This window comes from Mercenaria mercenaria, unplaced genomic scaffold, assembly GCF_021730395.1.
Source record: "Mercenaria mercenaria strain notata unplaced genomic scaffold, MADL_Memer_1 contig_1222, whole genome shotgun sequence".
NCBI classification, from domain to species: domain Eukaryota; kingdom Metazoa; phylum Mollusca; class Bivalvia; order Venerida; family Veneridae; genus Mercenaria; species Mercenaria mercenaria.
In genome coordinates, this window is record NW_026459205.1 from 1 (window position 1) to 62,829 (window position 62,829).

The window sequence follows — 62,829 nt, forward strand, 5'->3', positions numbered from 1 at the left end:
AATATGGGAGGGGTCTTTTGATTCAGAATTTCCTATCTTAACTTTGGAAAAACATTTTACATTTTCTAAAATTATCTCATCTGTTATACCCCACCCATGAGAGTTCTGTATATATATATAAAAAAAAAAACAAAAAAAACAACATACTATACAAATTTCAGTAGTTAAATAGAAAATTTTCAGATCTGCGATGTAGTGTACCCCCAAATTTTGAAGTGTACCCCTATTTTGCAAAAGCAGGGGGTACATGTACCCTCAACTTTAAAAATGAGTGGGCATGCTGCATGTAAACCATATTCAAACTTGACCTATAGATCATCAATATGAACATTCTGACAAAGTTTCTTTTGTATTAAACTGAACTGGGTTTTCCAAGAAATCAATGAGTATAAAAAAACACTGTTACTGAACTTACTCTTTTTCAAGTAATTGGGTATTAAGGCGACTGAACTCCAGATCATCAAATTGGCGATTTAAAAAAAAAATCTATTTCAAGTTATTTAGTGTTACAAATGTATCTAGGTCATTAAAATTTGATTACATACAAGTTTTCTAAGAGAAGAAACGCTGCAAATTCTTGTTTTTCTTACCTTTCAAGTAGAAAATTCTACTCTGTGACTAACGGGGTAAATTCAACGGTATATATTTTAACAAATAGCAACATGTATAATAGAAAGCGGCGTGGTTGAGTGGGTTAAGTGGTTGGCAAAAATTTTGAAACCTTGAGGATGCGGGTTCGAATCACGGCCTCAGGAAAAAAACTTTTTTCTTCATTTTAGAACAGGTTTAGACACATAAAACGATGTTTTTATGTTTATAGAATGACTTAGTCAAAAGTTGAAATTTACTCAAATTCTGGAGTTCAGTCGCTTTTTTAATCATGTTTTATCTTGCATCCTACAGATATGCCTGATAAGGGATTCATAAATATTGGGAGCAAGCTGAGACAACATTCGGGTTTTAACATGAAATACCGTAAATACAGGGCGACACAAATCAGTTTCAAAATAATATTGTACATGTGGTCACATATATTATTCACCTCCACATCCTGTCGAACCAAGTTATGTTTTATAAAAAAATATTCCACATACAAAATTAGACCTAAATTTTATCACAGAGTGTGCATATAATGAAATTCTATTCTGACTTATAAATGCAGAACGCCATTTTTGTGTCATGTTTGCGTTAAAATCGAGTATAAAACTTAAGCACATTCATTTGCATAATTTGTTCTAATACACTGGTTTATTTTTATTTATTTTATTGATTGAAGTAAAAATATTAATCTTTAATCGTTAAGAAAAATTGCATTGTTAGAGAGATAGATTTGTAAAAGTCCTTGTTCTGCCATTCAACGGACTTACACAAGCTCAAGAGTTTGAGAAGCAAAATATGCAAATGTGTGCTAAACATAGATGTTGAAAATGATTCAAGAATTTATCTGTTAAGAATGCTGTTATTGTCATTTAAAAATTGTCGGATGAGGAACGAGAAAAGCTATATAAAGAGGTAAATCTGTGTACAAGCTCCCTTGCCTCATTTGTCAACTTTTCGTTTTTTTACCAACCATTTTTTCACTTTTTTTTTACCTAAAATCAGGATCACGTATCATGGATTCTATCGTAAGTTCCAAACTTTATAATACGGGTTGAATTCGCCTATGCAGTTTTTTCCCTCTTGTAAATGTACACAATTGTACATGATTCTGATTTCCAGTAAATTATACTTTGATAAGCTAACTATACATACGACCATATCACATTTTCAGGAAAGTTTAGGAAATCTGTGAAAAGTTGACTTTAAAACAGGAAGGTGAAAATGTCAAAATCAGTTTTTACACTCGTGACGGCTCGGGTTACGATGGAAATTAAAAAATCTTTTGTTCATTAAATAGTATGAACTATGACCAAGTGAAAATCACGCAGTGCGCATACTTTGTTTTTATTAATTTCAAACTGTGTAACTGTTGCATGCGCATATGTCACCCATTACTTCTGCTTTCCAGATCAGCATGCTTTCTGCATTTCTGGCAAAAATCGGCAGTTCCACACATGGTGTTCAAAGGATTTTATTTAAGACATGTTGAATATCGAAAATTGCTGATCATTATTTAACATCCGCGGTAATAAATGTTTAAGGATTTAGAAGGGATCGGAGCATCCAACTACATGTGGTCAGGGATCGAATTTAACTTTTTTTCCAACTAGCAAATTTTTGCTAGTGCCATTTTTTTCCACTAGCAAAATGATGGGTTCAACTAGCAATTATTTAAAAGCTGTTTACGTGCTAAATTCAAGTTGTTTTGTTGTTGTTTGGTTTCATACAAAAGTTCACGGTTCGGACAGGCTTGGGACTTTCTGGTTTTGTAAGTACGATACAAACCAAAGTACTCAATGATTCTTTGGACTTTTGGCTTGACGTTGATCTTTTAAGTTTTTCTCAGGTCACTGTTGGTAGTGTTGCTAACATTTTCGAGCTCCGCGGGCTTTTTTGCACCAAGAAACATGTTATTTCCTCTCCATTTTCACAGAACTTTGCAAATTACAGACGTCCAAAATGAAAACAAATATTGCCTAGACGCTTACTTACATATCCGATAATTACTTTTGTATAAAGCGACAAGCGTCTAGAAGCAGTCACGTGATTATCGGTAAATTAACTGCCCGAAAGGAGTTTTTAAAGAGAAAAGGACAGTTTGAGCGAATTCCCCGATTTTCGAACGTGATCGCAAAAATATTCGAGTGCCATGATTTTCTACTCGCATTTTTTTTATTCTTACTCGAATTTTGCGAGTTAGCGACCGTTAAATTCGATCCCTGGTGGTAATAGGGTTAATTATCACCAATTATTTTATCCGCATTCATGTTATTTTAAGTTGTAGATAAAGCCCAGCCCGGCCCAACCAGCGGAAATTGCCGAATTCGAGCGTACGGAAACACACAGATTTATATGAAAATCAATGGGCTATATTTTACTGATATTCATTGCAAATGACACAAGGGTTTCGGATCAGATGTAGAAATTTTAAAGGGAATCAATAAATTTCAATGATTTATGAAGGATGTAAGATCTACAAAGTCATCATAAGTTTCTAAGACGATGTTTCCCTTGAACATTTTCAGATACACAGAAAGTGAAAAATGATATCAACTGCTGTGGATAATTAATCAAAAAGGTTAGATCTATTACCCATCTATATTTGTACACTTTATTAACTAGGGAATCTATACACTTTTAATCGAAATTAGTACAAATTACAGATGTTGAAAGTGACATTACAATCGCCGGATTGTCCACGTTGCCCTTAACCAATTCTGGATTTATGATATACACTGTATTTCATAACAACTTTTAGCCATTCCAAAAATCGTTTTCAGGGCATTTCCATACATGAATTTGTTTAAGAATAGCATATACAATTTAGAAGTATGTTGAAATACTCATTGGCTCAAATCCCATTCTCTTTATTATTAGGCCTAAAAAAAATTCTTTGTTTCCGGTAACATGCTCAAAAAATCAAGGCCATAAAAACTTTTAGGGTCGGGCCAAAAAATTAGGGTAGGTCGGGATACCGGAAACAAACAATTTTTTTTGTACCCTTAGAGACATCTTCACCACAACTGCGTAATGTTGAGGCAGCCCCTTGTTGATTATGAAAGCACAGTACAATGTACAAAAATTTTTAGCTTAAAATATAATTCCAACTCGCCCCCCCCCCCCCCCCACCACCACCCATCCGCTGCCCCCTTCTCTCTAATCTAAAATCCTTGGTCCGCAGCTGAACACGTGTCGGACAGCATGTATATACGCCGAAATATATTTTGCGCCCTCAAATCCTTGGTACGAAAATAGATCTACCTATAATTAGCCGCAGAAAAACCTGACAGGAGTAAAAATAGAATACATATAAATAGATATTTGTCACAATAGGTGTGTGCGAATAATTCCAGATTAAGCAATTCCTAAGTGAACGATTTTTGGTCAGAATCATGCATTACAGAATTTCAATTTTCAATTTCTTCAAACTTGGCCCATATGGGCATGAGTGTAATACATAATATGCATTATATGCATTGCAACAAATTACACAAATAAAGGAGGCAGACAATATCATCAAAGTATTATAGCAGACAGAAATTACAAAATGTTATTCCTAGTCTTACAGCATAAATGATTTCTGTACTGGTAGACTTAAAGTAACCATAGAAGTAGATAAGATCACAGAGGAGGAAAATGAGAATGGCGATTCACATACATAAAAATAATCAATGATGCTACATGACGATCTTGCATTATTTGAATACTCTACTTCAAAAAAAAAAAAAAAAGGAAATCCTTGTCCTGGCGATTTAATTTGTAGATTGTACGCATAAATCTGGAAGCAAAAGAATTAATGCCGAGAATCAGAACCCCCTAATTGAATGCTTCAGAATTGGTTCCTAGAATTGATTCTAAAAGAAGAATCGCTTGAATCGCACACGTCTAATGGTTTCCTTGCAGACGCGTCGCAAGTTATTCTGATACTGGGGAGGACACTTGCTTTATGTGTTTTGAGAACAATCGTAACTTTTGACTAGAGATATTAGGGAAAGAACTAGTCATAGCCTTTATTCCGTCTAAAAAGCTGATCGCATCACCTTTTCGAACACAAAATCTTTGATCTGCCGCTGTTGGGTACAGAAGAACGCAATACTAAACATCGGCTGCTATATTTTTTGCGTCCCCTCTAACAGAAAAATCCTTGATCCGCCGCTGGTTGGTAATTTTTACCAGAGCAAGAAGCATGCGCAGTCGTCGACTGGAATCGGGTCATAACCTCATTAAGCATGCGCATTCGTTGAATGTGAGCGAGGCATGTGCATTCACCGACCGGAAGCTATATTCATTCTAGATATCGTTTTCCATGGAAAACGATAATTATGTTATCTCTTAAGGTCTTATCTAGGCAATGATTTAAAACTCTTCAAAACTGATCCAAAACATTTATCGTCCTGTTATAACTAAGGCTCCCACGTTTACAGATTTTTGTAAACTTTTACACGGTCTTTTAAAACATGAAATGATACCGTTTAAACGTCGGTCAATTATGCATCTGTATTCAAGATTTTGTGGACATTTTGGCGCATTGTTTAAAACTGTTTGATGCACTTCTTGTGCAAAATGGAACAGTAAATCGAATCAAATTTATCACTGCGTACACCGCTGGTTACGTCTTTCTTACACAGAACAGTTCTGTCTGGATAACGGAAGTTATCCTACTTTAAACAAGCTGGCAAAAATGGCGGATTACTGTTCGCGAAAATCAGCATGCCCACTCATTTTTAAAGTTGAGGGTACATGTACCCCCTGCTTTTGCAAAATAGGGGTACACTTCAAAATTTGGGGGTACACTACATGGCAGATCTGAAAATTTTCTATTTAACTACTGAAATTTGTATATTACATGTTTTTTGTGTTTGTTTTTTGTTGTTGTTTTCTTCATACAGAACTCTCGTGGGTGGGGTATAACAGATGAGATAATTTTAGAAAAAGTAAAATGTTTTTCCAAAGTTAAGATAGGAAATTCTGAATCAAAACACCCCTCCCTATATTATACTAAATATAAATAATTTTTCAGCAAGGTTCATGTATTCCCAATTTCGTGAACGGAACACGATTCGTCCGAAATAACATACAGTCAACTGAAGACTGGTAAAATTCGTCCATCAATAATAAATGGCCAAACTATTACAGATATGCAATGTGTATCAAAATTGCAGTTAAATATCGAAAAATAAAATACTGTTAACCTTTTGCTGAGTTTATTAAAGCTAAAATGCCTTTTTGCGTTTCGTATCCATTCTTTTTTTGCACACGACCCGTATGACGTCCGACTAAAACATTTACCAAACCCCTCTATACAGCTGACAATTACGCCGAGAATTCGGTGATGGAAACAAAATTATAACGTTCTTGGACCGGATCTGCGTTTTAGACCATACCAAACAATTGGCAAGTGCACGATGAAATAAACAGCGATATTGCAGCTGAACTAGAGTTCCGAATCTCTGCGTGCATGTACCCCCAACAAGTGATTTTTATGCGTGCATTTGATATTTTGTACGTGATTCACGTACTGCAGTGCGTGAATGGGCATGCTGGAAAATGCATCAAATAATACCAATAAATGTTTAACTGACATTGACAGACTTTAATGATTCAAGGGCCAGTCGTTTCGTTTGACAAAATCTTTCATGGTTACGTAGCTATTCCAGTCCCTCCGTATCTAGTACAGCCATTGAGACGAACACGTCATATGCACGACCACTCCCTCAGCTCAGGCAGATCCATACAAACATTAATGTTTTTAAGTTCTCTTTCTTTCCATACACCGTTACCCTATGGAATCAACTGCCACCCCTGATCGTTAGCCTGATCCTGAACATTTCGCACATGCTGTTAACGCATCCCACTACTATTAAGTGACTACACTCTGTTTCTATCCTGATTTTACTCTTGTTAATACAGTTTTATCTTGCACTATCTTCCTTTGACATCTTACTGTCATTCTTTTAACTTTTATTCTGGCACAGACGCGCACCTGCTAGTTATACCCGAAAGGGGCGTCAAGCAGTATACATACATACATACATACATCTTTGCTTTCAAAATGCGATAATATCTCATAAAATGAAATGAATAACGTGAAAATTAATTATTAAACTGTGGTAAACATTGCACAACTTAGTCTGCAAACTTACTACTACAATCCTTACACATGTGGTACTATGGCGGTTTTCTATTCGGATATCCTTGCACAATTAAGTCCATTTCCCGCTCATCGTAATATTAACACGCAAGGCCGAAGGGAGACAACTCAAACGTTTAATTTTCTGCCTACATTCCGCACCTGGACAATTTAGGCAGATGATTTGACCAAATATTTTTGTGTTTGCGAACAGGTAGATTCGAAAAAAGGCACCGTATATCAGGGCAGACAGTGATCTGCCCACTTTTACGGTCAGCTGCCGAGAACGTGAGTACAGAACTTACACTTCTGCCCAAAACTACGGCTTTATAAAACTATATATATATATATATATATATATATATATATATATATATATATATACGACTAGACGCAGGGTACTTCATGACCGAATGGATAAGGTTAAATCACTTGTCCCACACCTATATAGCCTCACTCAAGGCGTTGAATTTTTCATTTGAGGAGGCCATCTAGTTTGCTGACGGAAATTCGTTGGTTCTACCCAGGTTCCCGCCCGTAATGAAATAATGCACGGAAGGCCACATGGAGTTGTCTTCCACAATCAGAACTGGAAAGTCGCAATATGACCTACAATTGTGTTGATGCAAGGTTTAACCCAGCAAAAAAGAAAATACCGCTGGACATACTCACAAACAAAATAGGTAGAAATAACTATATGTTAGCTTGCGTCCAATTTTAAATATGCTTTGTACTGGCAAATGATTACAAATAAAACCAATCGATTGTGTTGAACCGGTATTTTGAAAAATAAATGACTGCCATATTCATGTTGCACAACATGATATTTTTTGTTAATCTTAATCTTAATGTTTTCTTGTTAATTATTTGCATGGTAAAGCAAAAAGTGTTGATGCGTTATAAATAAACAATTATCAATTTTAAAGTAACAGGAAGTAAATATTCCGAAAGCCGTGCATGTTTATATGAGCCATGCCATGAGAAAACCAACATAGTGGGTTTGCGACCAGCATGGATCCAGACCAGCCTGCGCATCCGCGCAGTCTGGTCAGGCTCCATACTGTTCGCTAACAGTTTCTCCAATTCCAATAGGCTTTAAAAGCGAACAGCATGGATCCTGACCAGACTGCGCGGATGCGCAGGCTGGTCTGGATCCATGCTGGTCGCAAACCCACTATGTTGGTTTTCTCATGGCGCGGCTCAATTATCTCATTGTAACCTCCATTTACCGATACGGATAGTGTAATATATTTCATGTGCTCTTATCTCAGATACTTCAAGTATTTACATCCGCTTGTAATTTAACCCTTAGCCTGCTAAATTTCTAAAATGGACTGGTCCATCATTCAGTTTGGGCAATACCATTTATTATTCGAAGGGGTGTTCACTGAAAATTTACTGACAGAATAGCGAACAGTGCAGACCATGATCAGACTGCACGGATGTGCAGGCTGATCTTGGTCTGCACTGGTCGCAAAGGCAGAATCATTTGCCGCCAGCAGGCTTAAGGTTAATAAGTTAAAATTTATATCAATATGACTCCCACTCGTTATTGATAAACGATATTTGAAACAGATGATCAAAAAATGTTTCTACTTATTTGGGATATTTTTTTGATTTTATGTCAATTTCAAGAGATCAAAGGTTTGCAAGGTAAGTACAAGTTATTTTAAAATTCGTATCGAATTAAATTCCAAAATAGTCCATTTTCAGTAAAAAGAAAGCTTAGTGTCTATTTCCTTTATATATGTCATTTTCAATTGAATCAACAGTTCTCAACATTAAAATGTCAATTTGTGTTGTTCTGGTTATTCTTAAATTGAAACAATAATAAGAGAGATCGATTCATTGTGAACTTTCGTTTGGGTTTGCTATATCAGGTAAAGGCGGCGAAATAATCTGAAACATTATAAACTAAACGTAAATGTACCTATGTAATAACAGGTTTGATTATTCATAATGTCTTGATCAACTTCTCTCCAATAAAGGCCGACTTTGGTTGTCAAGGGAAACTTCTGGATGATTGGCACATATCATTAACACCTTGTGGGTTTCAGCCATAAAGCTAACAAATTTCTTGGTATGAATTTCAGGGTTTGATAAGAAAGAATCAAAATAAAGGAACCATATATCAGTACTGTACTTTTAACATAACATATAACAAATTAATATATGTTTTAAAAATAACCTAAATTTCATTGGCCGAAACCGCTCATCTTTCAAAATATATTTCATGTTCAATGATTAGTGGTCTTTTCTCATTAAACATAACTTTCTAAAAATAGAATGGAAGTTTCACAATGTTTCCTGTGAAATTTGGAATAGTTTACAAGGGTTATAATTTTGAATCCATTTAATAAAACAGTTATTGACTCTTAAGTCATTGGAGTTGATGTGATATTCACCGGAAGAGGGCAATATCTTCCAGTGAATATCAATAATGCCCTCTTCCAGTGAATTTCACATCATATCAAATGGCTCAAGAGTCAATAATTGTATAATGTTTAACGATACAATTCCTATGAAAATCAATTCCATTTAATTTGATTTCTTCAAATATATAGCTATAATATATGAACACTGATTACATAAAACATTGCAATGCAGTGTTCAACTAAAAGCATAAATATATATCTTATATAAAAAGTAGTATAACTATATCATAGTCTTCATTTTGCATATGCATTTGAGTTAACTGATCCTTAAACTTTTATGTGAATTCAAGAACCAGCATCAAAGCCAACATTTCCTTAACTTTTAAACTGTCTTATATTCTACAACAGTGTTTTAATATCATCAAGAAGTGGAATTATGAGCCATTTTCCTGTACCTTTCAGCTACAAAAGCGTATCATGCATCGCAAGTTAATTCTACATGGATAAATTCGACGAGAAAATGCACCCTTGGGACGCCACCAATAGAGTATACTACAAAATCCGTTAATATTTCACAAGAATATGTTACTGAAGATTTATGGGTAGGCTATCATTTAGCGAAGACAACATTTTAGTTTCTAGGTAATGTTACTGTTTACAATAAAATGTAGAATATTGTTGATAAAACATGAGTTCCTAAACTTGTAGCAATTTGTAAAAAAAAAAAATATTAACTAATTACTGTCATTTGTGTCATCTGTTCATTAAAAACTGGTACTAACTGGCCAAAGATATTTATGCTGTAGTTTGAAAACCTTGCACATTTGATGCTGTGTTTATAAATGTTTAAATTATATATATATATATATATATATATATATATATATATATATATATATATATTTTTTTTTTTTTTTTTTTTTTTTTTGTTTTTTGAGGAATATCTATCTTTGTTTGCAAAATTATACTGACGACAAATTATTAATGTTTTAAATTTCTGCAGTTTGAACTCGGTAAATGGATTGTTAAAGATAATATTATTCAGTCTATAAACAATTCACTACATTAATTATCCATTAAAATGAAACCTTTTTGTCAAAATACAGTCTATGTGTATGACCTTTTTAAAAGCAATTTTTGTATGACCCCTTTTAAAGGTAATTTACACATTCGTCTGTGTGTTCGTGTTATATGAAACATATAACATATCATATAATATCAGAAAATGTTTCAAACTCTTATAAGATAAATTAACAAATGTCAAATTTGAAATGTTGATAAAAATCATATGTTAGATATTACACATCATACATAAACACTTGACATTTAAAAGTATCTGATGGCGATATTTCATTAAAACATTTTATCTTTAGATACTTACTTTGAATGTAAAAAATACCTACCAAATGTATTTAACTTTATTAAACTTATAGATATAGATAAAAATTGCATTTTGAGCAACATCAATAATTAAATGTCATGAAGTAACAGACGACTGTGAAAATGATCAAGCTTTAAGTGGTAGTACATACCTATACTGTGTTTTGTAAACGTGTCTGTAGTGTGTACTAATTCAAACATAATGCATAGCACTTAGAATGCACAAAAACTTAACTGTTAATTATATATTTACATAAACTGTATAAAGTAATTGTTAATACTTTTAAATATGAAAGTTGATTCTAATACACCTTTAAATGAAATGACCTCTCGCCGAGTATAAAATCCTATATATAGCTCATTTTCCCTTTAACTTGTATCATATATAGATGCATAGATAGAGACCAGGTATATATGACATTGTGTCGTTAATTTGGTTAGGCCGCAATAGGACATGTTTGAAAATAGAGACCACGGTAAGAATGCCAATAAGTGATTTTTATGCGCATATGTTGCCTTTTCCCGCAGATAATCATAAAGTACAATTTGATATTTTTAGAATGATTTTTTTGTGGTCTCAGGTGGGGGTAGGTTCATGGTCGTTAATTACGGGAGATTTGGCAAACACTTATGCCGTTGAAATAGACAAACTGTATATCGTGGCTGTCTATCTAATCAGCGAGAAAATATTAATCATTTTTCTCGGGTTCAAAGAGAAATGATTTTATTAAAAAATAGGAACTTTCCATGCGAAATAGAAATTTAATCAATAAAAACGCATATATTATCATATATATCGAGGGCTGAGCGCGAAACTATTGTATCTTGTTCTTTATTTATGTACAGTTACAATAGTTTCGCGCTCAGCCCACGATATGTATATCATGGTCGAAACTTCCACCTCGGCCATGCATATATGATAAAGAACAATTTTTCTATCCTATAGATATTACATAATGCAATATACAGTGTACGGGGGTCATGCCGTTAATGATACAAGAGCCTTGATATTTTTTCAGGTGTATTGAAAAGATTTAATTACCGTGCTCAGTTTATTTAAAAGCGCTAAATGATATCAACTAACATTGGTAAAAGCAGAAGAGAAGCGGGGGTCCTAACACCAATAATAAGTATAAACTTAAGCACAGGCATTACGAATGTTACGTCATTCGTGACATTTTATTGGGTTCCAATCAGCAGAATCACGACTCTTCAGTGTTATTATTTTTTCAGGCTGTTACCAGATAGAAAAACACAAAACATCACATTCATACAATGGCAGTGTTCTAGGGTGGTGCTGTTCAGCTTGTGAACATACATTATACATCGGTATAAGCACAGCAGGCGTAAGTAACGTCATTAATCGTCACAGTATGGTCATAGTTACTATTTTAGTTATAAAATAAAATCACATAAGGTAAGATATCAATGCTACCACGAAATTCAATATTCAAGGGTAAATGTAATTAATAGACGTCAGCACTGTGCTTAGAATGCTGACATAGCGTGTTCTCATTTTCGAGCAATTTTGATCTGTCGTCCAATATCTGAATCCTATATTATATCCTTTCTTATTCAATATGTTATGTTTCAAAAGGGGATTACAATGAAGAACTAATTTACAAATTTTACGTGTTTAGTAAGCCGGTAGTGTAATGTTATGTAAGTTTAACAATAAGGTTAAATGTTAAATACTATCCTGACCTCCAATTAATGGAAACCAATTTAACGCATAAATGTACATAAAGGCCCATCACAGAATAACTGTTTTCTTTTGTGTTTCCATGATGGTAATTATATATGATTTGATTGAAATACAAATATCTAATTACACAATGACAGCGACATATATTAGATTAAATTAAGTCTAAAGATTTTATCGAATTAATGTAGCAGCATGCACGATACTGGACATATTTAGTTATAGTGCATTTTATTTGACCTGGCGGGGCGTCGTTTCGCGACGGTCCACTACATTATTGTGCAGGGTATTTTGTACATGTAACCGATATAGCGTTGAATGTTGGTCTTTGGTTACTGAAGATTACGGAATTTAACATTTATATGGCTCAACCTATTTTACTCGTCTTTTGAGATTACCATTATTTGCATAAGTCAGAGACTAACTTCGCTCCGTCAGGTCAAATAAAACGGACTATAAGAAATAATAAATCCCAAACATTGATTTGTCATTGAAAAAAAATCATTGTTTGGAGTTTAGATGCGAACGCAACTTAACGACAAACAATGGTTTTATTCATGAGCAAGTCACTGTTTGAGATATATTATTTCGATTCTAACAAGTTATCAAGGATTGTTATGTACATCCATGACGATATCTATCAAATATGTGCCTAATTTCTGTTGATTTCTTTTCCAGCGCGCCGCTATGCCGTCTTACGCTATGACCTAATAATTGTGACGTCAGAAAAATGAATTCTTGAATAATAACACACAGTTTTCTGCCTTCTCTGTTTAATGGTAAAATAAATCGTGTTAGAATTAAGCAGATGATTTAATTCGAGAAAGACCTCCTGTCATCTTGTAGTACAGCTGTATCATACCTGTTTTATCAGAGAGACTTTTATGAACTATTTTGCGGAGGGAAAATTAGCTCACCAGGTTATGGTGGGTCTTTAAACACGGTATATATGAAAGTTGTGCTAGACTAAGTCTACAAATAAAAATATATTTTCAGTGTTTTTGTACTGATACAAAGCCTACAACAGATACTCATCTACTAAAATGTGATCAACAGTGTGATAAGCAACATATACCATGTGGAAGATATAGCTATATGGCACTGTACAAAGTTACTTTGACTGGTGAAAACATTAATTTTGTTTATTTAGACATAATGTATTTAGCACACTGTACATATGACATAAAAAAACATTTGAACACTAGCCAGGGAAGTCATTGACAATCCATGCTTTTGTCCATCAAATATAAACAAACATATTTCTTATTTGGTGCCAACACTTATCACGTTGATCGAGTTCCTGACATTTACTTAATGCACGAATTTGAAATATAAAAGGTGCCAGACTAGCTTCCCAAGCTAAGGATAAACATCATTCCTTTTAGAATGAAATATATAAGTATGATATATAAGAAGTGTATAAGTATGGTGTGTTAGCCGTATATGATAAGAACGGATTGGTCATTCGCTTGTAGTCTTTCTATGTGACAATCGTTAAAAGTATTTACATATTAATTAGACCCATACTAATATAATTTCTGTTTTTTATCTTTCCTCTTTAGATAATGGTATTGAACGGCTCGGCGATGAAGACCATTATTCACTGAACATATCCGCGCATAGGTGTGTAAAACACAACGGCCAAATTACATCGTCTGAAAAGTTATCACTGGGAAATGGTGCTGGTCTTTGTTGGACGGTGATCACTAGACGCATTGTCATTATAAAATATAATGGTATGGATATTGCTAAAACTAATGAAACATTGTCATTTCAACCAGTAAACATGCTGTTTACAATTTATCTCCTGCAATTGTATTTTCTCAAATGTGACTGAATTTATTTTTGATCAAATAAACTTGTTACTTTCTTAATGTCAGGGCCAAAGTCATAAAAATGCTGTAATAACGTTTAAAAATAATTATGTTTAACTGTAATCCAATTTCAATGCACTTAAGGCAGATACTACCTACATTTGTGAACAGTTACCGAAAGTACTAAACATCTCGTACTTACAATATATTATGCCTCGTTTTGATGCATGTTAATAGTAACAACCAATTATAATCTAACTACTAAGCCGACTGAGGCAAAGGTGATGAAATGCCCCGACAAAGGATACAAAGGCCACGATTCGGATACAGTATGAACGCAAAATTATAGTGATGATTCTTTTGTCGTTAATCTTCTCAAAAGACGTTGAATATATGCGTACAAATTTAATACGGTTTTCTTCTTATACATATTTACATGAGCATTTTTGTATTTTTCCTTTCGTGTTTCCAGAAAGTTTGTGTAACTTTTATTCATACTCTCCTGTAACCTTGCCACATGGTGTAGATTAAACATTGAACACTTCATCATGTTTATAAGGTTCGTTTTGTTCTTGTGGTCGAGTTATTTCACTTTTTTATTCTTTAGTATACAAATCCATACACACATTGCTGTAGTGTTACACATGGTGACACTGCGCTCTTGCAGTTTTGCTTCTATTTGGACTTTTGTTCTTTTTACCCTCACTACCAAGACGTCGACTCAAAATATAGGTAACAATTTGATTTATAGAATGGATTAACTTATTTAATATTTTCCTTTGTTTGCACAGCATCTTCTTTTGACCTGACTACCTTAAGTAAAATACCATTTGGATATATTTACAAAACTGCTGCCGGCCAAGTAAAGCTTGGATTCGCAATTAATGCGCAACAAAAGAGAGCACTATGTACAGGAGGTACGTTTTTTTTTTCATGTCCCTTAAACAGTCTTTAAGATGTGCAGCAGAAAATTGTGATACTGCAGTAACAGTTATATTCCAATTAATATCCGTGTTGAGAAAGCAAACAGTTCTGAAATATTTATTTAAACTAAATGCTAGCCCAAGGAGAATAAAACATTTGTTTGAGGCAAGTAAAACATATCATAGACCTTTAAAATCTCTGCTAGTACGTTCGTTCTAATCGTTTAACACTTCTACACAATCTTTTGTAACATTCATCTCTCAATCGACTGTAAAAACAATAAAAACAAAGAAAAACGCACATTATTAATAATATGCTTATATAATTATTTACTTAGTATATAATCTTTCCACAGCCCATTTTACGTCAACAGATCAGTCTACAGACGGGAACCCAGGTTCGACTTTGTTATATTGCCTTTAACCATGAGTCGGCATGTGTTTTACAAATAACTTCGATAATGGTTTGGATATTTTGTCTCGCATATAAAATGTTTTTCAGAATGTGAGTTTTCATACTTTAGACGTGTTACAATAATTGCACATGTTTCCAAATATTATATATAGAGTACCTACACGTAAGTTGTCTAGTGATTAAATTTGTGTAAGTTATTTTTTACTTAAGAATAAAAAATCTGCTTTTGTCAAAGCAAATATTATTCCTCAAATATAAACTAATATGATTAGAATCTGTATCAATCCATTTGATAGTTATTACAGTTATTTCAAACAGCTGTTAAAATGCATTACGCCTTGAGATGATTTCAGCTGATATCGGATGAAAAAATTCTTGTACAAAAACGTGTCAATATCAAAATAATTCAGACACGTTTCAATAACAAATCAATTGAAACACGTGCCAATAGCAAAACAGTTCAAACCGGTGTCAATAGCAAAACAATTCAAATAAGTATCAGTAGAAATCAGTTTAAACTCATGTCAATGGCAAAACAATTTAAAGACATGTCAATAGCAAAACATTTTTAAGTACCTGATGTGAATTTCATACATCTACTGAGTACCTTTATAGTACAGACAAATGTATGACTTATACGTGATTTAAACAGCGATCATAACTTGATGTTTTGCCTAGCACTATTGTTCTACTTTTGGTATGATTTGTTACAAAGCGAACAATTATTTCCATGACCAACGATGTTCCTGAATGAACCGAATGTTAAATTGGCTTTATATTACTCAGTCAATCTGTTATCACGTTGTTTGTTTGCGCCCTGCCATTAAAAATGCGAATTATCTAACAGAAGCATTTTCATATACAATATATTTCTAATTTGTTTCAGGTGTTGCTATTGGTGTCTCTGTCGCTACAGCAACAGTGTTCATTGTCCTTGCCTGTGTGTTTATTATTCTTAAAAGACGGTATACAATTCTTCTATTTACAAAAGTTACTCCTTATTGCAACACGACCCGATTTGTTTCTTTACTAAACAAAAAAAGCTGAAACTGTGTGTTGTTATGTTACACACACATAGTGTGTGTACATCACAAGTATTGTGTCATAGCGCCAACCGTCATACCGGCGTGTTGTAAAAAAAAACCGCACAGAATAGGCAAACATTTCGTGACTGTCTTCAAAGATGTAGATATATAATCCTTTATAATGTGTTAGAATCGAATGAAGCCATTTGCTTTGAATGCAATTATTGTCGTTCAGATTAGTATTATCATATATTATAGCATGCTTAAGTAAAAAGGCATAAGCACAGCATGATAGAAAGATATCGAAACAGCTGAATGTTGTATACTTAACAAACATACTATTATATTTGTCAAATGTACAACTGGTAGACTAACAGCAGCTACTAATATGCATTTTACAGAAAGAAACTACCAAATTTGTGTTCAAAAGCGATGCTGACTAACGAATCACATAGCACACAGCCAGAGATTGAATTGTCCACTAAAACAGTTCATTGCTCACACGTAAAGCCGTCTTATGACGTTTTTGATAAAACATGTATGCAAAGTGTTGGCAATCAAGACAACACTAATGATTCAAAACACTATGCAGTTCTTGAGGGACATGTTGTGACCTTGATCAACAAATTTATCACCACGAAACGGCCAGTAATGATACAAACAATTACTTTGTTCTTGAGAAATGTGATCTAGATTTGAACCAGGATGTAGCAGATATAAAGAATGATAGTAATGATTTACATAATTACTTTGTACTAGAGAAACATGCGAGAGAAGCTTCTAATGAATCTGTCACTACGTGTGACGCAGCAAAACCAGGAAATTATTCGAAGGAAATGTATGGCGGAAATATTTATAATACAATAAAGGATACTGAAAATTTAATACACGATCATGTATATAATACAACGAAGAAAGAATTACAGAAAGGTGACGCAACATATGACACTGCAGAGAAGGCGCGTAATAAAATGAAAGCCAGTGCTGATAAACACAACCACACTGACAGGAAGGCGCTAAATAGGTCAGACAATGTTGACGGCATACCATTACAACCAAACGAATCAAATAGAGATGCCAATCAGTAGTTTGGCATGACAGATCAACTCGATTTAGACACGTATAACCACTTAAACAGCAAGTCAACAGACAACATCAAACCAGACAGTTTATATGGCCTACACCATGAAATGAAAGGTAAATACAACATGCGAACGAATCCGGAGGAGGCCTACGCCATAACGCACAGCGAGAATGTGTTTACAATAACTGATAGCACTTACTCAAAAATAGAAACGCAGTATTAATGTAGCAATTTTTTATAAATCATACGTGTGTATATCAATGTGATAGCATAGTAAACATGTTATGTTATCATTCTAAAGCATAAGCCACCCTTGCATAACTTCTGTGTGCTTGAACAACTTTTTTGCCATGTTTCTTATAATGGAACAGATCTTCTTCATACTTAGATTAAGAAAATAAAGAATATGTGAATATGGAATATCTGAAATAAATGTTGTTGTTTTTTTCAATCGATACTAACTGGAGTTTACCTTTAAATCAAACATTTGGAAAATAAGAAATCTGCAAGCTATTCATTCCTTTTCTGCACTAAGTGTCTGCTTGTGCTTTTTATATCTAAAAATATAATGTATCAAGAGAATATTTGGTTACTGTATTTTTGCAACTTAAGTATATAAGTCCCATACTGGTTGAAAACCAGATTCGGGGACTATAGGAATGCGCTTTTCCATCCGTCACTCCGTCCGTCCGGCCGCAATTTCGTGTCCGGTCCATACCTGTGTCATTCATGAAGGGATTTTAATATTACACTGGCAAAAATGTTCCCCATGATGAGACGAATTGTCATGCGCAAAACCCAGACCCCTAGCTTAAAGGTCAAGGTCACAATTGGAGGTCAAAGTTCAACAGGGCTTTTTTCCTGTCCGGTCCATAACTATGTCATCCATCAAGGGATTTTAACATTACTTGGCATAAATGTTCCCCATGATGAGACAACATGTCATGCGCAAGACCCAGAACCCTAGCTTAAAGGTCAAGGTCACACTTGAAGATCAAATGTCAATGGGACATTTTTCCTGTCTAGTGTATAACTTTGTCATGCAAAACAGGATTTGAATATTACTTGGCACAAATGTTCACCACTATGATACGGAGTGTCATGCTTAAGAACCTGGTCCCTAGGTCGAAGGTCAAGGTCACACATTGACGCCAAAGGTCAGATACAAGAATGACTTTGTCTCGAACACTTCTTCATTGCCTGGAGCGATTTTGATGTAACTTGGCATAAATGTTCATACTACCATGAGACAGATTGTTGTGCGCAAGAACCAGGTCCTATGGTCTAAGACCAAGGTCACACTTTGAGGTCAAATGCCAAATTCAAGAATGACTTTGTCCGGAGCATTTCTTCTTTATGCATGAAGGGATTTTGATGTAATTTGGCACAAATGTTCACCACCATGAGGCACTCTAGTTTGTTTTTTTTAGAATTATTTCCTTTTGTTGTTACTATAAATAGCTTATATTGTAATTTACTTATTACAGGCCGTAGGGAAAAATCGAGACCAGATTTCTGTGGTACAACATGCATGTTACATCCAATTGTTAGCTGTATTTTAACCTATCTCTACCTGGTAAAGAGTTTTGTGTGGACTTAAATAGATGTTTTCTTTTTTTTTCCTATAAATAACCTATATGATACTATTTTGATAATCGGCCAAAAATGCTATATGAAAACAACTATAGGGTTTTATATATACACATTTTGATCCAAGTGTTTTGTTTATAACATAGTACAATATTGTTTATACATTATTGTCAGATATCAGTTCATTATGTTGTACTACAGTGAGAAAATTAGGTGCCTTCCAGTAGGGGACTTTGTATTGCATGTCAATATTTCATTCACTTGTTAACCAAGTTAAAGAAAAATGTATCCACATCGAGGCCCTGCCGAGGGTGATAAACTTTCAGGTAGAAAGTAACCCAATATTTGATTTATCCTGCAATCAATAAAATCTGTCAATGATATAAATTTGTTTTATAATGTTTTTCGATACAAAAATAATCCATTCAGATTTTTATTCATTTGTAAATTCCTACGCACATACTTGATTCCTTACAATAAAACATTATTCCTTACCACATAGTTTGCCTTCTGTATTTAGTTTTTCGTAGGTGCTATCAGGGCACTCGTGTACAAAACAAGCAAAGTGGCTTTGACTCAGATAAATCATACCAAAAACCAATGAAATTCCTTCTACCACAAATGTTTTAGATCTTACAATTACAAGACTGCTTCAAATTAGTTATATGTGGAAACAAATACATAAAGTCAAGGTCAATTCACTCAAACTGTTTTAAAGCCGTCACCTACCTTTCCGGTTTGAGATATACTAGGATAGAGTAGTTTTTTTTTTAATTTTTAACCGTGTCTGTTCTCATAAAGCGAAAAAATGTTTGAGCTTCAAACTTTTGAGTCAGTTTTCACTGCCTACTGTACAAATACTTGAAAAAGAAATCCTTCAGTTGTATTGAAATCATAACTTTCTATTGACCGAATACAGTTTATTCGGCAAACAGATACCAGTCTGATAAATGCATAGTGGTAGGACAAGAAAAAGCATATCTGTTTTCTCAATAGTGTGTTAATGTGGCTCATTCTGCAAAATGCCAAAATCAAGATATCACGTTAAATAGTTTCAGTTTTATTGGAATGTTTTAAACGAAACAAATGCAAAGAAAACTCATTACAGCAGTCAATATGAAGCTTATCTGTATACTTACTGTATGTTTAGTTATTTGGCAAGCTGTATGGTTCTTCGGTGAAAGAAGAATGATTTACTGTTACAAATAGGGCAAAAATGCCACACTTCATAACGATTCGTACGTTGAAAACAAAGGGGGTTGGCTGGTAACCCTTCTGGCAAAAGAGAGATTAACTAGATCTGTTGCAGTTCAATTACACTTAGACGAGGCAGTCTGAAAATAAAAACATTGGAAATCACTTCAACAAGTAGGTCCCTTTATCTAAAATAATGCATTATAATATGACGAGAGTTTCAATGTAGGACTTAACACGATAACTCTGCCAGTCGAGCTTAAGAGTTAAGAGAAAATCACCGTGGTTTAGTTGTTCTGCAAGCAGGACAGTGAACTAATTCATTCTGATCTGAAGGACCCATTTATCAAATAAGTACATAATTATATAATTCCGTCTGATTTCAATGCTATATTCCTTTTATGAACATTCTACAGGTTTTGTACATAATTTATATAATGGACCATCATGCTTTCTTTCGAATTTAAGAAATGACATCTTAGTGAAGTGAGATTAATTTTTGAATTTTTTTGAGTTAAAGACACTGATTCTGGTATGCCAGGTATGTGGCCTATGGAAATGATAAGGTCTGTGTATTGGTGGTAATGGCCAATACACAAGACTGGACCATTGATAGACTTGCTTCTGTTTATCATAATAAGCTACTGTATAGCTACTGTGCAATACATAAATAACAGGTGATATTTCTCACCTTCATAGCAAATCAGTTCCCACCTTTATAGCGAGTTTAGAAAGCTTGACTGAATTAGAGCTAAATAAACAAAGTGATAAGATACAACAGTGTTTTTATCATAGTTTTAATAATCAAGTTTTTTAACAATTACATTTCATCATTGCTGTTTTTTTGTTTTTTTGTTTGTTTTTTTAATCAAAATTATAAAAAATTCATTCAGGCACATAGCTTTTAGAAATAATAAATTATGTGTATTTTGAACACTGATATCTCTTTATTGCTGGATTTTATTATACATAAAAGAAATGTTATTTAGACAACACAACGGGAATTATGCATTTTTAATATATAAAATCCTTCTGTCCATATTCCATTTTTATCTATTAAAAATGCAACTGAATGCTTCTTTAATTTCTAATAAAATCCAGCAATTATCCTTTTTTTTTTGGTTTTATTTTGTTACTTTTGATAAAAAGATCATAATCATTGAATAAACAAACTTTTAATTTCTTTTATTAAGTTTTAAAATAGTTATTTATGGTTAAGGAGTGAGAATTGCTTTGCTATAAGAGTTATAATTTGATTGGCCGGGACATTACTCAACATCAATTAAAATAATTGTCTGTACATTCTAAAAAAAAAAGCATTTCAATCAATAAAATACAAAACACAGGAAATAACCAATTTTTCTGTAGGCAATAAAATTTATGATTCTCTGACAATAATTATACTACATGTCAAGTCTACAGGGGTTTTATAGACCCTTATCAGACTGGACCAGATAGGATCTTGTATATTGGGGATTAAAAAATCTGGTATTTGTGGGGGGTCACTTATATAGGAGATTTTCTTTGCCTTTAATGTTGTTTTTGGTTTAAGTTAACGATGACCCGTCGTAAGATCTAGTAACATGTTTTTTTTCTCAACTTGGAAAAGTTTCCAGTATATTATGTTTGATTTCGATTTTTATGTTTAGTGCAATGTTATAGTGTGCTTTCTGATGCTATTCCTAAAAAAATAAAGTATTTTAAAAGTTAGTAGATGTGCTAATACTCGTACTTCACACGAAAAGACTGCATTATTTATTAAATGTAAACTGATTGTATGCAAAATATTTGCTACTAATGATAGTTTAACCTTTACCCTGCTTAGTTTATAAAATGGACGGGTCCATCATTCAATTTGGGCAATACCATTTATTATTTGAAGGTGCGTTCACTGAAAATTTACGGACTGAATAGCGAACAGTGCAGACAATGTCCAGTGTGCCCGGACTGAGGTGCACTGGTCCCAAAGGTAAATCCCTTGCCGCCGGCAAGCTAAAGTTTAAAAAGGCACTTGACTATCGGAGGCCTTTTGAGAGTAACGTTAATATTTATTTAAAGTAACTGATGAAAATTTAAACTTTCTAAACCTTGATAAAATTTGAATGTTCTATTTTTAAAGTAGCATTTTAAGTGAACATACAAATGATTGCGAAGTTCATCTGAATGCTATTTTGAAACAATTATCAAAATTAACTGCAGTTAGATACATTAAATGCCATTTCAAAGAGGTATTCAGGCTTTTTGGCAAGACATAAATCCATAATTCATCTATTCCACTTTACTCACAAAATCACAGGAAACAAAACGAGGCTAGTTAACTGAATTAAATCTTGCTATAATTGGTGTTATAATTATGACTGTTTAAGAAATAGCAAAAACTATCCATATTTTGACCATCGAATTCAGATATGCTTATCTTGTCTGTAGTACAAATGAGTAACATTTTAAAAAAAGGAAAGTGGAATCTGATATTTTCTAGCTTTTTTCAGTTGCTATCCTAACCTTGCATGCGTAGGCCGTGGAAATTGTGCATCATTATCGTCAAAGTAAAATAATGTCTATATTTTGTAACTAAGCAAGTCAGTAAAATTTGAGAATTTCCATTAATACTATAAGTACCTTTTTTATTTTTCGTATATTTTGTCCGTGTCTATCTTAGGTTGTTTGGTTTGTTTTTAATGTTAGATTCAAGCTATTTGGAAATGAAGATATATATTTTTCACATTTATCGCCTAAACCTTACATGAGTAGCTTTAAAATCACACCATTATAAGTAAAGTAGTGTAACAAGTGAAATCGTGATGAGATATACTTGCTGTTTTCGTTTAAATTAGTATTCAGTAGCAGCATTCGGCGAGTTATCTTCCCCAAGGGTTTGTCGCTACGGGCGAATAGGTCCTATCATTCGGTGTATTCTCGGCTTTTATCATAGTATTTAAACTCTTTTGTTAACCTTTCACGCGTTTTATAGCTGAATAAAAATTATTTAAATAGATATATTCATGTAATGTTTCAGTATCATCTATTTGGATAGCTGTTTCTTCTGTTTTTAACATAAAATTTAAAGTCTTGTAGAGTTTTCATCATTTTTCAAAATGCTGGCCAGATAATATACTGAAATATTCTTGTAGCATTTATTTTAAGTGTCACATTCCATTTAATTTATGAGCAAAGTGAGGCTAGCTAATTTAGCTAGTTGAAAATATTGCGTAATTTTACCCCTGTATAGATGCTTGGTTTCAAATGGACAGTGATTACTCAGGATTTATTAAGTTTGCATAAAATTACCTATCCACTAACTGCATACTGATTGTTATCATAAAAATGTGCATGTCATGTGTCCTGTTAACTCCAGGAGGTTCAACAGTATGTCATTTAAACAGACTTAACACTTCCTGCTCCCACTTGGGTGATAATATTGGACCGTCTGATACTAATGTAATGTATATAATAAGTTTTCTTAATACTTTTAACGTTTTGGAATAATTTCTAATAGGTCTCAGATTTTGTTTTTCTGTTTACTCTACAAATTTGTGGTCTGTGTATTAAAGATCCTCTGGGTGATTTTATTAAATATAAAGATTTAGACTTTACAATCTTGTTATATATTTCTAGTTTGTTTTCTATAGTTAAGAAATAAATGTGTACACATTGTCAGTGTTTTTGTTGATTAACAATGTTGATTAACAATATTTCAACTAATTGTTGAGATGATATCTCAAGAAGTGATGCTTTAGGCCTTGCAAATATGCGAGTGACAACTTCCCCATTAAGTACTGTGTCAAACCCACAGTGAACAATTAAGAGATTGAATCAATGACAATTTTATTGGAAGTTTATAATTTCACTTTATGTGCGCAAGTTGCTGTGAATTTGAATTGACTGAAAATTAAAGAGGCTGCACCATAAAATTGAAATTATTACGAGGTATATCAACTTCTCAATAGAGATCATATATGCCTCATTGATGATATTTTCATGAAATATATGAGAAAACGGCTGTAATAATTAACTGGGCTGGTGGAAAATGGACATCTTATCAAAAGAGCATACGTTCTAACAATTTACAGTAATTATTATTATAATATCTATATTATTCTACACCTAATTGCATTAAAGCATAGACTATCAATAAATATAAATAAAGCTCTTTCCTCAATTGCTCAAGTAATGAACAGCTGAATTTTGATGACATTGTAGGATACTTTTCAAATCTACTAATATTTTGAAGTGACAGCGACTGAATAACGATGTAAATAGTGTAAGAAAACTTTTCTAAGACCTATTCGCATGTAGCGCCACACATACGCGCAACTGTTTAAACAGGGGAGTTAACTGACCGATATCGCCCATTACCAATATATAAAGTACTTGGTTTGATTTCTCACTAATCTTTACGCATCAAAAGTAGTGTTTCCGGAAGAAGAGTTAGTTTTGGTGATCCAGGATGTAAACATACGTGCAATATATGTGCATTTCGTATCAATAACATTTTCTACTTCCGATATCTATTAAATGATATACAGTTTAACAAACTGAATATTAAAGAGGAATAAATAGCTTAAAAGTGCAGAATAAAAATGAATTATTGTTAAATCTTTTAAAACAATTATACGATACATAAATATTTGTCAGTAATTTAAAAGTATCAAACAATTAACTGAATTTTCCATACGATCAAATTTAAAGTGTTTATGATATATAGAAGGACATGTTAATATGCTAATACGTTGTTACATAAACTATATATTTGATTACACTCCAAATATTTTATTTGCAGTTCTTTATAAGTGTTCTATTGCCGGTAAACGATTATGTAATGGTTATAAGTGCCCTCAAGATTCTTGTATCTTGTATGGTTGTACGGGACATTGAAACTTTTAATCAATTAGGAGCCGACCATTTGATATTCTGTTGGAGGCGGTGGGCCTGGGATATATTTGAAAACAAGATTCCTGACTTTGGTTTGACTTGAAACGAAATATTTTTGCTTCAGCATGTTAAAAAAAATTCTTCGTTATTAAGGAAGAGCAGCATTTCCATTAACGTTTAAATATTGAACACTGCTGAAGATTAGCGCGATATTGATTTGTGAGTATTAAAGCTGTGTGGAAATATGTTATAATGATAATTTCAGTATATGAACCGTAATCTATACTGTATTTATAGGCGTAACAGCAGGGAGGTGGGGGAGCGCTATATTTTGAATATATAAATATATATTATCTTCTTATTTATAAGACCATACTGATATTTTTATCCTAAAGCTCACTATAATTGCATTTAGCTTTTAAAAAATTTAAAAACATTCACAATCACTTTCTACAATGATCTTGCATCCTAATAAAGTTTTCTTCTCAAAGGCTTGTTCATGTTATATAACTTAATTCTAATAAAAGTTATTGACAACCATAATTTTCAGTATGAAATCCTCTTAGAATTCAGGATTAGGCATGCAAAAAATTACGAGCGAGGACCCGCAACCGTTTTAAAGCATAGAATTCAGATCTCAGATCCTTTTGAAATAGAGTTTATGATCGCTACGCTCGCAAGCCTGGTATCAGAAGTATTATATGAAGCTGAACTCCAGGTGAGCAGAAAACACCGGATTCCAGGTGGGCAGAAAACAGACCCATTGTCTTCTAGTTATACAAGATATTTTGCTTTTTCTGCCTTTCTCTACCCAGCAGACTGCTTGTACCTTGTATTAGGTCAAGACACCTTTGTTTTACCTAAAAGGACTTATTATTCAATCATAATATTATGGGTGAACTTTATCAGACATTTCTGTTTGTATTTACATTACGGATATGTTCTGCAATTCAAATTTTCTTCCCTGGGAGCATTCCCCCAATAGTACACCCCGCCCCCTTGAAAAATGTCAAGCTATGAAAAAAATTCTGACTTTCATAGAAGGCAAAAAATGTTCTTCGCTCCAACTAAATACCCTTACTCCAACCCCCTAAAGTTGAAATGGTCCGCCCCTTAACACATTTATAGTAGAAATGATAAAGTGCATGCAGTTGTTTAAATATAACATAGAGTTTTCATTTTAGTTTTAGCTCTGTACTTTTTGTTTTATAAAAAAATATAAATAAGTTTGTTTAGACGTTATTTTCAGAAAACAAAATAAGACAGAAGCACCTGTAGGTCTCACAACGCGCATGATATAAATCTTATTCTAATATATCTATGCTTGTTTCTGTTAAAATACACTTACGCTTAAATAACGTCATGTTATTGTGCGATGACGCCAATATTTTTGTTGCGACCAAGAAAGGACGAGCTACTATAATATTACCCTTATCTTTGTTTTATCTATAGTACTGTCTGATCTTCTGACAGATTTTATCTACTATCACAACAGCAATCTTTAAGTGCCCTGTGGCGGCCGTAAAAAGTCTCCCCGTACTTGGATTCAGTGTTGTTATACTTTCTGGTCCTTTGGGATCATGGACTCAATGTTTATGGGTATTAGAGTTCCGCTTAAGCCGGTGCTACGTGGCTTGAGAGGCGTTGCACATTCCGTTACCTTTCATGAACTGACTCAATCAAACCGAGTCTGCTATTATTTTGCTTGGTTGCGTTATATGCTTCCAAGGATCTTTTTACATGTGTTGTAGTGCGACTGTTTTTAAAGAACATGGCATTCCCTTGTATATTCGTCCTTGTTCAACTTTCCCTTTCGGATTCCTTCCCCCCACCCCCGACCACATTTCGCCTCTTACCATTTCCTTCCTCTCCATCAATATTTAGCATAAGTTAATATGTACTTGTTGGATGTTTGAAGTAACCCGTCTGAAATATTTTTCCATTACAGCTTCTTTTTGTTATGGGCCTACTATGTAAATGCGTGGCTCTGGGGCTGTGTTTTTGGTGCTCTGTGCTTCCGAGAAATCTACCCTTACCTATTATCTTTTATTTATATTATTATAATAAATAAGAACATATTAAGATTGAAATAATGTATAGCAATATCGTGTTTTACTTGAATTGATGCACTAAAATCGGTTATACGTCCCTGGATGAATCACTCGAGCTATACCCTCGTGAAATTATTCCGCGGACGTGTAACCTATTTTGCATTAATAACATTAAAACGTTTTTCTGTACGTTATTTCCAAAATAATGCTGTCTAAATAATCGTATGTTAGTTAAAACAACAGACATGCAGTATCGCTTTAATTTTAACAAACTTTTTCAATGTTTATCAAAGTCAACTGATATTTTTATCTATAAGGAAAGAATGTTTTACCAATATTCGAAACCATGCATGCATATTATATTTAAAATCACACAAATTTAACCTCAATTTATCAATACGGATACTGATATGTATTCAAAATGTTCTTCTCTGAGATACAAGTATCTTAGGATATTTACTATTATTAAATACAAAAGGTCAAGTATGTTTCTTCTAATTTGGGATATTTTGTCGATTTTTTGCCAGTTTCAAGAGCTAAAAGGCTTGCAAGGTAGGCCAATGTTTCTTTAGAATTCAAAACTACTTTGAGTACAGTTATGAAAAGAGCTAGTGTATTTTTCCTTTGCGTAAATCATTTTCATTTAGGTTGCCTCCGTATTAAAGGATAACACTGAGTTGTCCATATTGTTAGTGGCGGTTATATTTGATTTTGCCTATGATAGAATGATATTTAAATAAGAAAAATGTCAAACATACAAGAATTCATCGCATAATATAATTATTTTAATTACGAAAACATTTTTATGCGAATGGTATATAAAGATAAAGGCAAGTATTGAAATATATTCAATAGAAGTACTTTAGGGAGGGATATCAATCTTATTTTCTTAAAAATAACACCGAACCTGTAATTTGATAAAATAACGCATGATTCAAGATTATGCGTGGCTTCTTCTATATTATTGGAAACCAATTCTCCTATATATTATATATATTATTTTGTTTCGTATAAACATTTACATCTACAGACATCCTTTTCATTTTTTTTCAAGTATTTCAATGAATGGAAAACCAGACATAGCAAGTTAGTCAATAGGTCTACATATGAAATAAAACGTTATGTTCAGGCCTAGATCCAGGGCCGGGCCAAGGGGCTCGTACCACTTCCCACCCCACCCCATCCCGCCCCACTGGCCGCAATTTCAAAATGTTACAAGGGGAGACCCCCATTTACACAAGCGGGTGGTCCCCTCCAGTACCTACCCCCTGCCGGCGCTATGCGCCTCGCCGTTGACGTCTTCATTCTAAACTAGTGCCATAACCTTCCCGCACAATCAAATATTTCTGGATTCGGTGACGTTTACAAATTAAATAGGATAAATAGGATTTCGGCTACATTTACGTTCTCAAAATATGAGCTTCTATAGTTATGTTTTTGGTATAGGAAATAAAAATGTTAATTGTATTTGATGTGCTCGTGGTTCCGACTTTATATTAGTTCTCATAGTACAAGTAGTGAAAGATCTATTATATACAAATTTCAGTCAACCTTTGCTTTTGTCTAGCCGCCTTATGCAATAGAAGAGACACTTCTTCACTTTGAAATAATTTAAGTGGATTTTAATGAGAGAAATTCTCTTATTCTAAATCAAATTGTTTCCTACGGTGTCCCGTTAGGGTCATCGCCACGTAAAATTACACCAAAAGCACGAAACCACGATACTACGATGATGAAATGTCAAAACAACGATACCACGATGGTGAAAACTCGAAACTGCGATTGTGAAAACTCGAAACAACGAAACTGCGAAACTACAAAATGCGATACGAGATGCTCATTCTTGAATTCTAGCTAAATTAAATCTATTGTTTTGGCTTAACAGTAATGAATTATTAAACACATTTGGCAGTATAATTTTGAAAATCATCTCCTACACGTTAAAGCAATTATGTAATAACAGCCTCAGTTATTCATAAAGCCTTGATAAACCCTTTTCCGTGAATTGATTTTACATCTATATGAATTCAAAAAGTCAGTCTGAAAAATTCTTTCATTTCCTGAAGTTTGAATCAGTCAGGCTTTCTGTATTACTTTAGACTGCGTGAGTGGATTCACAAAATTTATTCTAAATATCCTTACACATTCTGTTTCAGCTACATCACCATACTACACATCACAAAACAGCTTAACATGGATAAATGCGGCGGGCAGGTGCACCCTTTGGACGCCATCAGTAGAGTTTTCAACACTCTCAGTTAATATCGCAAAGGAATATATAACTGAAGATTTGTGGGTAGGGTATCACTTAGCGGACGCAACATTTGATTTCCTAGGTATGATAACTGATGTTAAAATTAAAAACTGTCTTTATAGAAAACATTATCGATGTAGCTTATACATTGCATGCTGTTGAATCCATTTATTATGTTAAAGGCACTGATCTCCGGATTTTGGCTTAAAGTGTTCTTTCTTTATAATTGAAGTTTGGTTATATTATAAACATAAAAATATGACTTTTTTGTTTCCGAACTAACTTAACAATGCCAAATCAAGAAAAAACGAAGCTCAAGTCGGGAATCAAACCCGGGCCACCGCGACAATAAAAGCTTTCCCGTTGTCTATATCAGTATAGGAACAATACAACACGGAGGAATATGCATTTTACGACCGTTAGATATCGATATTTATAATTAAGGCAAAATGCCTTCTTTTTATGTTGTCGTACGATCTGGAGGCTAGTGTCTTTAATTATGTGGTACAAAATGTAATCGGTGTGCATGATACATTTAAAGACAATTTACAAGGTAATTGCTTAAGAAATATGAACAAGAGCTCCGCCAAGCGGGGGAATATACACCCGAAGGAATATATCAGAGGAGAAGGAAAGCAAAATTTAAGAAAAAGCATATTTAAAGGGTTTTTGGTGAGACATGTGAGGATTTTAGAGGGGAGAAGTGTGTAGTGCTGGTGACAGAAGACAGGATAAGAGCAAGAAACTAAATGAAAAATAAAAAATGGCGTGGTGTGGGGATGGAGGATGGCAGAATACTAAAGAGCAAGAAGCTAAATGAAATCAAAATTTTGGGGTGGGGTGCAGGCGGTGAGGGGTTTGCAATATAGATTGTTGCAGTCTTTATCAACACCTGCCTATATTCCAAGTTTCAAGTCAATACCTTTATAAGTTTTCAATTTATGTTCTGGACATGAAATATGATGGGAAAAATTGGACCTTGCTGTGACATTTGACCTACCACCCTGGTTTATGTTTGTTTATTTGTTTGTTTTGGGTTTAATGCCGTTTTTCAACAGTATTTCAGTCATGTAATGGCGGGCAGTTAACCTAACTAGTGATCCTGGTTTTTGTACCAGTACAAACCTGTTCCCCACAAATAACTGCCAACTTCCCACATGAATCAGAGGCGGAGGACTAATGATTTCAGACACAATGTCGTTTATCAAATAGTCACGGAGAACATACGACCCGCCCGAGGATCGAACTCACGACCCCGCGTTCCGTAGACCAACCTCTGGTTTATGTACCTACACCTCAAGTTTGAACTCAATACCTCGTTAATAAGTTATACTCTGGACACGAAATAAAACGGACAAATTTGATCTTTAAGCTCGATTTGTGACCTTGACCTTTGACCTACTGACCCGGTTCATGTGCTCTGCGCATTGTCTTATCACCACCTATCTACAAACCAAGGTTCGGGGTCAATGCCTTGCATGGCTATCTAATTATGCTCCGGACACGAAATTTGATGGCCAATTTTGACCTTTTAGCTGAATTTGTGACATTGGCATTTGACCTACAGAACAGGTTCAAGCGCAGATCATCTCGTTGCCATCTACCTACATGCCAAGTTTAAAATCAATACCTTGAATGGTTATGAAGTTATGCTCCGGAAACGAATTATAACGGACAGAAGGACGGACTTTCTTTCATATGTGGCTACTCTTTTGCTCTCTCTAGAAAACTAGCCACATAAAAGCCTACGGAGTTAATGACATCAAATAAATTGTACAGTTGCCTAATGTTCCTATAGCTACCTAATTATGCAAATTTAAGCTCGGACATACGCACGCGTCATCACATTATACGTCGAGTTTTTTCTTCAAAACGGGCGTATAAAAAGCATGTCAGCTTTTCTCGCTTTGAGTTCTGCTCAACCCGGGGATAGAGGGCGTGAACAGTAGCATGCATTACCACTTCCGTCCATGAACAGGCTCAATGAAACCGAGCCTTCAACATTTTTGTTTTTGTCGTGTTGAGCGACCTGTGGAGTTTCCACTTCTCTATTTTGGTAGCTTAAAGCACAATTGCTCTTTACTACAGATAGTATGTTATTTCTGACCCTCAGCTGTTTAGTGTGTTCATTTTAACGTCAATACATGTTACATATATTTTGTTAGATTGAATATGTATCTGTGCTGTGCGACAGTACATGCGTTACTTCGTTTTGGGCATCTTTGTCTGATGTCGAGTCATATATGGCATGGAGCGGTATCTGGTTTAATTTTCGCACTTGATTAAGCCCTTCAAATGCTAATAACACATAATACTCTCGGTATTGTTACAAATTTGGCATCAAAATTCTATTTTCACATTTTTGTCATTTTGTTTGACATGTTCTATTTGGGATGTCAATTTGAGATCATTGCTTGAAAAACGTATCATACATCTCATGTATGTCTTTCACTGTTACGCTTCCACACTAAAAAGTACTATTGTATATAATCCTGTATATATGGATAGTCAATAGTCCGTGCTATGGATCGGTCTATATTCAACACAAGTTTACTTGGCTAATAAGTCAAAATTTGTAACATAAATCTGTAAATTGAAGTAATCTTATTAAAATACGTATTAAAGGACTTACCGATCAATAGTCAAAACTCAGCTCGCGGTTTTTCGTTCGTTTTTACTGTTGACAGTCATGCTATTCAAATATTGATCTAAAACATTTCTTTATGTTCTCAACATAAGTCTTTAACTGTACATATAAAAGATATGAAAGAATATTGAAATTAAGATATCGATTATAGCTCTGTTATCGGTGATCCTGATCGTTGTGTTATTATTGTCCTATACCAATTGTTGCGCAGGATAAATTTAACCTGCGCGATTTACCAAATGCGCAGCGCAAATAACAAATGTAACTTTATATATCAGAAATTTGCATTTCGTGTTTGATAAATCATGCAGTTGGTCAATTTATTAATAAATATAGATGTCAAATGCTGAATATCTTGGTACTTAAATTATGTGTCATAAATTTGTTTCTACATCAGTAAATTCACGGCAGTCGGTCACCAGGTTTCAATACCTCCGATCTTATACAAGATGCAATAAAACCCAAACATGCGTGAAGGTGTGATTTCCTCCAGCTTGCACAGGTCGTCCTCTGGTATGTTTTATGCTATTTTTTATAATTTTCTACTTCACCCGAGCACACACTTGGCAAAATATCATTTTATTATATTGAAATATCTTGAAATTTCACAATAATATTCTTTTTACCAACGGGAGCAAATCTCTCAACATGTCTAAGATAAAAGATGAAATAAAAAAGTCACAGAATTAAAAGAAAATTCTTACAAATCTTATCTATATTATTATTATTATTTTATAGTACAAAATCGATCGAATAAAGAGTAGACCTAATTTTCATCAAAACGTAAACGAAATTTTATATTTTGTAGCTGCACAAGATATGTGTTCGGTGCCCTGCGCTAAATGAAAATCTGGAAATTACTCTGATAACTTGAATATCTTTTATAAATCATATTAACTTTAACTTAGATTTACGATTACAGACTAAAACTATAGTTGTTTTTTTTTACAAATCTAAATGGATCTATAATGTTACACCTGTAACTTGCGTTGGAGGTCGGTCCTGTGCTAATAGCAAAGTTTGAAATTACACTATATTTCAAATATATTTCATTCATAAAACATACTATTTATGTAACTTTCAAATGAATACTGTAAAAAAATGATTAGAAAAAAGGTGATTTCTGTCATAACGAGAACGAAATGTTACATTTTTTATCTGCGCAAGATGTGTGTCTGCGCTAATAATAAATCTGGAAATTACTCTGATAACTTGAATATCTTTTATAAATCATATCAGCTTTTACTTTGATTTACAATTACAGACTAAAACTATAATTTTTCTAAATGGATCTATAATGTTACACCTGTAACTTGCGTGGGAGGTCGGTCCTGCGCTAATAGCAAAGTTTGAAATTACACTGTATTTCAAATATATTTCATTCATAAAACATACTATTTATGTAACTTTCAAATAAATACTGTAAAAAATGAATAGAAAAAGAGTGATTTCTGTCATAACGAGAACGAAATATTACATTTTTTATCTGCGCAAGATGTGTGTCTGCGCTAATAATAAATCTGGAAATTACACTGATAACTTGAATATCTTTATAAATCATATTAACTTTTACTTTAATTTATGATTACAGACTAAAACTATAGTTTTTTTACAAATCTAAATGGATCTATAATGTTACACCTGTAACTTGCGTGGGAGGTCGGTCCTGCGCTGATAGCGAAGTTTGAAATTACACTGTATTTCAAATATATTTCATTCATAAAACATACTATTTATGTAACTTTCAAATGAATACTGTAAAAAATGAATAGAAAAAGAGTGATTTCTGTCATAACGAGAACGAAATATTACATTTTTTATCTGCGCAAGATGTGTGTCTGCGCTAATAATAAATCTGGAAATTACTCTGATAACTTGAATATCTTTTATAAATCATATTAACTTTTACTTTGATTTACGATTACAGACTAAAACTATAGTTGTTTTTTACAAATCTAAATGGATCTATAATGTTACACCTGTAACTTGCGTGGGAGGTCGGTCCTGCGCTAATAGCAAAGTTTGAAATTACACTGTATTTCAAATATATTTCATTCATAAAACACACTATTTATGTAACTTTCAAATGAGTACTGTAAAAATGAATAGAAAAAAGAGTGATTTCTGTCATAACGAGAACGAAATTTTACATTTGTTATCTGCGCAGATGTAAGTCTATGTATGTTTATGCACGACGGGCGGTTATACGTCGGGCGTAATAATATCATGAGGGCGCATCCCGAGTGATTTTTTTTGTACGACGTATGAACGCCCGAGTGTATAAAGAGTCTTAAAACATGGTTTTGCTATAAATTATTTCGATTCCAATACTAGTATGCCCTTAATCTAAAACTGTAGATAAATATACAAGCGCTTTTTCTTTGTCGCAACAAAATCTTTGATGTCAACGCACGTTAACGTGACGTCATTCTGTCGTGAGAGTGTTTTAACAGAGGCAGGCATATTAGAATGAAACATATAAAGTGACAAAAATTTGCACAAGTAACACACCCTGATATATTACAGTTGATATCCATGTTTACTTGTTTACTATCACTGATTGAAAATATTAAACTTAATTACATCAGACTTAAGCATACCAGTATTGCATTTAGAAGCATGTAATGAGATGCATTATCAGTTGTACAGGTTACTGAAAAAATTCAACAAAACAGGAATATTTCTTTGCTATCTGGTCTTTTGGACGTACGGGGCTACAATAGAAAAATGTAAAAATGATCTATTCTAAACTTTATTCTATTTACTATCTTTCACAACTATCAAATGTATTGCTTAATACTTTAAAAGGTTAAGGAAATAAACACGATTTTCTAATACTGAACATTCACAGGAATTCGCTACAGACGATTTATCATCAAAGCAAGATAATATATACATTTTCATAGATCGCCTGTCCACATAGTTTGCGCTTTATATGATCATCCTTTTCATAATCTGTAAATTTATTATAATTTTATCATATAGTCAGATCTGATGTAATACTATATGTTATGCAAATGTCAATTCTATAATTTTGATGTATTATGTACAAAGCTAATAAAAGATATGTTCTGTTCTCTTCTGTTTATCAAGAGTTTATAGCCAATAAATGTTTATTATAGTATTAAGTCACCAATTTAAAAAAAAAAAAAGAAAAAAAAAAAAACATTGAAAATTAATTTATCCCTTAATGTGAAATATAACACTGATTGAATCACAAGTTCACGATTTTAACTGTTTAACCACGTGTAGGCCGACCAACTCGACGAGTAGCAAAGGCGGAATCAATCGTGTCCAGCATGATAAGGGTCAAACTAGCTATAAGCGCAGGACTGACATCCCGCGCAGGTTACAGATGTAACGTTATATTCTGCTTTGCAGAAACTATAATTTTAGTTTGGACTCGTAAAGCAAAGTTAAAGCTATCGGAGTAATATCCGGCTTTTCCATTAGCGCAGGACACATATCTTGCGCAGAGAAAAAAGTAATATTTCGTACTATTCATGACAGAACTCACTCCTTTTTCTATTTATTTTCTACCACAAAAACAGTTTGTTTCTTCTTTTTTTTTTTAGAAAAAAGTACATAAATAGAATGCTTTAGAAATAAAATTATATATTTGAAGTTTCGGCATCATTTCAGGATTTGCTATTAGCGCAGGACCGATATCCCACGCCGGTTACAGATGTAACAAGATATTCATTTTGGCAAAAGCTAGACTTTCAGCCCGTAAAACAATGATACAATTTACATGGTTTATGAAAGATATTCTAGTAAACAGAGTAATTTTCAGATTTTTTATTAGAGCAGGACACACATTTTGCGCAGCTACAAAATGTAAATTTTGGTGCACGTTTTGATGGAATTTACTCGTTATTCTATTTATTTTGCATTATAAAAGCATGAAAAAAAATAATATCAATTAGAATTGTAAGAAATGACATATATTTGGTATATTGTTGACATTTCAGGAATTGCGATTAGTGCAGGACCGTCATCCCGCGGATTATGTAGAAGTAAATATTCTAGCTACAATTTTAGTCTGTAATTGTAATAACAAAATTTAAGTTGACATAGCGTATGAAATTATCGGAGTAATGTTAAAACTTTGTATTAGCGCAGGACATACGTCTTGCACAGATAAAACATATAATTTTTCGTTCTCGTTATGACGGAAACCACTCTTGTTTCTATCTATTTCTACTACATTTTTAAAAGATAATAAATGATATGCCTTTATAAATTAAATATATTTAAAATCAGGATTTGCTGTTAGCGCAGAGCTGACATCCCGCGCGGGTTACAGAATTAAAATTATATTTGTCTTTGCAAAAGCTACAATTTTAGTCTGTAACAATAAAACAAAGTTAAATTTAGCATGGTTTATGAAAGATATTCAGGTAATCAGGATCATTTCCAGATTTTTTATTAGCGCAGGGCCGACATCCCGCGCAAGATACAGATGTAACAAAATATTCTTTTGGCAAAAGCTACAATTACAGCCTGTAATCACAAAACAATGATAAAGTTAGCATGGTTTATGAAAGATATCCAAGTTATCGGGATTATTTCCAGATTTTTTATTAGCGCAGGGCAAACACATCTTGCGCAGATAACAAGTGTAATATTTCGTTCCCGTTATGACGGACATCACGCTTCTTTCTATTTTTTTCTAATCCGAAAACATTTTTTTTATAAAGTTACATAAATAGTATCTTTTAGAACTGAAATATGTTTGAAATATCGGCGTCAGTTCAGAATTTGCTATTAGCGCAGGAACAACATCCCGCGCAGGCTACGGATGAAACATTATATTCAGATTTTCAAAAGCTACATTTTTAGACTGTAATCGAAAAACGAAGTAAAAGTTAAAATGGTTTATAAAAGATATTCAAGTTCTTGGAGTATTTTCAGAGTTCTATTAACGCAGGACACACATCTTGCGCACCTTCAAAATGTGAAAATTCGTTCACATTTTGACGAAACTTATTAGTTATTCTATCTGTCTCACTATCATGACTATAAAACATTAAAAAATGATTATAAGTATAAAAGATTTGTAAGAATCGTCTTTTAATTCTGCTTATTTTTGTTTTATTTTTAATCTTGGCCATGTGAAGAGATATGCTCACGTTGGTAAAAAAGAATTGCGGTATTAATATGATGAAAAAAGGCGATATGGTGAATTGTGGTAAGTGTGTGGCAATTCAGTCTGTTATGTAAGTTTACTTTATGTTCTATATCCGGTATAAAATGACTGCATGTGATCGAATGAAGTGAAAATACTTTAGTTATAAAAAGAATAGAGAGGACGATGTGGCTATCCGAAGGAAATCACACCTTCACGCATGTTTGAATTTTATTGCATATTGTATCATACTGCAGATATTGAAACCTGGTGACCGACTCCCATGAATTTACTGATGTTGAAATAAATTTATGACACAAAAAAACCAAGATTTGCAATATCAGTCTGTAATTGTTAAACAATGTAAAAGTTAGCATGGTTTATGGCAGTTATTCATATTATCAGAGTAATTTCCAGATTTTCTATTAGCGCAGGACACATCTTGCGCAGCAACAAAAATTCGTTCACGTTCTGGCGAAAATTACTCTTTTGTACTACAAAACATTAAAAATATCAATACGATCTGTAAGAAATGATCAATATATTTGAAATATCGGTGTCATTTCAGGATTTGATATTAGTGCTGGATCGACATCCCGCACAGGCTACGGCGTTTAAAAGTTTAAAAAAAAAATAAAAAAATAAATAAAAAAAACTTGTGTTATTAAATATACTTTGGATATTTTGTATCATTTTAAAGTTTTTAACACCTATGACAAATAACTCTTAATACCGTCGTCAACAGAAATTTTTAGTCTATAAACTACCAGGGACTTGAGCATCTCATTGAAATTACCACATAAATACGCTCATTTACTTTAAAAAATTGTTCTTTACAAATTAAGCACAGTCAATTCACACTTTTACGCGTGCCTGATCACCGTCAGTTCCTTTAAAATTAAACAGTTTTATGTAGGCCTACAAGTCTAACCCTCTAATGATATTCAATTTTATCGGGAGATACCATCCATATGTTAAAAGCGCAGACTCATTTACCAAACGCGCAAGACAGTTACCCTGCGCATATAAGAAATATATAAGGTTGCCCGATTTACAAATCGTTGCGCAGATAACAAATTGGTTATTTGCGCTGCGCGATTTACCAAATGCGCAGATTGGCTATATGCGCGTAACATATCCATTACCAAAGCGGAACACATAAATCTTTGGTACATGTATTTATTAATAGCTTATAGTTTAAATAAAATTGAATATATAGTAGGTTATAAAGTACACAAAAAATGAATATTTATGTACATGCATGATAATTTTCCGATAAACATTCAATATTTAATATCAATACTTAATTTAATGCAATGTTTTAAAATGTAAGATTTGTTCAAATGTCTTTGACAAAATTGAACGTTAGTCCAAGAAAATTATGCAGTCCTTTGCGCTATTGTGTACTGGAAAATATATACTTTCTACAAGCATATACAGTTCGCTAATACGTCAACAATTATTGTTAAAATCGTCAGCATTGCATACCCAGTTGCAGCTTTAAAGTAACTTAACTTCGTTTATGACACGACAACAGACACCACTTTGACAAGTTAGATTATTAAGTTAGTACAGTCACGTGATTTATTACGTTTCAAAAGGTTCTGATAAGAACAATCAAAATGCTTTGGTGGTGAATCTTTTTGCAGGTTGCTGGTACATAGGAAAACACAAAGCAGTGCTTGCATACAACGTTAGTTCTCTTGGACGCTGCTATGCAGCATGTGGAAGTACTGTATACATTGGTATAAGCAAAGCAGGTGTAAGTAACGAATTGTATGAAAATTACGTTTTAGTTTCCATTTTATCATTGCTTTAGAATCCTACTTACATTATACGAATTCTATCATATTAATGTAACTGATTAAAAGAAATTTAATATTTGAGGGTAAAGAGTCACGAGTCTAGAACATTGAACTGGTAACATTCATTTGCTTTAATTTTTAAGCCGAATTTCATTGAATCTAAGTACATTCGATTTGTTTCTAAATCCAATTTTACAGGTATGAAGGGCGTCAGGCGTTGCATCAGAATAAAATTCACCATAATAGCCTGAATAAGTCAAGATGTAATATTGCAAACTGTATTACAGTAAAGAGCTTGTAATGTAATGCATAATCAATGACTATTTGACAGTTTAACATCCAGCTTAAAGGCTAAAACTGTGGCTGCCACTTTTTCCGTTATTAAAAATAAAATATATCGGTTTCTTGTTAAATCCTATTTAACATAATTGTTTTCTCTAGTAATTTATCTAAACATTGAAAATTGACAGGCATATTAGAATGTTTTATTGAATTTATTGCTTTTATTACCTCATTTAAAAGTTCATGTGCAGTATCAAAAGTAGCGCTTTTCTAACCATATATATACGCGTATAACTTCTACTTAGATAGCTGTTTCATCTGTTTTAACATAAAATTAAAAGCCTTTAGAACTTTAAATGTTTGATTCTACCCTTACCATCTGTTGCAGTTAATCGTACTACCATGCCCTTAAAAACAATTGTGCACGATATATATGAAATTTGAAAAATAGTTTGAAAAATAAATCATATGTAAATATGATTACAATTTCAGTGTTTTTGTACTGACACGATAACTACGAAAGGTATTCAAGAATCAAACTGTATAGCACGTTGTGGAGAGCAAAGTACACCGTGTGGAAGATATGGCTACATGGCACTGTACAAAGTTCATTTGAATGGTGATAATATGCATTTTGCCTTGTTTTAATATTCTCTATTCAAGCATTTTAAAATATGATATCAAAATAACAGCCGTACAAACGAATGAGTGATTGAATAAAACACAGAAAGACTGAATCAAATGTTGATATAGCTTATTTTAAGTCTGTTGAACTAAAAACCATCAAACCGAATCGGATATTGTTTCACATTTAAAGAAAAATAAAAAATAGAAATATTTTGTTGAGCACTGGGTACACAAGCCTTGGAAGGCGTTTAAGATTATTTACGTTGTCAAAAACATATTTCTGTTAAAACACCTTTAAATTGGCACTGATAAATACTTGGTCTAATGAAACTGGGTGAGTTTCTAATATTGACAATTTTCCATTTAAAAAGAAACATAAACTTGTAACACAGGTTGCCTAGACTACATGCAAACATCATATGACCATTTGGAATTCAAAGATTTAAATATACTGGGTTGCATGGTGTCAGTGTTTTGTTTTCTAGTAATAATGTTCCACTTGAGAATGTGCAAAACGGCAAGTGTAACCGAGTTTACTTTAAACTTGTTGGACTGCGTTCTGTGCTTCGAAAAGATCTTCTTGTAGAATTGTTTCTATTGCATCATCAAATTATTAAATCGTATTAATGTATTCTTTAATATTCTAGAGGACTTGATTTCTTTCAAAGTCTTTACCAGCAACTGAAATGGGAAATAATATGTATATTACCCTTTTAATTCAAGATAATGGTATTGATCGGCTCGACGATGAGGACGAACTTCCACTGAACATATCTGTACATAAATGCCTGGAACGCAAAGGTCAAATTACATCTTCAGAAAAATTGATATCAACACGAAATGGTACTGCTCTTTGTTGGACATGGAACACTAGACGCAGAGTCATTATAAAATATAATGGTATGCATACTGTTATAACTAATGAGACAATGATCAGTTAGATCAGTAAAACGTAGTTTTCTATCTATTTCTAAATGAATTATTTTTAACATGTGGCCGGATTTACTTTTATTACTTACTAAATTGCCTGCAAAAATGTACCATGAATACATATATTCCTTTCATATTATGAAAGCATCCTATGGCGAACAGAGATTGATAGCAAGGCCGACGAAAGACAAACCGACTCCAGCGTACGACCTACTACCTCCTACCTACGATTTTATAACTCCTACTTAGATCATAGTAACTCATACTTATGACCTTATCCTATGTAGAGCGTTATACTTTCTATGACAGAAGCTATGACAGAATATATTTTACAGAATTCTACTTAAGCCGGTGGAAGTGGGCGTGTGAGATTTCGCAGTGCCCAGTACCTCTCATGAACAGCCCCGATCAAACCGAATTTGCTGTTATTTTGCTTATCTGCATTCTATGCTTCGAACAGATTTTATTTACTAACTCCTATGTAGAATTGGTAACTTTATGCAGCTATCGTAAGTTCTTTACACCTTGAACTCGTAACAAATCAATGCACACATTGCTACAGTGTTACACCTTGGGAGGTAATGCTCTCGGAATGTTGCCTATTTGTTACTTGTTCTTGTTGCCTTATTACCAATATGTGACTAAAAATATAGATTTTAAATATATTTTGAAGTCTATGTATACATTTACCTATTTAATTGTTATTAATATGTTGTCTTTGTTCACACAGCATCTTCTTTTGACCCGAGTACCTTTACCAAACTAACACATACAAAATTCGGATATATTTACAAAGCTACAGATGGTCAAGTACTGCATAGTTTCGCAACGAATGCGCAACGAAAGAGAGCACTATGCACGGGAGGTACGAGTTTTTATATTTCTTCAACAATTTTTAAGATATGCAGCAGAAAATTCTGAAGCTTTATATTCCAGTTAACGTCCGTATTTAGATAACAATAAAAGCTTATATTTAATGTTCTCAAATATTAAAATCAATGCTAGCAAAATATTACTTCTTACAAAGGACAAAACATTCGGGGCAAGTAAAACGTCATTTCACATGCCTTTTAAAATCGCTTTTAAATTAGGAGGTTCGTTCTACCTATGTCAAACTGCAACTCCAAATGAATGTATTTCAAACATTTATCTCTGAGTTGACTGTAAAACCAAAGGAATTTACTTTATTATTCATATAAAGCACATTGTCTCACTGAGTACTTAATCTTTCTACAGATCCATTTACGCCAACAGATCATTCTGCAGACGGGAACCCAGGTTCGACTTAGTTATTATTGCCTGAAACCATTAGTTGGCTTGTGTTTTACAAGTAAAATAGACAATGGTTTGGATATTTTGTCTCGTGTTTAAGATTTTTCTGAAATGCCGTTTCTATATTTAAGGAACCTCTCGATAATTGCAAATATTACATATATCTTACATAGAAATAAATCTTATTTGCTTCCGAATATGGCATATACAGTAACTTTAATTAAGTTGTCTTGATGCTTAATTTGTGCAAGTAATTATTTACTTCAGTATACGTAAATTACCATATGCTTTCGTCAATGCAAAAAGTATTCCCCAAATATAAACAAACTTATACAGCGAAAATGATTAGAATCTGTATCAATCCATTGTAAATAAAACCGAACAGCTCTTCACGTATGTTATATCAATAGACGAATTTAAGTAATGAAAAAACACAATTTCTGTACAAATACGTGTCAATATCAAAACAATTCAAACACGTGCCAATAGTAAACCAACTCAAATTAGGGTCCCGCCTATTCAGAGGTTATTTAAGTTTCCCGCAAGAACAAGGTCATCCTATCACCAAACTTAAACGAATATAATTAATTATACTAACTGCATGTTTATAGCAACAAAACTCAGTTCGACTAAAGTATCAATTCGCACATTAGAGAGTTTTTGATTTCAACCTTCGCCTTCCCCTTCAACGTCTCTTGTGAAGTTAACGTATGAAGTTGAAGTTCGATTAAAATTCCTTGAGATTTCAAACTTTAGAATGAACCTTACTTCTTTTAATCCGCCCATTCAATTCATCCGTAATTATGATCATGTTGTTTTTTTTTCGTGCATTTTGGTATCAATTGTCCGAAAGGGCAGGACTTTTAAAAGAGGTTTTTAAAAAGAAAATTAAATAAAACATTTCAATTAATATAATCATCGCATGGATATTAGTGCGATTACGATAAAAAAAAAAAAAAAAAAAAAAAACGAAACAATGTGAACAATGTAAAAACTCACTGGTGTTGGTTTTATGTAAAATGATGTCAGTATACAATGCACGATTGTAAACCATACATGAGAGGAAATAAAAATGACAAGAGCTGTCCGTAAGACAGCGCGCTCGACTTTTCTCAGTGCTTGACTGAATTAGAGCTTTGCCTGTAAAAAAATCAAAGTTAGAATGGGACATAACTTTGTCAAAATTCAAATCAGAGTTATGGGAATTTTGTCTCCTGGTGTAGACTTTGATATTCAATAACTATTTTGAGTTTCAAGTCAAAAGCTTTAATAGAAACAGAGATATTTGACTTTATCAAAAAATTTAACAAAATATTCTAAGTTAAAAAGGGGCATGATTCTGTCAAAATTCAAATAAGTGTTATGGGAATTGTATTACCTGATGTAGACTTTGAAAGTAGATAATTATTTTGAGTTTCAAGTCAAAAGCTTTAATAGTAACAGAGATATTTGGCATTATCAAAAACTTTAATAAAAAAGTCTAAGTTAATAAGGGGCATAATTCTGTCAAAATTCAAATCAGAGTTATGGAGATTATTTGATAGCTAATAACTATTTTAAGTTTCAAGTCAATAGCTTTGATAGTAACAGAGATATTTGACTTTATCAAAAACTTTAACCAACGGCGACGCCGACGCCGACATAGGGCGAGTGCAATAGCTCTTCTTTTTTTTCGAAAAGTCGTGCTAATAATCATATCAACGTATTCTATTGTTGATGGTGTTCTTGAAAGATAATACAGTTAATATTTTTAAACAAGAACAGAAAATATAAAAGACAGATTCATCCGTCATGCTGTTGGCTAGTATTTCATAGTTTTTCTTAAAGTTTTTTTTTTTACTTTGAATTGGTACTTTGTACATCGAATTCCTTAAAAGACGCGTTTTACTTGTAGACTCTCATAAACAATGTACCTGATGAAAATCTAACCTTTTAAAAGATATGTTTATAACATGAGCCAATATACACAATTTATTAATACATTTAACAAGCGATTTGAAACAAATGTAAGATACTCTCGTGATATCATACGTTTTGGCATCATGACACTGTATGACTCTGTATAATGCCAAACTCTCAGACAGCACAATATATTCGTGCCAAGTCTCACCAAATGTGTAGCGAAACAGTCAAGAAATAAATGTTAGGTGGAGACGAAAATTGTCGCACAAAATAACATGGCATATGTGACACGTATTTGTCTGAATATACTATTTCATAAGTAAAGTATGTGCAGATCCAGGAATTTTGGTTAGAGGGACATCACATTTAAAGAGGGGATCACTCATTTCATGGATGGGGGTAGGGGGTGTCACACCGAGTTTCAAGACCGATTTTCTTTGTAAAATGTAAGAATCAAAGGGGGAATTGACCCACAATTCCTCTCTGCCAGGCTCTTGGTCCGTGCATGTGAAGAATGGAGTTATCCCATACGGCTAACAGGAAACTTCTCGCATCATGATATCATAGATCTGAAATTGTCAGATACTTCTGGAAAATTTTCCGTCTTACTAATACCATTTTATGTTTATAAAATAATTAAAACGCAATTGTCGTATTAAGTGTCCGACAGAAAGGATTGATTTTATTTGAAAGTGAAATAAAATGTTCCGCCAAATGATAATCGCGCGTTATTATTCATTTTTCAAGTAAAATGACTGTCATGCCATGTGCCTCCAAGCAGAATTCAGTCTTTGATGCCGAGTATGTGGACAGAGTAGATGTAAAAAGACTGAAGTTTTGACTTTCGTGATATCACATCTTCGGACGTTCAAAACTTCACTTCATACGACAAAAAGGCCCATCTGGTATAATCGATACCGCCTGGAGACACAAATATGCCGTAGAAGTTAAAGTTTGAACAAAATCTCAAAGTTTCTCAAAATCAGTTGATAACTTCATACTTCCAGGTTCAATTCAATGTATTTAGTTAAAATCATTAGCCATACAAAGCTTCATTATTCTTATACTTATTGATAGCGTTTCGCATCGAATTTAGTCTAATTATACATATGGATAATCGAATAACTTAATAAGCAGAAATCCTGAAACTAAGCTTTTTATTTCACATAGTAATATAGAGAAGTCTTAGGCTTACTTGATATTACATGGAAAACTTTAGTAGCAACGTCTGATATAAATAAAATACACGCATATCGGTGACGTTTTACCCCAAATATATATGAGAGACGTTGAAGGGGAAGGCGAAGGTTGAAATCTCAAACTCTCTGTTGTCAGAAAAGTCATAAAACTGCATGCATGGATAAAGAGGAAACATACGAGGGTTGTCCCAATATAGCGTGACAAATTTTATTTGAATAATTTATCAACGTCCAAACTTAATGAATTTACAGAAATTGTTAATAATTTATTTTCAAAGATTTTGATCAAGAGCTTAGGCCATACCAAATTGATTTGTCGTTCGTCGGAACTACCGCATCAATGATTTCATTCCCGAGAAAAAGAAAAAAAAATCACCCGTCCGCACGTACATAAAAATCGCCGAAAAAAAATTTGTTTTCTGATTACGCGGTCCGGAATGATAACGGTAAACAGGTTTTATCGCTGTTTTAATGCGTCAAAGTGATATTGATCGGAATCCATGCGTTCGTAATACATGTAGCTGATGACACAAACTCAGAAAGTCAGGAATTATGGTGTTGTTCATCATTTGTTTTAAATCCGGAGTGTCTGTGCTAGTGCCACACATGGCCTTCGATATGCCGGTAGGTGATGAAGTAGGCACGTTCTACGATTGTTCAAATTATACAGTGAAAAGAACAAAGCTCGACTTGTAAGACGTGCACGGCCACGGGGATTCAAATTGAAAATATTTGGATTAAACATAGAAATATTGTTCAGATAAAGTCTTCAAACCATTTGTTATCAGTTGTTTAGTTAAATATTTTAGATCTAGAGCCAAAGCCAGTGCTTTCTTGAAAAAAAAGTTTATTCACAGATCCTGACTGATCCATCACATTAATTGTCTCGGGCCCAAATCGTTTTGAACGTAACTTCTTTAGTACGGCAGTCAGATAAGTTGTGTAGATATAAAGAATAATTTCTGTTGTATTGTAACCCCAATTTTCCCTGTTTGTATATTAATTGGCTGTGAATTGATTGAAAGAAAGAATCTGAAAAAAACAGACCTTCCCAACTCAAAATTTCTTGGTCAATCAAAGCACAACAAATAACACTTTTAAAGACTGGCCATATTGGGATCATTTTTTGTCCGTCTGTTATCATTTTTGACTGAAATGAACTTCTACCACAAAAACTTAAGCTACATTGTAACCTTATCTGTTAAGAAATTATTCCAATGGATTCGAGCAATGTCGAAGCATTTGTGTGCCCAACTCCGTTTGGTCTCATTGGTCAAGTGATTTATCACTTTCCCCTCACCTCTACCTAGGGGCACAAAGTTGCTCATGTGTCGAAGCCATCTAACTGGGTTTCAGAAGATATGTTATTCCACTTGGGTGCCTGTTTTGTCTTAAATATTCCTCATCCTCTGCCGTTAAATGGGCACGCCTTCAGATTAATGTAGAACAATCAAAATTAAAAATAAGACACTCATCCCTCAGTAATTATAAATACAAAATAAAAACAAAGTGATTCAGTGAATTTTAGCAAGAATTTATTTGCAAAACCATTCATGTAGTCTTTAAAACATACAGAAAAGCTATCTACTGTCTTAGTCACACTGTAAATGTTTAAGTTCTGTGTTATTCTTAAAGAAATGTTAACTTCATGTATAATCATAACTGCAAAAAAAAAAAAATACCCGCTCGCTCCATGTAAAAGTTACCCGCCTCTGAAAAAATCAAAATTGAGAAAAAAAAAATAAATTCGCTCGCTCGCTCCCATTTTTTTTGAAAATTTTCCGAAGAACTATTAATCAATTTGGTATGGCCTTATGCCGGAAAAACGCTATCTTTAAAAAGCATTGGACTTTTGTTATGGTCAAAGTGGTATAATGTAACCGGCGCAGCCCAAAAAATGGTCCGTTTTAATAGGCTGTCTTCCGTGATGCTTGTCTCAGTTTCCGAACAACCCGTTGCGTTAGGCACTAAAAGCCCGTACACATCAACGTCATATATTTCAACGTCATATGTAAAAGTTTTAAAGATCTGACGTTGCTTATGCATGTGCAGTGACAGTTTTCACAGGTTAATCTGCTTCTGAATTTACGCGAAAACGGCGACGTCAACGGACAAGGCGGCGCACAGAACCGTCATAAAGTTTTGTGTCGGCCTCGGAATGACACCAGTTGAAACTTACAAGAAGATGAAGACTGTAGACATGAATAAAAATGTGTCGAGAACTTTAGTATACAAATGGCATCACAGATTTTCAGACGGGACGACCGATGATAAGGACAAAGTGAATGTTGATAGTCAGTTAGACTATGCATATTTTCCGCAGTTAAAAGACCATTTACGAGACCAGAGATTTGATGATATGCATGATCTTATGTTAGAGACACAGAGGTTCAACCATAGTTGAGTAGAGACTGGTATCAACGCGCGTATATTGCATGGGTAAAGAGTCACAGACTTCGTATTGACCATGACGGGGAGCATTTTTAAAAGGAATAACTTTGACGTCGTTTTAACCTTATTTTGGCGCCGAGACCTGCGCCAGTCAGGGATATGTGATTGTGTTTGAAATTCTCTGTAAATCTCGTTTTTAGAGATACTGATATGAAAATATATGTATTAACTCATTAAAGGTTATATTATATGATGGTAAAATTTTGTTCATATAGTTTGTACAGTTTCCAAAACACGCAGTTTGTCACGTTATTTTAGAACAACCCTCGCATATGGGCGAAGCCTACATACTCAGTCTTTATTTTGTCAAGGACTTAAATTTATTCCTTTGCGTCATCACTGATTTTTTGCTGCCTTTTTTATTAGTTTATGTATTAAAATCACAACCCTGCAATCACGTGAAGTGATTATAAGTATCAACGAAACTAGACCAAAAACAGTCATATGTTTTTACTGATGATCTGAATACAGACAAAGGGCTTTAATATATATAGATAATATGTCGTGCGCTCGAGATAAGATGTCGTGCGCTCGAAATAAGATGTCATACGCACGAGATAAGATGTCGTGTGCACAAGATTAGATGTCGAGCGCTCGAGATAAGATGTGGTGCGCACTATATAAGATGTCGAGCATTCGAGATAAGATGTCGTGCGCTCGAGATGATTTAATATTGAAAAAATAAATGCATGTCCTTAACATACCGCCGTACTTACTTGTATACAACGTTATCCCGTCGTTTATATGACTGAAAAATTGTTGAAAAAGACGTTAAAGCCGAACACACACACAAGTTATCATAAAAATGACATTTTAAATCGTTTAGAATTGTAAATGCTAGTCAAATATACCTAGCCGTTTGATAAAAAGAACAGGAAGAATTTAACACCTTTTGATTTATTTGTAAAATGTTCTACAATTGGCCTCTTGACAAAAAGTACAGCTAGCAATAACAGAGGATAATCTTAAATGCATTTTACAAAACATTAGATCCGGCGTTTTATTGTCTATGCAAAGTCCCCATACATCAGCGTTGTACCACTGACATATGCTACTTTTTATAACTGATATTGATGTTGATTTAAATTTAAAAAAATGATGAAACTGACGTTAAAATTTGGCACTAACTGTGACTTATTCAACAGACATTATGTACAAAAGTAGAAATGGCTAAAAAAATGCACAGGGTTGCTTTCGGTATTTCCATCGGTTTTCTCATTTGTTATCATGTAACTTTTTTTAAAGGCTGTAAAATATTGCAAAGTTTGAAAATCAAGTTCAAAATCTGAGACTATTTGAAAAATATTCAAGATGGTTTCTGTCATCGTGACCTTCACTTTCTCTTATTGCAAAATAAAAATGGATATAATTAAAAAGTGTTTAGATTGATTTATGGTCCATGTTCAATGCAAGTCAACTCTATGCCTCTTAAGGTATTGAACCCCTAATGGTAATGTTTAAAAATGGCATTTGCTTGGTATATTCTTAAAGTTGACCATGTTTCGCACTGTGTTGTAAATTTTAAACAATTTTTACCGTGCCGTTTTTTGTAAATTTTGTATAATTTGTGGTATTTCCTCAAGCTCAAGTAGAGACAAATTTCAATGTGATGGCCACTATCTGAAACACTTACAGAGAATTTATTACAGCATTAATTTTGATAAAAGAAAAAACAAACTATTGTTAAACAATTATAAAACACAAAATAAAACTGTAAATAACATTTTTTCTAAGGTGCCTTAAGTAAGCAGATTTCATGCGACAGAATTCTAACTCCAACATTGAAAAATTAAGGTCGAATCCTCTGGGTCAGTTTTGAATTTTGCTCACTTCATTCAAAAATAACCTTGGGGCATAAGTAAAACCTACCTGCATTTTTTCCACAATATGTAATCTAAAGAATGAAGGCAAAATAAAGAACTTTTACCGCATGTAACTCAGTATTTTTAAAGATGTCTAACTCTACCCCTCCTGATTCAGAGGTAAATTCACTTTGATCAGCAAGAAATCGCTTATAAAATGACAATTTTCCTCTTTTGTACAATACATCCGTAATAAGTCTTGAAAGAAGTAAAAACTTACTAGGAAAAAAGGAAAATATTGGAAAAATAATTTTGGTTCCAGTGGGGCTTGAACCTACGCCCCACTGAAAATTGCAGTCAAAGTGTTTTTGAACTTTTTTCTGTCTGTTTCTAACTTCAATACAAATACCTAGGCTATTGTTATCATTATGTATGTACTCATTTGTATCTCACTTTTATTTTTGTGTGAGTGCAACCGTTCAGGTTGCTAAATACGGGGCCACAATTTGAAAAAAGGCAAAAAATCAGGGATTTTTAGTCAGTAATTTTGTTATGAGTAGACGTTTAGACAGGGTCAACACCTGGTCCCGGTACAAATTCAAATGCACTGGAAAGTGTTTTGGCCGAAGCGATGAATTGTATTAATCTAGAAGAAACAAGTGGTTAAGAAAAGTATGCCTTGAACTCTGGATAGAAACTGAAGGAACTCGCAACAAATACCTCCTATTGTGGTAACGATATTGAAAATGAATCTCCAGCAGAATCCCGTTTTTTTTTTTGTATGAACCATGGTTAGGTTGTCTCATTAGTTTGTTTCTATTGTATAGATGTGGTTAATAAAAATGAAACTTATGTCCACATTATTCTGAAGGTATTAGACCCGTAATAGAGAACCTCCTTTTGAAGAGTATTCAATTCCTACCATAAATCTACTTTGACTTAATATTTTCGGGGCGGTCTTCGGGGCGTAGGTTCAAGCCCCACTTAGACCTATTATTTTCCTCTTATTTTCCAGTTTTCTAATAAGTTTGCACTTTTTTCAAGACTTATTATTGATTTATTGTACACAATGGAAATTTTTCATTTGTTAAGCGAGTTCTTGCTGTTCGAAGTGAATTTACCTCTGAAACAGAAGGGGCAGAGTAAAACATATTTAAAAATACTGAGTTACATGCGGTAAAAGTTCTCTATTTCGCCTATACTCTTTAGTTGAAAGAAATGTAGGTAGGTTTTATTTCTGCCCAAGGTTATTTTGAATAAAGGGAGCAAAGTCTAATACAGTCCCACAGAACTCGACACTAATTTGTCAATGTTGGAATTAGAATTCTGTCTCATTAAATCCGTTTACTTGAGGCACTTTAAGAAAAAATGATATTGACAGTTTTATTCTGTGTCTTATAATTGTTTACCAAACGCTTGATGTTTCTTTTATCAAAAGAGCTTGAAATAATATTATAAATTATATACAATTTATAAAAATCGGCACGGTATAGCTGCTTAAAAATTGCAACACAGTGCAAAACATGGTCAACTTTAAGAATATACCAACCAAATGACATTGTTTAAACATTACTTTTAAAACATACCTTAAAGCTGGGGAAAAATATTCAGATGCCAGCTGAAGACAAAGAAAATTAAACATGGACAAACATACATCTGGACATGTTAAATAGTGGAGAGCGGTCAAAATAAATATAAATTACATTAAGTTCAGTACTAGAGAAGAACAATACAATTGTTGAAGATGGTATTTCTGACTGCCCGATAAAGAAAGAAAGCAGTCCAGTTAACAATACTTTATACAGGAACAAGTAATCGAAACACTTGTCAATCAGCAGTTCTTCACATTTTCATTTGTATCATATTTGTATGATATTTAATAATTGGAGAAACAAGTTGCACTTTCATATAATGTAGCACTTAGATATACTCACAATAATTGCGGATTCGTTTGTATCTTATATCGTTGATTCAATAAATCTTTCCGCTTCGGGAGCATTTTGTTTCCTAGAAGTAATGATAGCAATTTCAAACATACATATAAATTAAACACAACAACTGCATAAAGTAAATCGCCATCTTGTTTAACCCTTACCCTGATACATTTCTATAATGAACTTGTCCATCTTTCAGTTTGGACAGTACCATTAACTGTTAAAAGAGGTGCTTACCAAAAGATACTGACCGAATGGCAAACAGTGCAAATCATGATCAGACTGCACGTATGTGCAAGCTGATCATGATCTGCACTGATCGCAAATGCAGTATCAATTGTGTCCAGCATAAGGGTTAATGTTAAAGGTAAAGAAACATGCGTTTAAATATATATATAATATTATCATAATGAATAATTTTCCAGATGAGTAATTAGATACGCTTTATGACTTTGTATGTGTTGTTAACTAAGTTTAAATTAATCTGAAGTACTTGTGTTTATCTAGACACACATTCGTAAATGTACAAACTGCAAAGGATGCGACATGTCCTGTTAGATTTAGCATCGTAAATGCACAGTGCATTATTTGTTTAGAAATTATAATAACAGGAACTACAGTTGTTGTGCATTATGACAAAGAATGTGTTACTACTGAGCATTTTGTCAATGGTGTGGGATCAAGGTGATTGGTATGTTTCACTAAATTTTATTGAAACACACGCACTTAAGACCCTTACTTAATATCAGTTGCATCAATGATGTGAATGAATATCATATGGAAAATATGTAATGAGATATACATTTGATATTTATAGATTATTTTTGTATTGAAAAATATGCACGAATTCTGCAACAGAAATATTACAGTATTTCACAAACGAGTGCATATTTCTGGATAAACATCTAATTATCATTGTATTAGATACACTATCCATAATTCTGTAATTGATATAAATGGGATATTTAGCAAGAGTAAAAATGAAAATATCGCGGTTGAATAATTTTCTAACGAGACGACATATATGAAATTGATATCACAAATGACGCCACGCACTCGGTATGAAATTTGAACATCAGTATTGAAAAGTATTGACGTTTCAGTCAGTCGTGAAATCCAAGCGGTGAATGCTACAGATTACTAGCTACTTCTGTTATGGTCTGAGTAACTGATAAAATACCATTCCCAAGTGCTTTATTCTATAAGTTTTTACGCCCAGCTAGCATCTTATTCGGCCTTAGAAAGAGGAAAAGGTCACATTTGTTTGTATAACAGCTCTCAGTGCGTTGTCTCCATTAAACTCTGCAGTTACTGACTTTTCTGTTGATGTAGGAATTTGTACAACAGTACCCCTTGCGTTAAAGTACATTGAATACAAAACCAAATTGATCCTTTTAGTTTTTTGTTTCAATAACTGGTTCACGGTCAAAGTTTTGCAAGGCTCCACTTTCTGTTGTCAACATGACTCTGTGGCTCAAAAATGTGTATTCACGTCTCACCTCCTGTCAAGAGCTGTGACATTCTGCTATCATTGAAATTTGAGAACCTATTCAGCCTTTCTTAGCACATTTAACTCTATTGGCCTTTCACTCCTGGGTCATATGTGAGGCCCCGATCTAGCACAAATCTTTCTTAAATCCAAGTGCTTTGTGAGAATCTCATAAATGACCTCTACCCGTTGACATGACAAAAAAAGACGCTAGGACACTGAGTACATAGCATCTTCATCTATCTAACGTCTACCAACAGCAAGGTTCTTTGACGTCATTTCTGTTGAGCCTGTCATGGCGAGGCCTGTCTTTAAGGACTACCTTACCATTTTTAGATTACATACCCACCTGTTAACGGATTTTTTTTCTGATGTTGCAGACATTCTATTTGAAGAATGCTGTTCAGCGAGTATCTGCTCTGTAGGTATTTCAAAAGGACAACGTGCATATACATTTGTACTTTAATGTACGCTCTGATTTCAGAGTTTTGTTCACTTTTAATAGCTACTTTTAATTTGCTTAATGTATAGGACTACATCTGATACAAAGCTAAATAACTCAAAAACGGTACAATTAGTTTTCTTTTATAAAACTTTGCAGGATTATAAAGGAGTCATCCATGTATCATCTGTGTTTCTTGCCTGTCATACTTTAACGGAAGCGCGCGATTGTCATTATTTTTAGAACGTTCCTCATAGTATGATGGTGGATGGTTAGGAGTTACTCAACAACAACGATTGAACTGAAAATATTATATTATATAAATTACATGCTGTATTTGCTTTGATTATTCAGGTTTAAGTGTAACAGTCAGCATAATAACAGCAATCATCAGTATAGTTGTTGCGGCCATTATTGTCGCAGTGTTGACAGTATTGCTGATGAAAAAGCGGTATGTCATTATACTTTAGCTGTAAAAAAAGTACAGATTATGTTACCGTTCTTGTAGGAATATCCTGATAACCGCGATATTTAGTATATAGCGATATAATTGAATCACATATTCTATCATAAACATGTAAAAACATATACGTACCCGCTCTCCTTATAACATCAAATACACTCTTAATAACATTTTAAAGACTGTGGTGTCGCCGACCTGCTATTGCAAAGTTGTGCTATAAGTACACGTATTTTGTTATCATATTGTCTCGGTAGCCACATGCCAAAGGATTATTCATTGCTTGAAACTACTTATTATCTGATGAAGAATTATTTTATCTTGCGTCAATTAGCACATAATGGCTGAACACTTGCATGAAAGTAAACACTTCGCGGCCGTAGGAATTAAAACTATCTTGCTTCTTAAACGGCATTACATTCAAAAATACAAGCGTCAACATATACCTTATTTGGATTTATTTAAATAACATTAAACGAAGACAGATTTTTCAGTCTGTTTCACGCGTCAGTTTTAATGCTAAGGTTGATACTAAAACAAATAGTTTATTATTACTGTCATTTTATGCATCAGACAAGAGGTACTAACTATTAAATATTCCTTTTACAAACAGGCGAACGAATCAAGGAACACGTCTGGCAAAAGTTAGGCACGTATCAGAACATACAAGTTATATAACACCTATTTCTGACGAAGCAGGAGATAGGGCTTACACAACAATACAAGATAACGGCCCAGGAGGAGCCAGTGAAGAAGTCGGAATACAAAATCCACAAAAGATTGTTTATGAATCATTGGGTGAAAGAAACGACGAGGAGCACAGCTATGGAACAGCAAATACACAAAGAAGTGCTTATGAGTCATTAGGTGAAAGACATGATGAAGAACACAACTATGGAACACCAAATACACATAGAAATGCTTATGAGTCTTTGGGTGACAGACATGAAGAGGAACACGGCTATGGGGCACCAGACACACAAAGGTTAGCTTATGAGTCGTTAGATGAAAGGCATGATGAGGAACACAGCTATGAAGAATCTGTCCAAGCAACAAGCGGATTTAATGAGCCATTAGAAGAAGAAAAGATGGACACACATAACTATGAAATAGCTGTACAGCCCAGAGAATTAGCATATGACTCACTAGAAGATAAAGAAAAAGAAATCCACTGCGACGGAACATCACACCAAAAAGCTAATGTTGAAACTTATGAATGGGTTGAGTAAACCTACTAATGTACGCATGAACGGAATACAATACACTTTTACAAAATATATATGAAATTAAAACAACTCTATATAGATATCTGTAACAAGAATTTTTTTAATTGTTTGTCATGTGTCATACCTGCAAGTACTCGTAAAATTTACGAATATAGACCAATCAGAAATAAATCTTTATTCCTAAAAACCACAGCATGTTCCTTTCGATAGCACAAGAGTGGTAGGGTATGCATCGGTTGACTGATGATAGTGAGATCATTGTGTATCCAACGATTGATGTAGACTTAATCCTAGTGCCTTGATCAGAAAGTTAAAGCAGCTACACTGTCGGAACGGATGATTTATTTTAACTCGTTCTACCCTAAAGCGTTATCTCCACTTCTACTCTGCTGATATTTATCTTTCAGCCACCTAGGAGGCTGATAAGCCAATCTACCCTGAATACCTAGAGATGTTTTGAGAGATAATATTGATTTTGAAGATTTTTGCTTGGGATGTTGTTGTTAATTAATGACATATGACATCAAATATGTGTTAATAGGTATGGAATTTGCACACTTTGTAAGTAAATTGAAGTAGCTACGCAACAAATTTAATTTCATGCAGCTGTCTAATACAGTCCTTTCAACTGATTGTTGAATTAAAGACACAAAACAAATTATCAGAATTGAGTAATTATTAACAGTTTATTCTATAGATCAAGAGACAGTTTCGAAGTTTAACAACAAAATAAATAAATGAATAAATAAATAAATACCCACAAGATAATTTTACTTTTTCATACACACATGAGCATTGTCATATCGCAGAGATAAAAACGAAAGTTATGGTGTGCATGAGTGAAAGATAATTTAATCTTACATGTAAAAGAAAATATTTTTAGTTCTTTTCTTTTCAATGATGTAATCCACAATTTTGTCCAGGCAGTGTTGCGATATGAAAATGTAAAATAATTCTATGATATTTTTTTTTGTTTGCATTTCGGTATGATCCGTACACGTTATTTTAGTGCGGTAATTATGTACGTCTGTCTATAATGAAGTGTATTTTTATAACAATACCCAATTATTTACATTATTCATATACTCAACGCCTTTTATAGCTCCATAGCTGGGTTTTTAATTTTCTCTCTGGTAAATTTTGACAGATTTGAATGAAACTCTGGCACAATGTTCAATACTTATTTTATTGTAATAAAACGAAAGAACGATAATAATCAGAAGTAAACTCATGTAGCCGTAAAATTGTTTGATTCCGCAGATGACATTATTTGCTGCATAGCGACAAGCGAAAATGTATATATTTTTGGGTTGCATTATTTCAACTTTCATTTCTCAATGAATCTTCAATGGTAACTGTCTATTTATTTATTCATTTATTTACTTATTTTTTATGTTTTGATCATATAAAAAATCATCCGTAATTTCAGGCTTCGAGAAATCACAAATTATAACTCAAACGACGCCCGCTTTTACAGCTTTCTTCAAAGAAAGCGATTATTTTTTCACAACATCCGCTTTATTTAATGTTTTAAAAATGTTACGCAACAAAAAAAATGATTAGTCCAATTTGTTAGAAAGAACTAAAATATTTAATTAAAGACCAATGAAATGTGACGACTGAAAGCGTCACGCGGAATTCAGAGCTACTACTGTAAAGACGCATGTACGTGGCGCGCGGTTTCCAGATGTAGATAACAACACCGCATAGAAGCGGCACGCGGTATACAGATAAAAATCGGCCGACACATTAATGCGTCGCGCGGGCAGAATGAGTTAAAGAAAACATTTGTCCTTCATAGACGAAAGAAGAGTTGCAGTATTTGTTGCGTGTAGTAGAATGCTATAGACTATAGCAAATACAGGCTGAACATCGGAAGGCCGAGACAGAGACACATAGTTTGGATTTAATCGATTTAGAAATGAAGCAACTAACGCAGAAAGTGAAAAATTGACATTGCAAAGTTTGAAACGAATCAATTGTTCGAATCAGTTGCTCCTACCAATAGGCTAATCAGGCTAGCCTTAAAAAGGGCCTAACCTTGAAGTACATGCAAAAGAAATGTTTCAAGTAGTTTTGAGATAGGAAATATCTCTTTTTCCACCAACTAAAAGTTGCATGTCATGGCAAGTGCCCAAATCTTGTAAAATGGTCCCCGAACACACATACCAAAATTCAAACATAAAATGCTGTGCTATACTGAATTTTACTAAATCTAAAATTGTTAGCCCTGTTAACGTCATTTTTTCCATATTCAAGGGCAATTGGCCACTTAGATTAGCTTTAAACAACATTTCATTCTTTGATTACCTTAATTTATTATAATATATATTGTTTTTCTTTTTAAACAGGGGTTAAATTACCCCACCCACTTTGTTGTAATGCACAGTAGTCTACAGATATAAAACTCAGAATATCAATTTCTTTTTTATTATTTAGACATCTATACTTATTTAAAACAAGAATCACTTTGAAAGACTGGAAAACAGTTTAATGAAATGTATTTCATTGTTTCTGGCATACACAGTTATGCAGATAGTTTTGTACAAAGTAGTGAGTTTTTCATGTAAAATAATGTTTTATCTTGTCTAAAACAGATATGTATCGTTTTGCAGTCTGGCGATGATTTGACTGTCATATATACAGTTGTTTCATCTGTAAGAAGTCTGTTTTTTCGCATAGGCTGTAATGTCATTAATGTAGGGGAGAAAGAGACAAGGGCCAAGGACAGAGCCTTTAGACAGATTTGGCAGGTAGGCTGTCTAAAGTTTGTGTATTAGTTTATTATGACCAGCCTTGTCCAAAGCTTTCTAGAAGTCCATACCAGTGACAGTGTTTTTGTTCTTGTGTGAACATTGCAGTATTTCAGTGTAACGTTACCGAGACATTTTAATTTACCTCCCTTTTATATTAAATCAGTTTGCAGTCTGTACTGTTGTCAAATTCCTGAGTAGTTTGAAATCAGCGTCTTAGAAAATGTTGTCATAATTAGTATGTAACAAAGCTGAATAAGTTTCTTTCAATAATTTTATAATCATTTGAAATATGTTATTAAAATATGTTATAAATTTTATCTAGTATATTATATATCTTTTTTTTTTTTTTTTTTTTTTTTTTTTTTTTTTTTTTTTTTTTTTTTTTGTTGTTGTTTTGATTTAGATGTGAATATTGTTACTGAACTGGTGTACATTTGATTTATAAATAATCATATCTCTCTATTTAATTCCCATTGCATTCTCTTTTTACCTGCGATCAATTGCAATAATTGCTTATTATAACCTGGCTAAGTTGACGTACAGTGCTCAAGCGTAATAAAACATGGAATTTTCTTCTGTACAAAAAAAACAACAGAATGACAATGACATTGCATGTTTTAATTCCTTGTTGAAGTTAGCAAAGAGACAAATGGTGCAGTGGAAATTTAGATTTGCCTTTTGTAAATGTTTCCAAGAATACTTACAGGAAGAATTAACCCTGTTACATGGTGGCAAATAATTTACAGCAGAAGTTTATTGTATCGACAATGGCATGTTGAAGATCAGTTAAATGAACATTTTAACACTCAATCTTTATTTTGGAACAAATCTTCTCAGACCATAGACTCCATAATATAACCACATGTCAAGACGGATGGGCGGTTAAAATATCTAAAAAAAATAAGGTTGAACTTTGAAATGTAATTTAGTGCACCGTTGAGTAACATGGTACACCTACGTCTCAAGACGGAGGAGCGGCTAAAGATATCTAAAAACTAAGGTTAAACTTAGCAAACACATAAAAAGTAATTTAGTTCTCCGTTAAGTTGCACGGAAATGCACCCCTTTTCTAGACGGATGGGCGGCCAAAGCTATCACAATATCTTTAAACCAAGCTTGAACTTAGAAAACACACATAGTAGTCACGAAATAACGACAGATGGGCGGTTCCAATATCTTAAATACCATAGTCGAGAAACCAATAATAGTGCAGTTGTTTTCTGTTGACCTACACGAAACTGCTACGTTTCTAGACAGATGGGCGGTTCCAGTATCTGAAAAATCAAAGTTGAATTAGTACAGTAATTGCACCGGTGAGCAACACGAAATAACAACATCTCAAATGACAAGTCACGTAAAGGCTGACATCACCATAATATCCAAAGGCCAAGGCTGAACTTTGAAACTAAGGGGATTTCGAAGTTGGGAATTTGCCTTTAAACAAACTCTTACAAAATAACAAAGCCAAATTCGAATCAAACAAAAACTTTATTCAACATATTTCCTTAAGGATGTAAGATCATTTTTGTTCTATAGTTAAGATTTTGTTCATACTCTTGAAGAACATTAGTTTCTAGGGCATTTAAGAGCAGAAAAGGCACAAGTCACCGCGCTTGTTTTTATTAAATAGGACATTCACTTCTTCCGCTAAGCATTTCTGAAATTAAGTAAAATCGAAAAAAATGGAGATACTTTATAAAGCATAATTTGCCACTTAATGTTATAGAGATTACTATAAAAACAAACCGCTCTCACACAATTGGCTGAAAGAACCGTCTGTCATGATGTCCTGTATCCGTTTCCTCAGAAAAACAATCAAAAATGAAAGCTTTAGATCCAACTGTATAGGACTGAATACCAAACATGTGGACACTCTTAAAACGGTCGAGTCAGATTCTCCTTTAATAAAATGTTAATGCTAAACATGTGTTACTCTAAAAATGCGATTTTTCAGTTCTTCAGTAGTTTTTCATGTACCTTATAGCCCTGTTGTTTTGTTCCACCGGCTCTATAACTATTTTCTCACAATCTTCATCTTAATATCCTCCTATCTTTCTACCGTGATTGGAACGAATTTTCTGCAAATCCTCTATCGTTAGAAGACAAGCTATTTGACTGAAAAATACAACAAAACTTACTTTGCTCACAGTTCCATGCTTTTCATATATAAAATCCGCTTATCAAGCATACTTTTTACTGCACTGGAAGACTTTGCTAAAATCTCTATGGGGGTGTTGAAGGAAATAGTCCAAATAGATATTCTGACCAGCTTAGATTCAAATAGGTAATCAGTGGCCCGTTAATAATTGTACTGTTCAACATTTACGAGACTGAAAAATCTGTGGCGTTTACTTAATTTGAACAGTATTCGCATTTACTTTAAAGACAAGAAATATGGTTAATTTGTTATGATTTTCTTCCCACATAACGTTTTTCGCTAGTTTGTAAACTCTGGTAAATTTTTGTACATTTTCAAATGGATTGAAATAGAAAAATGAATAACTTTATCTGATGACATTGTTTGAGTTCGTGAAGATTTATATGAAATACCAACTATTGTGGAAAGGATTGTTTGGCCGAAATGTATGCGTGCGGGCTTTCTTTGATCTAACCTCAGCGTGGTTAATACCCTTCTAATATAAATGCACACAAAATAGCATTCAGTTCTTATATTTTCATTTTTACAACAGAAAGTAAGTGGTTTGCTTATCACGAATATCAGAAAATCAAAATAAAAGACAGGGTGTCGATCATTTCAACGTCTAAATAGAATAGCCCAAACGACACGCCAAGGTCAAAGTGTAATTTGCCTTCAGGCAGAAAAACGCATCGTTCCAGAATTTTCAAATCGTATGATTGTAATGTTAAAGTTTAAGCTTTGATTTAATGCGTTTTTGAAATATCGGTGTCCATTTTTAAATGATTTTTTATCTAAGGGGCGACATTTTGTTCATGCTTTTTCAATACATGACTAGATCGCGCGTGCGATCTCGCAGGAAGGGCCGACAAGACAATTTTTCATTTCCAGTTGTTATACGGGAATAAACGCTTTTTATATAAACATACAGTGTATCTTGTTTTGAATGTTAAAATGGTAACGGCAAAAATGCAATGTTGCGTGTATATAATATGTTCAGATTATCAATAATCAGCACATGTTTTTTTTACTTGCATTTTTAAGTTGTATTAATATTCTACAAATTCATTAGTATCCGTTAGTGCTAAATGCGTTGGAAATCAAATCATATTTTCATTAATTTTGTCTCCCTAGAATTCATATTTCAAAGGAATTAGATTTGAAAATCATAATTATAATAAAGAAAAGTGTTAATCACTTTTAATTTTCATTGCATTGTATTAAAATAAAGAGGATAAGTTTTGCTGTTACTACAAGTAAATTTTCATTTTAATTTGAATTTATTACGCGAGTAAAATAATTTGAGCCGCGCCATGAGAAAATAAACATAGTGGTTTGCGACCAGCATAGATCCAGACCAGCCTGCGCATCCGCGCAGTCTGGTCAGGATCCATGCTGATCGCTAAAGGTTTCTCTAATTGCAGTAGGTTTTAAAAGCGAACAGCATGGATCCTGACCAGACTGCGCGGATGTGCAGGCTGGTCTTGATCCATGCTGGTCGCAAACCCACTATGTTGGTTTTCTCATGGCACGGCTCATTTGAGTAAATAAGTCCTATAAAGAGTTAAGTATTCATTTGTATTCGATTAGCTATTTGTTATGTTTATTGAACTAAATATTACTAATGAGTTATTGTTGTGTAATATGAATAAATGCTTGATTCGATATCACAAGCTCCTTGAAGGCGGACGGATGTAAAACATTTCCTCAGGTATTGGAATGCAATCAGAAAAGAAACGGCCATCCATCCATCTAGATAAAGCGCGCGTTACCGGTATGAGATACTTTTCCTATGACCACTATTTACTTTAACGTCTAAATTTCAAGCTATCTAATTATATATACGTTACAGGTCATTCACTTACAGTTAATTTGCCACAAGTCTCAATGGGTGTACAAAATAGGATTTTTTTTCGTCAAATATTAGAGTCCTGAAACCGATGTTTTACTCGATTTTATCTGAATATTTAACTGAAATTTTCATATGATAAAATGGTAAGTGTAGTTTATAGATAGAAAGACAGTTTTCTAACTTTGATCTATCTTGACTTTTAACCCTGTATTTGTGTCAACACATTTTGTGTAATTTTAAATGTACAATTCGTTGAACCCATGGTTTTCAATCTGAATTTTCCAATATGTTTTGATAACAGGGTCCTCCTCCCCAATTTAACGCTTTGTTAATAATTTGCACGTGTCTGTTACATGTCTGTAAAACAGGCTTAATTCTTAGAATTGGTTTTCAATTTAAATTTTCCTTATGTGTTGCTAACATCGTCCTTCTTGCATTTTTGCAATGTTGTAAATTTCTGTCAAATGTTGAATACAGTATTCACAAATGCCACTTTTCAGAATTCCTGGTATGCAAGAATGGGTTTAACTCCTGCAAAGGTTGTACAAAAGATACTTTCCTTATTAAAATTTACTAAGCAAATACACTAAATGTGTTTTAATGAAACTATGTTTATCACAACATATCGTACAAAATGACAGAAATAGTTCCGTTATAGAAAACGCCTGGATATCACATGCTTTGGGTAAGGTGGTTCTGGTCAACAACTTTTCAGATTGGCAAATTTTCACAATAATTATTATATAGCAGGTTATATGGAGACCTAGCTTGGGACTGTGTTTGGGCCGCTAGATTCAATGTCAATATCACTATTAATAAAAATATTTATAAAAAGTGTGTCCTCTCAATAAAATTATATTAAAATGAAACTTTGCCAACGAGTAGCATAAATAAAAGCCATGACTGGGACTAGATGTGTTTGGAGCCAAGAGATTAATTACTAAATGTGTTGTAAATTTGTAGCTGAAAAACTCCAAAGAATGCAGCACTTGATCTAAAGCACTGGTCTAGATAATATTTTTGCATTTAGGAATTTTGAAGAGTAGTGATTAAGATCCTGGTTGGCACTTTACTTGTTT

The 62,829-nt window shown here is 33.5% G+C and overlaps 2 protein-coding genes across 2 annotated transcripts; both read left to right on the plus strand.

Moving 5' to 3' along the window:
- Positions 1–8,175: 8,175 nt before the first annotated feature.
- LOC123559458 (uncharacterized) lies at positions 8,176–17,915 on the plus strand. The gene is made up of 9 exons (XM_045351307.2): positions 8,176–8,383; positions 9,568–9,747; positions 11,719–11,831; positions 13,184–13,310; positions 13,750–13,923; positions 14,793–14,918; positions 15,281–15,322; positions 16,226–16,304; positions 16,766–17,915. The coding sequence occupies exons 4-9, from the start codon at positions 13,283–13,285 to the stop codon at positions 17,055–17,057; spliced, it is 741 nt and encodes a 246-aa protein (XP_045207242.2). The 5' UTR covers positions 8,176–8,383; positions 9,568–9,747; positions 11,719–11,831; positions 13,184–13,282; the 3' UTR covers positions 17,058–17,915.
- A 9,709-nt stretch (positions 17,916–27,624) lies between these two features.
- On the plus strand, positions 27,625–55,008 carry LOC123560427 (uncharacterized). Its single transcript, XM_053532422.1, has 8 exons — positions 27,625–27,707; positions 29,312–29,491; positions 38,834–38,946; positions 39,764–39,890; positions 40,622–40,798; positions 41,559–41,693; positions 53,674–53,770; positions 54,393–55,008. The coding sequence occupies exons 1-8, from the start codon at positions 27,641–27,643 to the stop codon at positions 55,006–55,008; spliced, it is 1,512 nt and encodes a 503-aa protein (XP_053388397.1). The 5' UTR covers positions 27,625–27,640.
- Positions 55,009–62,829: the final 7,821 nt, after the last annotated feature.

Bases quoted from the DNA above. Each gene is read 5' to 3' on its own strand.
- LOC123559458 (XM_045351307.2), top strand. From the start codon at position 13,283: ATGGCACTGTACAAAGTTACTTTGACTG. The intron at 13,311-13,749 runs GTGAAAACATTA...TTTCCTCTTTAG, and splicing joins GTACAAAGTTACTTTGACTG to ATAATGGTATTGAACGGCTC. The intron at 13,924-14,792 runs GTATGGATATTG...TTGTTTGCACAG, and splicing joins TGTCATTATAAAATATAATG to CATCTTCTTTTGACCTGACT.
- LOC123560427 (XM_053532422.1), top strand. From the start codon at position 27,641: ATGTTTCTTCTAATTTGGGATATTTTGTCGATTTTTTGCCAGTTTCAA. The intron at 29,492-38,833 runs GTATGATAACTG...ATCTTTTTGCAG, and splicing joins CGCAACATTTGATTTCCTAG to GTTGCTGGTACATAGGAAAA. The intron at 53,771-54,392 runs GTATGTCATTAT...TTTTACAAACAG, and splicing joins GTATTGCTGATGAAAAAGCG to GCGAACGAATCAAGGAACAC.